This window comes from Gorilla gorilla, chromosome 20 (assembly GCF_029281585.2).
Source record: "Gorilla gorilla gorilla isolate KB3781 chromosome 20, NHGRI_mGorGor1-v2.1_pri, whole genome shotgun sequence".
In the NCBI taxonomy this organism is placed as follows: Eukaryota; Metazoa; Chordata; class Mammalia; order Primates; family Hominidae; genus Gorilla; species Gorilla gorilla.
The window spans coordinates 43,108,471-43,179,020 of record NC_073244.2 but is presented as its reverse complement, the minus strand read 5'-3'; the positions used below and the strand labels follow the sequence as shown (position 1 = coordinate 43,179,020).

Genomic DNA, 70,550 nt, shown 5'->3' with positions numbered 1-70,550 from the left:
GATGTGCAGGTTTGTTACACAGGTAAACATGTGCCATGGTGGTTTGCTGCACAGATCAACCCATCACCTGGGTATTAAGCCCTGCATGAATTAACTATTTAACCTGATGCTTTCCCTCCCCACATCCCACCCCCAACAGGCCCCAGTGTGTGTTGTTCCCCTCCCTGTGTCCATGTGTTCTCATTGTTCAGCTTCTACTTATAAGTAAGAACATGTGGTGTTTGGTTTTCTGTTCCTGCATTAGTTTGCAGTTTGCTGAGGATAATGGCTTTCAGCTCCATCCATGTCCCTGCAAAGACACGATCTCATTCCTTTTTGTGACTGCGTAGTATTCCATGGTGTATATGTACCACATTTTCTTTATTCAGTCTATCATTGATGGGCATTTGGGTTGATTCCATGCATTCGCTATTGTGAATAGTGCTGCAGTGAACATACATGTGCATGTATCTTTATAATAAAATGATTTATATTCCTTTGACCCAGTAATGGGATTGCTGGGTCAAATGGCATTTCTGGTTCTAGGTCTTTGAGGAATCACCACACTGTCTTTCACAATGGTTGAACTAATTTACATTCCTACAAACAGTGTAAGAGCATTCCTATTTCTCCACAGACTTGCCAGCATCTGTTGTTTCTTGACTTTTTAATAATCACCATTCTTACTGGTGTGAGATGGTATTTCATTGTGGTACAAATTACTAATCTTAACTGTAGAGTAGTTGAATAAGAAAAGAATAATGTAAAAATACATTAAAATGGATGGTTGTATAGGAAATTGATTTAAATGTCTTAAGGAACAAAAAGTAATCATGCTACTTACCAAGCAAGCATTATTTTTGTGCTCAAACCTAACAAACGTCACAAACAAACAAAACCTACAAGTCAACCTCATATGTAAACATATAGGTAAAAGTCATAAAAAATGAACACTAACCTTATATTAAAAATAATAAATCTCGACTAATAAAGCCTTTCTCCTCTATTGTAAGGATGGCACCAAATCAGAAAATATATAATCAAAAATTTATTACATCAGTAGGTACCTGGGAGAAATATGTAACCATATGCCAAAAGGACGTTCGATAAAATTCAACGTCAGTCCTGCCAAAAGCTGTGATTAAAATAGGAAGAGAAGGATAATGCATTGCATACTGTTTCTCAATCAAGGACATTGCCTCTCAGGAGGCAGTACCTGGAAACGTTTTTTATTGTCATGACTTGGAGGTGGTGCTACTGGTATGTAGTAGGTAGAGGTTAAGGTTACTCCTAAATATCCTACAGTGTTCAAGAAAGGGCTCTCCCTCCCCCAACAAAGAATTATCCAGCCCTGCATATTGATTGTACTAATGTTGAGCCTTCTTGGTTTATATGATAATCTATCTCAAAACAACAGCCTACAAATACTTAAAAATAAAAAAGTTGTAAGTGAGAACATGTGGTGTTTGATTTTTTGTTCCTGCATTAGTTTGCTGAGGATAATGGCTTCCAGCTTCATGCATGTCCCTGCAAAGGACATGATCTCATTCCTTTTTATGGCTGCATAGTATTCCATGGTGTATAAGTACCACATTTTCTTTATCCAGTCTATCACTGATGGGGAAAGAGAACACAGGGAGGGGAACAACACACACTGGGACCTGTCACAGGAGGGTGGAGCAGGGAGAGCATCAGGAAAAATAGCTAATGCATGCCAGGCTTAATACTTTGATAGGTGCAGCAAACCACCATGGCACACGTTTACCTATGTAACAAACCCGCATGTCCTGCACGTGTACCCCAGAACTTAAAATACAAATAAAACAAAAAGTTGTAGGAATTATTGTTATGGTAACAAAACAAGTCTTAGATAATGATATGATAAAAATGACAGTCAAAATAAAAACAATTGGGGAATAAATATGGAAATGGTCAAGTCAAAATTCTTACTATTTTATGATAACATGAAAAATCTGAAGAACATCATCTGAAATACTCCTATGCCTTATAAAGGAATTCAGTAATATGTCTAATAATAAAACAGATACATGTAAATAAAACATGTCCTACATATTATGCTGGGAATAAAGGTTAGAGATAAAAGATAAGGAAAAATACTCTATTTATACTGAAGGCACAAAATACAAAATACCAAAAAAAAAAAAAAATCCCCAAACTTAAGAAGTGGGCCAGTCATATATGAAGGAAATACATTTTTTGTGAGGTGCATATAAGTAGACTTCAGTGCTACATAAAGAGAAATGCCCCTAAGTTGATTTGTAAGTAATTCTTTTCCAATAATTGAAAAAAAATTTAAAAAATTGTTGAGAGGCAGGATCTTTTTACGTTGCCCGGGCTGGACTTGAACTCCTGAGCTCAAGCAGTCCTCCCTTCTCAGCCTCCTGAGTAGCTAGGACTACAGGCATATGCCACTGAATGTGGCACTTCACTCAACATTTTAAATTGGACTCTGTTGGTGGTTTTGCAAAATAAACCTAAATGTGGAAGAGTGAATAATGTTAATCAATAATTTAACTATCAGATAAAAATTAACTTATAAAGCCACAATCAACAAAAGTGTGGTATTTGCCCCAAAATAATCAGTTAAATCAATGGAAAGAAATGGAGTCAAGATGTAGGCCTAACTGCTTTAAAAATTTATAATATGATTTATGAGTCATATAAAGTCAGAGGGGGCACATTAGAGTACATAGAGGAATAGTTCATAATATTAAAAAGAACAGCCACCAAGAAGATATAATTGTAAATCTTTGTGCCCTTCACAATGTTGCTTTGGAAAATGTAAGCAAAAATTAATAGAAATATAAAGAGAAACTGACAAACCTGCAATCACAGAAGGTTAAATTTCATAGTTTTCTAAGAAATGAATATTTCAAATAGACAAAAATAATGACAGACAATTTAAATGACACAATGAACAACTTTGTATTAACAAGCTTATAGCACACATTCTTTTGACACACACATAAATCACTTACACAAATTGATAATATGTTAGATTACAAAGAAAATCTCAGCAAATTCTAAGAAGTAGGGATATGTAAGTTCCATTCCCTGAACAAATGAGAAAATAACTAAAGGAGAAATTAAATAAATCTCCACTCTCATAAATATAAAAACACTTACAAAAAGTCTTCTGTTAATAAGGAAATAAAAAGTGGAAATTGCAAACTATTTAGAAATAAGCAATAGAGCATTAAATATTAAAACCTCTGAGATGTGGCCAAAGCAGTTATCAGAGGAAAATTTATGGACTTAAATGCATACATCAGAAAATGAGCAAAATTGAAATCAAATGAACCAAGCATAATATTCAGGAGACTACAAAGAACAAAAAAATCAAATCTCCAGAAAGTTGAAGAGAGGAATTAATAAAGATAAAATGACATTAATAAAATAAACAAGAACAACAAAGCTAGTAGAGTTGGTCAATGAAAACTTCTTCAAGTTTAAGGAAAAAAGAGAGCATAAATAAACAGCATGAGAAAGGAGATAAGATGTAATTACAGATAGAGAAGGAATTAAATTTTGTAAGATAGTGTCTTTGTACTAATAACTAAAAAACTAGATGAAATGCGTGATTTTCAAAATTAGCTCAAGAAGTAATAGAAAGTCTAAATATGCTATTTCTATTGAGAAAATTAGAAAGCTAGTTACAAATATACATTTAGGGAAAACATCAAGTCCAGATGGTTTTAATATTTCATTCTATAACACCTTCAAGAAATAGATAATTCTTATGTTATAAATTGGGAAGTTACTCAATTTGTTCTAGAAGCCTTGTATAAATCTGAGATTAAAATCATAACAGAAGTGAAAACATTTTTTTTCCAATTTACTCTTTCATGATAAGCAAACAAACGCCTCCCCAGGCACTCAAAAATTCTTGCACATGAAATATATAAGAAAACTTCCATTATCAAAGTAAAGATTTCTACTAGAAACTTAGCAGTGGTGAAACCATGAGGACTATTTCCATTTCAGTCACCAGCAAGACAAAGTTTCCTATCACTTCTATATTCAATATTGTATTGGAGGTCTTTGCCAACGCTATACAATAAGAAAAAATTAAAAAGGCATGTGAATAATGGAGAAAGAGATTATAGTGTCATTTTGTTTTTTTCAGCCAAGCTCCCTAGGAAGAATAAGATAATCAGTTGAGAAACCATTAAAGCTAATAAGAAAGTATTATAAAATGGCCCAGTACAAAATAAACACATAAAAACTAATAGTTTTTAATACAATAGTATTATCTTATTAGAAAAAGTCATAGATAAAATTACCCAATTCGCAAAATTACCCTATTCACGCATAGCAATGAAAACTATAGAATATCTAGGAAGAAACCTCAGCTTATGAGGAGCATAATAGATACTAATATGTAGAGATATATACCTTAATTTTGGATAAGAGTGCTTAATATTGTAAAGATAGATATTTTCCCCAAACTCATGTAAAAATTCCATGTCCAACAGCATTTACAGGGAACTTGACTAGCTGATTATAGAATTCATATGAAACAGTAAATGCATAAGAAGGACAAAGATAATTTAGAAGAAAAACAAGAGGTGCACCTACCTTACTAAATATCAATATATATATTTTAAAGCTATATTAATTGAAGTAGAATGGTATTGAAGCTAAAAATTTAACTAGAACAACGTAATGAGTCCAGAAACAGATCCCTATAGATATACATAAAATTTTGGGAAAAATCGGCATTCCATATTAGTAAGGGAAAGAATAAATTGTGTGGAAAATTAGATACTATTTGTAAAAACAAAATTATATTTTTAACATTACACTAGTCACCAAAGTAAATTCCAGATGGATTAAAGAGCTAAATGTTATACAAAAATAAAACCTGCAAACTGAGCGAAAGAAAATATAGCATACAAACCACAAAAGAAAATATGATAAGTTTGCCCAAATAAAATTAAAAGCTTCTCTATGACAAAAGATACTATAAACAAGAAAAGACACCATAAACAAAATTAAAAGAACACATGCTGGTGGAAAATATTTACATTTGCAATAGACAAAGGATTAGCATCCAAAATATATGTAAACATTTATAAATCAATAAGAAGAAGATCATTAATTCAAAGGGGAAATAATAAAAATATACAAACAGGCAATGAATAAAAGGGGAACCAAAATGGAAAATAAGCATAAAAAGTTGCTCAACTTCACCAGTAGTGAGGAACATCCCAAATAATGCACAAGGAGGTATCATTTTTCATTCATTATATTGAAAATAAGTTTGATAGTATCAACTGTTGGGATGTTATAAAGAAACAAGTACTATCATATTTTGCTTATGGGGTATAAATTGGTTCAGATAGTTGGGAGGGCAATTTGGCAGTATTTGTTAAATTTAAAAATGCAAGCTGGGTGTGTGGCTCATGCCTGTAATCCCAGCACTTTGGGAGGATTGCTTGAGCTCTGGAGTTGGAGACCAGCCTGGGCAACATAATGAGATCTTGTCTCTACAAAAGATAAAAAAGACAGGCAGGCAAGGTGATGCTTACCTGTAGGCTCAGCTACTTGAGAGACTGAGGTAGGAGAATTGCTTGAGCCCAGAAGATAGAGACTGCAGTGTGCTGTGTCGTGATTGCACCACTGTACTCCAGCCTATCCAGCCTAGGTGACAGAGCCAGACCTTGTCTCAAAAAAAACAAAAACAAAAACAAACAAACAAACAAAAAAATCACATACTACATGACTGAGAAAAAACAGAGAAACAAGAGAAACTTTCACAAAAATGTACAGGGAATCATGCTAGAGATGTTCTTTGCAGCCTTACTGATGGTGAAAGGCTAGAAACAACCTAACTATACTCTAATAGAAGAGTTACATAAACTGTAGTAAATCATAGTGTATAGTAGTTTAAAAAAACTGAAATTGATTTATATGAATTCATATGGAAAGACAACCAAGAGATATTGATATTTGATCAAAAAGGCTATAGCATAATTTGGATAGTATGATATCAAATCCATAGACCCAACTTTATTTTTCTTTATGTATTTATTCATTAATTCAGACATTCATTCATTAGAGACAGGATCTCCTTCTGTTTGCCCAGGCTGGAGTGCAATAGCACAATTGTGGCTCACTGTGACCTCAAACTCCTGGGCTCACACAAGGGGTGGGACACATTCCTCCTGCCTCGGTGTTCCAAAGTGCTGTGATTACAGGTGTGAGCCACTGCACCCAGCCTCAAACTTTCATTTTAAAAGAAAATAGTGCCATGTGTTTTTCACTGAAGTGCATGTAGGTGTATTAGGAGATAGCAGGACATCAGTCAACATTCTGCCGATCCTGAAGCTAGATTCCTGAATTTGAATCCCCATTCTGCCATCTGGGCATCCCTGAGCAGGTTTCTCAGTTCTGTACCCTCTGTGTCTCAGTTTCCTGTTCTGTAAAATGGTAAAATGGAGATAGCTGTTGTGCCTACTTGGTAGGCTGTTGGGAAGATCACACAAGTTGACACATGCCTTAAGGCACGGCCGCACATGTGGTAAGCCCTCCTAAATGCCAGTTATTTTTACTATGAAGAAACCTCTGGATTTCCACACACCAAACTGATTTACAGTTAGTTCTGATAAGAGAATGCAATTAGAAATGGGGTGAGGCTTTTGTCAAGGAGAATTTTTGCATTGTCTGTATAGTTTGACTTTTGCAATAAAGATATAGTCAAATACTTTTTGAGAAGTTAAGTGGAATTTAGTAAAAGTCAGTGGGGAAAGTAGAAATGGTGTTGGGACAACCATCTCATCATTTGGAAAAAAGAACCTTATCATAAAGTTAGATCGTCACAGGTGTAATAAAGATTCAAGTTCGAAAAATGAAACCACAAAAGAGTAGGAATCAGAAAAATGTCGATGCGATAGTGAGATCAGCCTTCGTAACATGACGTCAAAGGCAGAGAACCAAAGGGGAAAAATGGACATAAAAATAGAAATTGTTTTTCAAATGACATCACAAATGAAATTAAAGGGAAACTAAATTGTGAAAATTGTTTAAAATATACACAACAAATGGTTGATGACATTTCTTAATAATAGCTTTTACAGATTAATAAGAAATAAAAACCAATTATCAAACAGAATGAACAGACAATTACTAACATTAGAAATATAGGTGGACGATAAAAACATTCAAAGATGGCTAAACTTCAGTAGTTATCAAAGATAGGCAGATTTGAACAATCCTTACTTTGATTAGCAAAGACAGAAAAATTATTAATCAATGCTAGAGGAAGTTTGAAGAAGATTTTATTCAGTATAAACTGGGATATATTTTGTGAAAGTTTTGCAATAAGTGTTAAATGTTGGCCGGGCACTGTGGTAGCTCACACATGTAATCCCAGCACTTGCAGAGGCCAAGGTGGATGGATCGCTTCAGCCCAGAAGTTTAAGACCAGCTGGGCAACATGTGGAAACCCTCTCTATACAAAAAAATACAAAAATTAGCAGAGTGTGGTGGCGCATGCTATAGTCTCAGCTACTTGGGAGGGTGAGGTGGGAGGATTGCTTGAACTTGGGAGGTTGAGGCTGCAGTCAGCTATGATCACATCACTGCACTCCAACCTGGGTGAGAGAGTGAGATCCTGTCTCAAAAAAAAGTCTTAAAAATGAGTACGTTTTTTGGACCAGCAGTTCAATTTTAAGAAATTACTTAAAGAATCACAGATGTCCACACATATGTATGTATAATGATGTTCACTGTGATTTTATTTAAATTAGAAAAAAATTGGAAATTACTTAAATCTCCATATAATAAATTATTACGGTGCATATAAAGTATGAGATATTATTCAGCCATTAAGAATGATACTTTTGAAGACTATTTACTGGTATGCAAATAGGTTATGAGTGTGTGGGAGAACAAATAGACTACAAAACTCTAATAAATATAGTTTCAAATTAGTAAGGAAAAAGCACAAGAAATCCCTATTTTGTGAATAAAGCTAGCCCCAAGTCTCTTTGTATCTTTCTGTTTTACATCTCTATGTCTAGATATATTTGTAAATAAAACTAGATAAAAATGAACTACTATTGTAAAGCTGATCATTTTTTGGGCTCCGATGACATTTATCATTCTCTCAGTACTTTATTTTATTTAGTTAAATATTACAATGAATATTTAGTGTGTTGTACCACTAAATAAATATTAAATGTTGGTACCTGGCCCACATTTAATACTTATTGCAAAACTTTCACAAACTATATCCCACTTTATACTGAGTAAAATTGTCTTCTTCCTCAAATTTCCTCTAGTATTGATTATATATATAAAATATACATATATAATATATATGTATATATTAGACGGAGTTTCACTCTTGTTGCCCAGACTGGAGTGCAATGGTGTGATCTTGGCTCACTGAAACCTCTGCCTCCCAGGTTCTCGCAATTCTCCTGCCTCGACCTCCCAAGTAGCTGAGATTACAGGCACCCACCACCATGCCCGGCTAATTGTTTTTGCATTTTTAGTACAGACAGGGTTTCCCCATATTGGTCAGGCAGGTCTTGAACTCCTGACCTCAAGTGATCCACCCACCTTGGCCTTCCAAATATTTTTTCTGTCTTTGACAATTAAAGTAAGGATTGTTCAAATCTGCACAATCTGTACAAGAATGAATACATTCTTGTAGATGCTAAAATGCTACAGATACGGCTGAAGTCCCTCAGACCAACCCCATATCCCCTCCCCCATACTCTCTGTAGGAATTCATGTTGTCAGTTTGGTGTGTGTCCTTCTAGAGCTTTTTCTATATATTCGCATCCATGTTTTTCTTCCAGTGGTTTGGCAGTTGAAACATCTTAAAGTTTGTTTGTGCTGGATGCATTGGCTCAAGCCTGTAATCTCAGTGCTTTGGGAGGCTGAGGTGGGAAGACAGCTTGAGGCCAGGAGTTTGAGACTAGCCTGGGCAACATAGTGAGACCTTATCCCTACAGAATATTTCTAAAAATTTAGGTAGGCATGGTGGCTTGCACTTGCAATCCCAGCTACCCAGGAGGCTGAGGCAGGAGGTTGCTTGAGCCCAGGAGTTCGGGGCTGCAGTGTGCTGTAATTGTGCCACTGCACTCCAGCGTGGGTGACACAGCAAGACCCCATCTCAAAAAAATTGTTTGTATTTACTCTGAAAATCTTAATAATATTTTATTTTAATGTCTAAAATTAATTAATATCTTCTCCCTACTATTTACTTCCTACTCCTTCTCAGCCTGTATCCCACACCTCGGGTATCATTATCAATAGAGATTTTATTCCCAGTTTGTTTAACTTTCTTTCAGTCAATTAATGAATTAGACCCAACTATAAATTTTACTGATTTCTTTGTGCACTATGGTTTATTATCTCCTAATACTCTTGAATTATTATTTTAGTTTGTTTTACCCTAAAGCTTGACTGATGTTTTGGCTTGGTACAGAAATGTAAATTTAATATAATTCTATCTCAAAAATGTCATGATATGTTCAAAAAAGTCGGGTGCCAATATGATCCTTGCTCAAAAAAGTCAGGTGACAATATGATCCTTTTTCTTTTGCAGGTAACATTGTTTTTTTCTGGAAGTTTTTAGGGTTCTATCTTTTTCTTGGCACTCTGACTTTTACAGAGGAGGTAACTCTCATTTCAATTTTGTTCTGTCTTTCTGCTTAATATTTACGAATCCTTTCAACCTAAAGGCCTGTTTTCTGTGGTTTTTGAAAATCACACAATCCATCTGTGTTGTTACATGTATCAATAATCAATAATTTTTTTACTGTTAAGTAGAATTCTATTGTATGAATGTATACAGTTAATCTATTCACCAGTTGATAGACATTTGAGTTGTTTCCAGTTTGGTGATTACAAATAATTGCATGTAGATTTTTAAATGTGGACATACATCTTCATTTCTCTTGGGTAAATACCTAGAAGTGGAATTGCTAGGTCAAATGGTAAGAATATGCTTTAACTTTATAATAATGTGTCAAAGTGTTTTCCAAATGGCTGTGCCTTTTAAAAACTTTATTTTGAGATAATCGTAGATTCATGTGCAGTTGTAGGAAACAACAGTGTTCCCATGTGCCCTTTGTATAATAGTAACATCTTGTAAAACTATAGTTTTACATTGTATCATTTTCCCTGGAGTGATTATAAATGGTATTGTGGCCTTAATTTGGATTTCTACATATTGATTGTTTTTGTTCGTTTGCTTTTTTTTTTTTTTTTTGGCAGAGTCTTGCTCTGTCACCCAGGCTGGAGTGCAGTGCAATCTCAGCTCACTGCAACCTCTGCCCCCTGGGTTCAAGCAATTCTCCTGCCCCAGCCTCCTGAGCAGCTGGGATTACAGGCACCCGCCACCACACCCGGCTAATTATTTTGTATTTTGTACAGACGGGATTTCGCCATGTTGGCCAGGCCTGTCTCAAAGTCCTGACCTCAAGAGGCCCGCCTCGGCCTCCCAGAGTGCTGGGATTACAGGTCTGAGCCACCATGCCCGGCCTCATTGTTAATATATAAAAATGCAGTTGATTTTTGTGTTGCTTTTTCATCCTGTGGCCTTGCTAACCTTACTTATTCATTCTAGGAATGTTTTTGTAAGTCCCTTGGTATTTTCTATGTAGATAATTATGTCATTTTCAAGTAGGGATGGTTTTATTTCTTCTTTTCCAATATGTATGTCTTTTATTTCTTCTCATTTACTCATTACAGTGGCTAGAACTGCTGACTGTGCTCAGTAAAGGTGGTACAGGCAACAACCTTGCTTTGATCCTGGCCCTAGAGGGAAAATATTCAGTCTTTTGTCATTAAGTATAATGTTGGCTGTAGTGGTTTTGTAGATGCTCTTTATCAAGTGGATGTAGTTCCCTTCCATTCCTAACTTTCTGAGAATTTTTATCCTGAGTGGGTATTAGGTTTTGTCAAATGCTTTTGAGTTGTCAATTGATATGATCATATGATTAAACTTCTTAGAGTGTTGATATGATGTATTACATTGACTGATTTTTGAATATTGAACCAGCCTTGCATACCTGGGATAAATCCCATTTGGTTATGGCATATAATTATTTTAATAGATTGTCCGATTTGATTTGCTAATATTTTGTTGAGAGTTTTTGCATCTAAGTTCATGACAGCTAATAGTCTGCAATTTTCTTTAAAATTTTTTTGTATGATTTTGATATCAGAGTAATACAGGACTCATAAAATAAGTTGAGAAATGTTCTCTCTTCTTCTGTTTTCTGGAGTAGTTTGTGTAAAATTGGTGTTATTGATGTTAATTTTTAAATGTTTGATAGGATTCTCCAGTAAAGCCATCTGGAGATTTCTGGCTTGAGTCTGTAGTCCCAGCTACTCAGGAGCCACAGCAGGAGGATTGCTTGAGCCCAGGAGTTCAAGTGCAGTGGGGAAACATAGGGAGACCTCGTCTTAAAGCAATTTGTTTGGGGCCAGGCGTGGTGTCTCACCCCTATAATCCCAGCACTCTGGGAGGCCAGGGCAGGAGTATCACTGGAGGTTGGGAGTTTGAGACCAGTCTGGCCAATGTCGTGAAACTGCATCTCTACTAAAAATACAAAAATTAGCGGGGCACGGTGGCAGGCGCTTGTAATTCCAGTTACTCAGAAGGCTGAGGCAGGAGAGTCACTTGAACCCAGGAGGCAGGCGCTACAGTGAGCCAGGATTGTGCCACTGTACTCCAGCCTGGCCAGACAGACTCAGACTCTATCTCAAAAAAAAAAAAAAAAAAAAAAATTGGGCCAGGTGCAGTGGCTCATGCCTGTAATCCCAGCACTTTGGGAGGCCGAGGCAGGCAGATGACAATGTCAGGAGATCAAGACCATCCTGGCTAACACGGGGAAACCCCATCTCTACTAAAAAATACAACAAATTAGCCAGGCGTGGTGGCGGGCGCCTGTAGTCCCAGCTACTCCGGAGGCTGAGGCAGGAGAGTGGTGTGAACCCGGGAGGCGGATCTTGCAGTGAGCCGAGATTGAGCCACTGCAGTCCAGCCTGGGCGACAAGTGAGACTCCCCCTCAAAAAAAAAAAAAAAATTTGATTGGAACATCCTCCAGGATGCAAGACTCTCGGTTCCTTAGAGTTCTACAGGAAGGATGGCAGAGTGCAGTTGCCCAGAGGTGAAGTCCCATCTCTGCCATTTGTTGGCTGTGTGACCGGGCACAAATCATTACTTTCTCTGATCCTGTATTTTACCATCTGTTGCTATTGAGTAATAGTAGTTGACTATTTTCCATTTTTATTTTTTTTATTTTTATTTATTTATTTTTTTTTTGAGACGGAGTCAGGCCCTGTCACCCAGGCTGGAGTGTAGTGGTGCGCTCTTGGCTCACTGCATCTCTGCTTCCTGGGTTCAAGCGATTCTCCTGCCTCAGCCTCCCGAGTAGCTGGGACTACAGGCGCGCACCACCACACCCAGCTAATTTTTGTATTTTTTTTTGTAGAGACAGGGATTCACCATGTTGGCCAGGCTGGTCTCAAAGTCCTGACCTCAGGTGATGCACCCACCTCGGCCTCCCAAAGTGCTGGGATTGCAGGCATGAGCCACTGTGCCCGGCCGAACATTTTTTATTTTTATTTTATTATTATTATTATTATTATTATTATTATTATTATTATTATAAGATGGAACTTTGTTTTTTTGCCCAACCTGAAGTGCAATGGCACGATCTTGGCTCACTGCAACCTTCACCTCCTGGATCAAGCGATTCTCCTGCCTCAGCCTCCCAAGTAGCCGGCATTATAAGCATGCACCACCACGCCCGAGGATATTTTGTATTTTTAGTAGAGATGGGGTTTCTCCATGTTGGTCAGGCTGGTCTGGAACTCCACATCTCCCTTGATCCGCCCACTGCGGCCTCCGACAATGCTGGGATTACAAGTGTGAGCCACCGTGCCCGGCCTTATTTTTATTTTTATTTGTTTTTTGAGACAGAGTCTCACTGTGTTGTCCAGGCGGAAGTGCAGTGGCACGATCTTGGCTCACTGCAATCTCGGCCTCCCGGGTTCAGGCGATTCTCCTGCCTCAGCCTCCCGAGTAGCTGAGATCACAGGCGTGCAGCACCATGCCTGGCTGATTTTGCTATTATCAGTAGAGATGTGATTTCACAGTGTTGGCCAGGCTGCTCTCGAACTCCTGACCTCAAGTCATCCACCCGCCTCAGCCTCCCAAAGTGCTGGGACTACAGGTGTGAGCCATAGTGCCTGACCTGTAGTTGTTGAATATTTATTCTTAATCTACAAGTTGGGTGTGACGCAAGTCCTGTACATGGAGTCCCCCAAACTTCTAGAGCAAGGGCTTCCCCATAATCCTGGCAGGCAGGCCTCCCCTGGGGTTCCACACTTCTGTCCCCACTGAAGTGTTTATCCTCTTCTCTAATCCCAGCCTCCTTTTCCCTGTTTCCATGTGCTCTGAGAGATGCTCCCGCTCCCCCCAGGCTCCCTCTGCATCCCCCTCATTTTCTTCCTCCCCGCTGTGTCAATGGAGTCCTAACCCCCACCCTTGACATTGTCCCCTTTTCCTACTACAAAGTGGGACCTTCTTTTCCGCTGAGTGGTCCTGTCTACGGGTGCCGCTGCCGGGCCCCCTCTGCTCTTCCTGCTGGAGACTGGGGCCTTTAGGGAGTCAGCAGGCTCCCAGGCCAACCTCAGCCAGCGAGGGGTCAGCGATACTTCGCCGGCGAGTCATCAGGGTGAGCTGGCCGTGTGCGATGCAGTCACTGGCTGGGTGACAGACCCCCGGACCGCTGTGGACTTGGTTGTGCTCGAGGTGGAGGTGTTGGGCGAGGTGCCTGCAGCTGGCGGCAGTTCCCTCCGCCAACACTTCTTTGTCACCTGCTTCGAGGCCGATAACTCTGAAGAAGGTGGCCCAGGGGTAGGTGGAGAGGCTGCCGCCGGGGTGTGGACCGGGGGGCACTGGGTGTCTGAGTGCAAGGCCAAGCAGTCCTATGTGCGGGCATTGACCGCTGATGCCCAGGGCCGTGTGGACTGGCGATGGATTCAAACTGGCACTGCCTGTGTCTGCACACTCCTCAGCCGGACTGGCCGGGCCTGAGACTTATACCCAGGAACTGGTCAGGCAGAAAAAGAACAGAGCTGGATGCTGAGAGACGTCAGGGTTGGCCCAGCTGCTCTACGGACGGACCCCAGTTGGGGAACTCATCAAATCATGGCAAAATCACAACTCTCTGAATTTGAGCTCAATCTCTGTAGGATGGGTGCACCAACGTGGGGTTTTGAAGGTTGAATAGGAGCTCTCCCGGGGGAACTTGAGGGTAATCATGATGATGATGATGATAATAATAATAGCCACTATTTACTGAGTGTTTACTCTTTCGTAGCCCTAATACATAACTCCTCGGATCAACTCTCATGGATTTGATCATTGGTGACCTTTGGTGTTAAGTTGCTGACTGCTCTGTCACAGAGGACACCACCTTGCTCATCCTGGGGAGTGGGAGGGCACATTTCACGATGTGCATGGGGGAGGAGAGAAACTGGAACATGCAAGCAGATGGCCAGGGGACCTTGAGGACATGGTCTACGGAAGGCCTTTAAGTATCTGGGAGCTGGGGTTCAAATGAGAAATCTTACTTGGTGAGAGCAGGCAGGGGTTGGCTTCGAATATTCTGTTTTGAGATAAAGAGCTACCGATCACACGGGGAGTATAAGCAAGGTTGAATGAGAAGCGATCAGGATGCTGGAGAGTTCAGCCCTGGGCGGGGAGCTCAAGTCAGGTTTCTAGCCCTCTTCCCTGTGCCAACCTATACCCTACATTGGGAAAGAAACAGACCTTAAAATTGTCCAGCTTGATGGCATCGCGGGAAAGGGACTAAGTCCAGATAATGTCCTCCGAGGCTGCGGCCTCGGGGGCAGGACACACCTCCTGCGGGCCTATTCAATGATCAGTTAAATCACCTGAAGCACACGCATTTCCGGGGAGCGCTCCGGGCATCCTGGCTTGAGGGTAGAGTGGGCGGAGGTCCCTAAGGGAGAGGTGGGGCTCGGGCTGAATCCCTCGTTGGGGGCACCAGGGTCAAGTGGCTAACCTGGCAGCACAGTCACGGGGAGGCCCTCTCTCATTGGGCAGAAACTAAGTCCGAAGCCGCGCCCCTCCTGGGCGAGGAGGTTCCACCTCCTAGGTTCCTGTGATTCTCCTGCCTCAGCCCGAGTAGTGGGACATCCCACTTGCTCCCGCCATTCTGTTTACCACAGGTGACAACCGCCATGGCTGAGAGGCAGGGAGGTCCCCCGAGGACCGAGCGAGGCTCGGTCTCCCAAAAAAAAAAAAAAGATACATTGAAGTAATTTAAAAACACTTAGGAAGATGTCATTTCTTCCTATCAAGGCGTCCTCCCTTTATGGTTTGTTGTTATATAGGGAACGATAAAAAGAAAGTTTTTTTGGAGGAGGTCGGCCTCGAACTCGAGGCTCTCGCACCCTCGCCTCCCTGAGGGCCCGAAGGCCGGCACAATGGGCCAGAGCCACAGTGGCTCCTGGGGTCGGGGGTTGTCCTTTCTTCCCTTTGACCTTACGCAGGGTGAGGGAGCCAATCACAAGAGGCTCACCCCTGACGTCACCCAGTCCCCAGGGCCAGTGAGGGCCCTGTGTTCCCTGGCGCCCCCTGGAGGGAGGAAGGGGAACTGTATCTGAGAGAGAGCAGCCCATTGGGTCCGCTGACTCCGGCCGGGTTCCCGTGCCGCGTCCAACACCCCTCACTCCCTGTCTCACTCCCCCACGGAGACTCAATTTACTTTCCATGTCCACATTCCCAGTGCTTGCGGAAGATATCCCGCTAAGAGAGAGACATGTCAAAGGTAGGGTAGATCCACATTTCCAGGCACCAAAGATGGAGATGTTCCAGGAAAGACTGCAGGGCCCCTGGGCACCTTCCACCTCCTTCCAGGCCATCACTGGCATGAGAAGGGGCAGACCAGTGTGAGCTGTGGAAGGAGGCCTCTTTCTGGAGGAGCGTGACCCCCAGTAAGCTTCAGGTGGGGCAGTTCCTGAGGGTGGGGATCTGAAATGTTGGGGTATCTCAGGTCCTCTGGGCTGTGGGGTGGGCTCTGAAAGGCAGGTGTCGGGGTGGTGGGTCCTGAATAGGAGATGCCGGGAAGGGTCTCTGGGTCTTTGTGGGTGGTGTACCACGCGGGATGGGAAGGCCAGGACTCGGGGCTGCGGTCTCAGACCCGGGTGAAGCAGTGTCCTTGCCCCAGGGGCTGCTGCTGTTGCTGCTGCTGAGCATGGGCGGGACATGGGCATCCAAGGAGCCGCTTCGGCCACGGTGCCGCCCCATCAATTGCCACCCTGGCTGTCGAGAAGGAGGGCTGCCCCGTGTGCATCACCGTCAACACCACCATCTGTGCCGGCTACTGCCCCACCATGGTGAGCTGCCCGGAGCCGGGGCAGGTGCTGCCACCTCAGGGCCAGACCCACAGAGGCAGCCGGGGAGGAAGGGTGGTCTGCCTCTCTGGTCAGGGGCTGCGGAATGGGGTGTGGGAGGGCAGGAACAGAGGGCTTCCTGGACTCCTGAGTCTGAGACCTGTGGGGGCAGCTGGGGAGCTCAGCGGAGGCGCCGGCCCCAGGCACAAGCTCATTCCCCCACTCACACGGCTTCCAGACCCGCGTGCTGCAGGGGGTCCTGCCGCCCCTGCCTCAGGTGGTGTGCAACTACCGCGATGTGCGCTTCGAGTCCATCCGGCTCCCTGGCTGCCCGCGCGGCGTGAACCCCGTGGTCTCCTACGCCGTGGCTCTCAGCTGTCAATGTGCACGCTGCCGCCGCGGCACCACTGACTGCGGGGGTCCCAAGGACCACCCCTTGACCTGCGATGACCCCCGCTTCCAGGCCTCCTCTTCCTCAAAGGCCCCTCCCCCCAGCCTTCCAAGCCCATCCCGACTCCCGGGGCCCTCAGACACCCCGATCCTCCCACAACAAAGGCTTCTCAATCCGCACTCTGGAGGTGTCTTTCTGTGGGCTCAGGGCAACCACACACACACAGGGTGGGTCCAGCTTCCAAACCATTTTCTACAGAGTCACAGTACAGAACTCTGGTAGAAAACAGGGTGGACGGCTGGGCGCGGTGGCTCACGCCTGTAATTGTCGGAGGCTGCGGTGGGTGGATCAGCTGAGGTGAGGGGTTCCAGACCAGCCTGACCAACATGGAGAAACCCCATCTCTACTAAAAATACAAAATATCGTCGGGCGTGGTGGTGCATGCCTATACTCCCAGGTACTTGGGAGGCTTAGGCAGGAGAATCTCTTGATCCTAGGAGGCGGAGGTTGCAGTGAGCAAGATCCCGCCATTGCGCTTCAGCCTGGGCAACAAAAACAAAGCTCCATCTCAAAAAGTAATAATAATAATAATAATAATAATATAAACATTAAAAATGTTCGGCCAGGCGCAGTGGCTCATGCCTGCAATCCCAGCACTTTGGGAGGCCGAGGCGGGTGCATCACCTGAGTTCAGGACTTCGAGACCAGCCTGGCCAACATGGTGAAACCCTGTCTCTACTAAAAAAAAAAAAAAAATTAGCTGGGTGTGGTGGTGCGCGCCTGTAGTCCCAGCTACTCAGGAAGCTGAGGCAGGAGAATCGCTTGAACCCGGGAAGCATAGGTGCAGTGAGCCGAGATCACGCCACTGCACTCCAGCCTGGGTGACAGGGCGAGACTCCGTCTCAAAAAAAAAAAAAAAAAAATAAAATAAAATAAAAATAAAAATAGAAAATAGTCAACTACTATTACTCAATAGCAACAGATGGTAAAATACAGGCTCAGAGAAATTAATGATTTGTGCCTGGTCACACAGCCAACAAATGGCAGAGATGGGACTTCAACTCTGGGCAACTGCACTCTGCCATCCTTCCTGTAGAACTCTGAGGAACTGAGAGTCTTGCATCTTGGAGGATGTTCCAATCAATTTTTTTTTTTTTTTTTTTTTTGAGACGGAGTCTCGCTCTGTTGTTGAGACTGGACTGCAGTGGCGCGATCTCGGCTCACTGCAAGATCCGCCTCCCGGGTTCCTGCCATTCTCCTGCCTCGGCCTCCCAAGTAGCTGGGACTACAGGCGCCCACCAGGACGCCTGGCTAATTTGTTGTATTTTTTAGTAGAGACGGGGTTTCCCCGTGTTAGCCAGGATAGTCTTGATCTCCTGACTTTGTGATCCGCCCGTCTCGGCTTCCCAAAGTGCTGGGATTACAGGCATGAACCACTGCGCCAGGCCCAATTTTGTTTGTTTGTTTTGTTTTGTTTTGTTGTTTTGGGAAAGGGTGGCGTGGAGAAGACTGGGAAACAACCAGTGGTCACCAGAGCTGTAGCACCTCCTTCACCTCTGAGCTCTGGGGCTGGGAACCCCAGGCTTCGGGGACCACTGTGGAGGACGCAGGTGGCCCCCTCTTTCCTGACATCTCAGGAGAGGGAGCGGCAACCGGTTAGGGGAAGAAAAGAACAGGAAGGTTATACAGCCAGGTGGGGAAGGGGCCAACTCCCTGAAAAACCCCTTCCCAGAGTTCTTCTTCAAGCGCAGGGTACCCAAGAGTCAAGGCCCCGCCCCCTTTCCAGTGGCCCCTTTTCTACTTAGGTGACCGCTCCTGGCTGGGATGGGAGGTAGATGGACCGGGGGGTGGGGGTGGGGGGGTGGGGGGGAAGGGAGAGGCAGTGGATGAAGGAGAATGGAAGAGATGACATCCCCCTTGGCCCATTCATCCCATTCAGGTCCCCAAGCCGCGCCCCCCTCCGCCCCACCTGCACTGCCAGTGCCAACGTCAGAGGGAGGAAGAGGGAGCTCGGCTTAGAAGGCTGAGGCCCTGCCACCTGGGCCACACAGATCATGTGGCCTTCCTTCTCCCCACAGAAGGCCAGACCATGGACACCCCCTGAGCTGGAGGTCATCCTCCATCTCCACCCTGTTTTCTTTTTCTTTCTTTTTTTTTTTTTTTTTGCGATGGAGTCTCGCTCTGTCGTGGAGGCTGGAGTGCAGTGGCGCAATCTCTGCTCACTGCAAGCTCCCCCTCCTAGGTTCACTCCATTCTCCTGTCTCAGCCTCCCAAGTAGCTTGGACTACAGGGGCCCGCGACCAAGCCCAGATAAGTTTTTGTATTTTTAGTAGAGACGGGGTTTCACCGTGTTAGCCAGGAAGGTCTCGATCCCCTGACCACATGATCCGCCCGCCTCGGCCTCCCAAAGTGGTGGGATTACAGGAGCGCAGCACCACGCCCAGCTAATTTTGGTATTATCAGTAGAGATGTGATTTCACAGTGTTGGCCAGGCTGCTCTCGAACTCCTGACCTCAAGTCATCCACCCGCCTCAGCCTCCCAAAGTGCTGGGACTACAGGTGTGAGCCATAGTGCCTGACCTGTAGTTGTTGAATATTTATTCTTAATCTACAAGTTGGGTGTGATGCAAGTCCTGTACATGGAGTCCCCCAAACTTCTAGAGCAAGGGCTTCCCCATAATCCTGGCAGGCAGGCCTCCCCTGGGGTTCCAAACTTCTGTCCCCACTGAAGTGTTTATCCTCTTCTCTAATCCCAGCCTCCTTTTCCCTGTTTCCATGTGCTCTGAGAGATGCTCCCGCTCCCCCAGGCTCCCTCTGCATCCCCCTCATTTTCTTCCTCCCCGCTGTGTCAATGGAGTCCTAACCCCCACCCTTGACATTGTCCCCTTTTCCTACTACAAAGTGGGACCTTCTTTTCCCCCGAGTGGTCCTGTCTAGGGGTGCCGCTGCCGGGCCCCCTCTGCTCTTCCTGCTGGAGACTGGGGCCTTTCGGGAGTCAGCAGGCACCCGGGCCAACCGCAGCCAGCGAGGGGTCAGCGATACTTCGCCGGCGAGTCATCAGGGTGAGCTGGCCGTGTGCGATGCAGTCACTGGCTGGGTGACAGACCCCCGGACCGCTGTGGACTTGGTTGTGCTCGAGGTGGAGGTGTTGGGCGAGGTGCCTGCAGCTGGCGGCAGTTCCCTCCGCCAACACTTCTTTGTCACCTGCTTCGAGGCCGATAACTCTGAAGAAGGTGGCCCAGGGGTAGGTGGAGAGGCTGCCGCCGGGGTGTGGACCGGGGGGCACTGGGTGTCTGAGTGCAAGGCCAAGCAGTCCTATGTGCGGGCATTGACCGCTGATGCCCAGGGCCGTGTGGACTGGCGATGGATTCAAACTGGCACTGCCTGTGTCTGCACACTCCTCAGCCGGACTGGCCGGGCCTGAGACTTATACCCAGGAACTGGTCAGGCAGAAAAAGAACAGAGCTGGATGCTGAGAGACGTCAGGGTTGGCCCAGCTGCTCTACGGACGGACCCCAGTTGGGGAACTCATCAAATCATGGCAAAATCACAACTCTCTGAATTTGAGCTCAATCTCTGTAGGATGGGTGCACCAACGTGGGGTTTTGAAGGTTGAATAGGAGCTCTCCCGGGGGAACTTGAGGGTAATCATGATGATGATGATAATAATAATAATAGCCACTATTTACTGAGTGTTTACTCTTTCGTAGCCCTAATACATAACTCCTCGGATCAACTCTCATGGATTTGATCATTGGTGACCTTTGGTGTTAAGTTGCTGACTGCTCTGTCACAGAGGACACCACCTTGCTCATCCTGGGGAGTGGGAGGGCACATTTCACGATGTGCATGGGGGAGGAGAGAAACTGGAACATGCAAGCAGATGGCCAGGGGACCTTGAGGACATGGTCTACGGAAGGCCTTTAAGTATCTGGGAGCTGGGGTTCAAATGAGAAATCTTACTTGGTGAGAGCAGGCAGGGGTTGGCTTCGAATATTCTGTTTTGAGATAAAGAGCTACCGATCACACGGGGAGTATAAGCAAGGTTGAATGAGAAGCGATCAGGATGCTGGAGAGTTCAGCCCTGGGCGGGGAGCTCAAGTCAGGTTTCTAGCCCTCTTCCCTGTGCCAACCTATACCCTACATTGGGAAAGAAACAGACCTTAAAATTGTCCAGCTTGATGGCATCGCGGGAAAGGGACTAAGTCCAGATAATGTCCTCCGAGGCTGCGGCCTCGGGGGCAGGACACACCTCCTGCGGGCCTATTCAATGATCAGTTAAATCACCTGAAGCACACGCATTTCCGGGGAGCGCTCCGGGCATCCTGGCTTGAGGGTAGAGTGGGCGGAGGTCCCTAAGGGAGAGGTGGGGCTCGGGCTGAATCCCTCGTTGGGGGCACCAGGGTCAAGTGGCTAACCTGGCAGCACAGTCACGGGGAGGCCCTCTCTCATTGGGCAGAAACTAAGTCCGAAGCCGCGCCCCTCCTGGGCGAGGAGGTTCCACCTCCTAGGTTCCTGTGATTCTCCTGCCTCAGCCCGAGTAGTGGGACATCCCACTTGCTCCCGCCATTCTGTTTACCACAGGTGACAACCGCCATGGCTGAGAGGCAGGGAGGTCCCCCGAGGACCGAGCGAGGCTCGGTCTCCCAAAAAAAAAAAAAAGATACATTGAAGTAATTTAAAAACACTTAGGAAGATGTCATTTCTTCCTATCAAGGCGTCCTCCCTTTATGGTTTGTTGTTATATAGGGAACGATAAAAAGAAAGTTTTTTTGGAGGAGGTCGGCCTCGAACTCGAGGCTCTACGCACCCTCGCCTCCCTGAGGGCCCGAAGGCCGGCACAATGGGCCAGAGCCACAGTGGCTCCTGGGGTCGGGGGTTGTCCTTTCTTCCCTTTGACCTTACGCAGGGTGAGGGAGCCAATCACAAGAGGCTCACCCCTGACGTCACCCAGTCCCCAGGGCCAGTGAGGGCCCTGTGTTCCCTGGCGCCCCCTGGAGGGAGGAAGGGGAACTGTATCTGAGAGAGAGCAGCCCATTGGGTCCGCTGACTCCGGCCGGGTTCCCGTGCCGCGTCCAACACCCCTCACTCCCTGTCTCACTCCCCCACGGAGACTCAATTTACTTTCCATGTCCACATTCCCAGTGCTTGCGGAAGATATCCCGCTAAGAGAGAGACATGTCAAAGGTAGGGTAGATCCACATTTCCAGGCACCAAAGATGGAGATGTTCCAGGAAAGACTGCAGGGCCCCTGGGCACCTTCCACCTCCTTCCAGGCCATCACTGGCATGAGAAGGGGCAGACCAGTGTGAGCTGTGGAAGGAGGCCTCTTTCTGGAGGAGCGTGACCCCCAGTAAGCTTCAGGTGGGGCAGTTCCTGAGGGTGGGGATCTGAAATGTTGGGGTATCTCAGGTCCTCTGGGCTGTGGGGTGGGCTCTGAAAGGCAGGTGTCGGGGTGGTGGGTCCTGAATAGGAGATGCCGGGAAGGGTCTCTGGGTCTTTGTGGGTGGTGTACCACGCGGGATGGGAAGGCCAGGACTCGGGGCTGCGGTCTCAGACCCGGGTGAAGCAGTGTCCTTGCCCCAGGGGCTGCTGCTGTTGCTGCTGCTGAGCATGGGCGGGACATGGGCATCCAAGGAGCCGCTTCGGCCACGGTGCCGCCCCATCAATTGCCACCCTGGCTGTCGAGAAGGAGGGCTGCCCCGTGTGCATCACCGTCAACACCACCATCTGTGCCGGCTACTGCCCCACCATGGTGAGCTGCCCGGAGCCGGGGCAGGTGCTGCCACCTCAGGGCCAGACCCACAGAGGCAGCCGGGGAGGAAGGGTGGTCTGCCTCTCTGGTCAGGGGCTGCGGAATGGGGTGTGGGAGGGCAGGAACAGAGGGCTTCCTGGACTCCTGAGTCTGAGACCTGTGGGGGCAGCTGGGGAGCTCAGCGGAGGCGCCGGCCCCAGGCACAAGCTCATTCCCCCACTCACACGGCTTCCAGACCCGCGTGCTGCAGGGGGTCCTGCCGCCCCTGCCTCAGGTGGTGTGCAACTACCGCGATGTGCGCTTCGAGTCCATCCGGCTCCCTGGCTGCCCGCGCGGCGTGAACCCCGTGGTCTCCTACGCCGTGGCTCTCAGCTGTCAATGTGCACGCTGCCGCCGCGGCACCACTGACTGCGGGGGTCCCAAGGACCACCCCTTGACCTGCGATGACCCCCGCTTCCAGGCCTCCTCTTCCTCAAAGGCCCCTCCCCCCAGCCTTCCAAGCCCATCCCGACTCCCGGGGCCCTCAGACACCCCGATCCTCCCACAACAAAGGCTTCTCAATCCGCACTCTGGAGGTGTCTTTCTGTGGGCTCAGGGCAACCACACACACACAGGGTGGGTCCAGCTTCCAAACCATTTTCTACAGAGTCACAGTACAGAACTCTGGTAGAAAACAGGGTGGACGGCTGGGCGCGGTGGCTCACGCCTGTAATTGTCGGAGGCTGCGGTGGGTGGATCAGCTGAGGTGAGGGGTTCCAGACCAGCCTGACCAACATGGAGAAACCCCATCTCTACTAAAAATACAAAATATCGTCGGGCGTGGTGGTGCATGCCTATACTCCCAGGTACTTGGGAGGCTTAGGCAGGAGAATCTCTTGATCCTAGGAGGCGGAGGTTGCAGTGAGCAAGATCCCGCCATTGCGCTTCAGCCTGGGCAACAAAAACAAAGCTCCATCTCAAAAAGTAATAATAATAATAATAATAATAATATAAACATTAAAAATGTTCGGCCAGGCGCAGTGGCTCATGCCTGCAATCCCAGCACTTTGGGAGGCCGAGGCGGGTGCATCACCTGAGTTCAGGACTTCGAGACCAGCCTGGCCAACATGGTGAAACCCTGTCTCTACTAAAAAAAAAAAAAAAATTAGCTGGGTGTGGTGGTGCGCGCCTGTAGTCCCAGCTACTCAGGAAGCTGAGGCAGGAGAATCGCTTGAACCCGGGAAGCATAGGTGCAGTGAGCCGAGATCACGCCACTGCACTCCAGCCTGGGTGACAGGGCGAGACTCCGTCTCAAAAAAAAAAAAAAAAAAAAATAAAATAAAATAAAAATAAAAATAGAAAATAGTCAACTACTATTACTCAATAGCAACAGATGGTAAAATACAGGCTCAGAGAAATTAATGATTTGTGCCTGGTCACACAGCCAACAAATGGCAGAGATGGGACTTCAACTCTGGGCAACTGCACTCTGCCATCCTTCCTGTAGAACTCTGAGGAACTGAGAGTCTTGCATCTTGGAGGATGTTCCAATCAATTTTTTTTTTTTTTTTTTTTTTTTTGAGACGGAGCCTCGCTCTGTTGTTGAGACTGGACTGCAGTGGCGCGATCTCGGCTCACTGCAAGATCCGCCTCCCGGGTTCCTGCCATTCTCCTGCCTCGGCCTCCCAAGTAGCTGGGACTACAGGCGCCCACCAGGACGCCTGGCTAATTTGTTGTATTTTTTAGTAGAGACGGGGTTTCCCCGTGTTAGCCAGGATAGTCTTGATCTCCTGACTTTGTGATCCGCCCGTCTCGGCTTCCCAAAGTGCTGGGATTACAGGCATGAACCACTGCGCCAGGCCCAATTTTGTTTGTTTGTTTTGTTTTGTTTTGTTGTTTTGGGAAAGGGTGGCGTGGAGAAGACTGGGAAACAACCAGTGGTCACCAGAGCTGTAGCACCTCCTTCACCTCTGAGCTCTGGGGCTGGGAACCCCAGGCTTCGGGGACCACTGTGGAGGACGCAGGTGGCCCCCTCTTTCCTGACATCTCAGGAGAGGGAGCGGCAACCGGTTAGGGGAAGAAAAGAACAGGAAGGTTATACAGCCAGGTGGGGAAGGGGCCAACTCCCTGAAAAACCCCTTCCCAGAGTTCTTCTTCAAGCGCAGGGTACCCAAGAGTCAAGGCCCCGCCCCCTTTCCAGTGGCCCCTTTTCTACTTAGGTGACCGCTCCTGGCTGGGATGGGAGGTAGATGGACCGGGGGGTGGGGGTGGGGGGGTGGGGGGGAAGGGAGAGGCAGTGGATGAAGGAGAATGGAAGAGATGACATCCCCCTTGGCCCATTCATCCCATTCAGGTCCCCAAGCCGCGCCCCCCTCCGCCCCACCTGCACTGCCAGTGCCAACGTCAGAGGGAGGAAGAGGGAGCTCGGCTTAGAAGGCTGAGGCCCTGCCACCTGGGCCACACAGATCATGTGACCTTCCTTCTCCCCACAGAAGGCCAGACCATGGACACCCCCTGAGCTGGAGGTCATCCTCCATCTCCACCCTGTTTTCTTTTTCTTTCTTTTTTTTTTTTTTTTGCGATGGAGTCTCGCTCTGTCGTGGAGGCTGGAGTGCAGTGGCGCAATCTCTGCTCACTGCAAGCTCCCCCTCCTAGGTTCACTCCATTCTCCTGTCTCAGCCTCCCAAGTAGCTTGGACTACAGGGGCCCGCGACCAAGCCCAGATAAGTTTTTGTATTTTTAGTAGAGACGGGGTTTCACCGTGTTAGCCAGGAAGGTCTCGATCCCCTGACCACATGATCCGCCCGCCTCGGCCTCCCAAAGTGGTGGGATTACAGGAGCGCAGCACCACGCCCAGCTAATTTTGGTATTATCAGTAGAGATGTGATTTCACAGTGTTGGCCAGGCTGCTCTCGAACTCCTGACCTCAAGTCATCCACCCGCCTCAGCCTCCCAAAGTGCTGGGACTACAGGTGTGAGCCATAGTGCCTGACCTGTAGTTGTTGAATATTTATTCTTAATCTACAAGTTGGGTGTGATGCAAGTCCTGTACATGGAGTCCCCCAAACTTCTAGAGCAAGGGCTTCCCCATAATCCTGGCAGGCAGGCCTCCCCTGGGGTTCCAAACTTCTGTCCCCACTGAAGTGTTTATCCTCTTCTCTAATCCCAGCCTCCTTTTCCCTGTTTCCATGTGCTCTGAGAGATGCTCCCGCTCCCCCAGGCTCCCTCTGCATCCCCCTCATTTTCTTCCTCCCCGCTGTGTCAATGGAGTCCTAACCCCCACCCTTGACATTGTCCCCTTTTCCTACTACAAAGTGGGACCTTCTTTTCCCCCGAGTGGTCCTGTCTAGGGGTGCCGCTGCCGGGCCCCCTCTGCTCTTCCTGCTGGAGACTGGGGCCTTTCGGGAGTCAGCAGGCACCCGGGCCAACCGCAGCCAGCGAGGGGTCAGCGATACTTCGCCGGCGAGTCATCAGGGTGAGCTGGCCGTGTGCGATGCAGTCACTGGCTGGGTGACAGACCCCCGGACCGCTGTGGACTTGGTTGTGCTCGAGGTGGAGGTGTTGGGCGAGGTGCCTGCAGCTGGCGGCAGTTCCCTCCGCCAACACTTCTTTGTCACCTGCTTCGAGGCCGATAACTCTGAAGAAGGTGGCCCAGGGGTAGGTGGAGAGGCTGCCGCCGGGGTGTGGACCGGGGGGCACTGGGTGTCTGAGTGCAAGGCCAAGCAGTCCTATGTGCGGGCATTGACCGCTGATGCCCAGGGCCGTGTGGACTGGCGATGGATTCAAACTGGCACTGCCTGCGTCTGCACACTCCTCAGCCGGACTGGCCGGGCCTGAGACTTATACCCAGGAACTGGTCAGGCAGAAAAAGAACAGAGCTGGATGCTGAGAGACGTCAGGGTTGGCCCAGCTGCTCTACGGACGGACCCCAGTTGGGGAACTCATCAAATCATGGCAAAATCACAACTCTCTGAATTTGAGCTCAATCTCTGTAGGATGGGTGCACCAACGTGGGGTTTTGAAGGTTGAATAGGAGCTCTCCCGGGGGAACTTGAGGGTAATCATGATGATGATGATAATAATAATAATAGCCACTATTTACTGAGTGTTTACTCTTTCGTAGCCCTAATACATAACTCCTCGGATCAACTCTCATGGATTTGATCATTGGTGACCTTTGGTGTTAAGTTGCTGACTGCTCTGTCACAGAGGACACCACCTTGCTCATCCTGGGGAGTGGGAGGGCACATTTCACGATGTGCATGGGGGAGGAGAGAAACTGGAACATGCAAGCAGATGGCCAGGGGACCTTGAGGACATGGTCTACGGAAGGCCTTTAAGTATCTGGGAGCTGGGGTTCAAATGAGAAATCTTACTTGGTGAGAGCAGGCAGGGGTTGGCTTCGAATATTCTGTTTTGAGATAAAGAGCTACCGATCACACGGGGAGTATAAGCAAGGTTGAATGAGAAGCGATCAGGATGCTGGAGAGTTCAGCCCTGGGCGGGGAGCTCAAGTCAGGTTTCTAGCCCTCTTCCCTGTGCCAACCTATACCCTACATTGGGAAAGAAACAGACCTTAAAATTGTCCAGCTTGATGGCATCGCGGGAAAGGGACTAAGTCCAGATAATGTCCTCCGAGGCTGCGGCCTCGGGGGCAGGACACACCTCCTGCGGGCCTATTCAATGATCAGTTAAATCACCTGAAGCACACGCATTTCCGGGGAGCGCTCCGGGCATCCTGGCTTGAGGGTAGAGTGGGCGGAGGTCCCTAAGGGAGAGGTGGGGCTCGGGCTGAATCCCTCGTTGGGGGCACCAGGGTCAAGTGGCTAACCTGGCAGCACAGTCACGGGGAGGCCCTCTCTCATTGGGCAGAAACTAAGTCCGAAGCCGCGCCCCTCCTGGGCGAGGAGGTTCCACCTCCTAGGTTCCTGTGATTCTCCTGCCTCAGCCCGAGTAGTGGGACATCCCACTTGCTCCCGCCATTCTGTTTACCACAGGTGACAACCGCCATGGCTGAGAGGCAGGGAGGTCCCCCGAGGACCGAGCGAGGCTCGGTCTCCCAAAAAAAAAAAAAAGATACATTGAAGTAATTTAAAAACACTTAGGAAGATGTCATTTCTTCCTATCAAGGCGTCCTCCCTTTATGGTTTGTTGTTATATAGGGAACGATAAAAAGAAAGTTTTTTTGGAGGAGGTCGGCCTCGAACTCGAGGCTCTCGCACCCTCGCCTCCCTGAGGGCCCGAAGGCCGGCACAATGGGCCAGAGCCACAGTGGCTCCTGGGGTCGGGGGTTGTCCTTTCTTCCCTTTGACCTTACGCAGGGTGAGGGAGCCAATCACAAGAGGCTCACCCCTGACGTCACCCAGTCCCCAGGGCCAGTGAGGGCCCTGTGTTCCCTGGCGCCCCCTGGAGGGAGGAAGGGGAACTGTATCTGAGAGAGAGCAGCCCATTGGGTCCGCTGACTCCGGCCGGGTTCCCGTGCCGCGTCCAACACCCCTCACTCCCTGTCTCACTCCCCCACGGAGACTCAATTTACTTTCCATGTCCACATTCCCAGTGCTTGCGGAAGATATCCCGCTAAGAGAGAGACATGTCAAAGGTAGGGTAGATCCACATTTCCAGGCACCAAAGATGGAGATGTTCCAGGAAAGACTGCAGGGCCCCTGGGCACCTTCCACCTCCTTCCAGGCCATCACTGGCATGAGAAGGGGCAGACCAGTGTGAGCTGTGGAAGGAGGCCTCTTTCTGGAGGAGCGTGACCCCCAGTAAGCTTCAGGTGGGGCAGTTCCTGAGGGTGGGGATCTGAAATGTTGGGGTATCTCAGGTCCTCTGGGCTGTGGGGTGGGCTCTGAAAGGCAGGTGTCGGGGTGGTGGGTCCTGAATAGGAGATGCCGGGAAGGGTCTCTGGGTCTTTGTGGGTGGTGTACCACGCGGGATGGGAAGGCCAGGACTCGGGGCTGCGGTCTCAGACCCGGGTGAAGCAGTGTCCTTGCCCCAGGGGCTGCTGCTGTTGCTGCTGCTGAGCATGGGCGGGACATGGGCATCCAAGGAGCCGCTTCGGCCACGGTGCCGCCCCATCAATTGCCACCCTGGCTGTCGAGAAGGAGGGCTGCCCCGTGTGCATCACCGTCAACACCACCATCTGTGCCGGCTACTGCCCCACCATGGTGAGCTGCCCGGAGCCGGGGCAGGTGCTGCCACCTCAGGGCCAGACCCACAGAGGCAGCCGGGGAGGAAGGGTGGTCTGCCTCTCTGGTCAGGGGCTGCGGAATGGGGTGTGGGAGGGCAGGAACAGAGGGCTTCCTGGACTCCTGAGTCTGAGACCTGTGGGGGCAGCTGGGGAGCTCAGCTGAGGCGCCGGCCCCAGGCACAAGCTCATTCCCCCACTCACACGGCTTCCAGACCCGCGTGCTGCAGGGGGTCCTGCCGCCCCTGCCTCAGGTGGTGTGCAACTACCGCGATGTGCGCTTCGAGTCCATCCGGCTCCCTGGCTGCCCGCGCGGCGTGAACCCCGTGGTCTCCTACGCCGTGGCTCTCAGCTGTCAATGTGCACGCTGCCGCCGCAGCACCACTGACTGCGGGGGTCCCAAGGACCACCCCTTGACCTGCGATGACCCCCGCTTCCAGGCCTCCTCTTCCTCAAAGGCCCCTCCCCCCAGCCTTCCAAGCCCATCCCGACTCCCGGGGCCCTCAGACACCCCGATCCTCCCACAACAAAGGCTTCTCAATCCGCACTCTGGAGGTGTCTTTCTGTGGGCTCAGGGCAACCACACACACACAGGGTGGGTCCAGCTTCCAAACCATTTTCTACAGAGTCACAGTACAGAACTCTGGTAGAAAACAGGGTGGACGGCTGGGCGCGGTGGCTCACGCCTGTAATTGTCGGAGGCTGCGGTGGGTGGATCAGCTGAGGTGAGGGGTTCCAGACCAGCCTGACCAACATGGAGAAACCCCATCTCTACTAAAAATACAAAATATCGTCGGGCGTGGTGGTGCATGCCTATACTCCCAGGTACTTGGGAGGCTTAGGCAGGAGAATCTCTTGATCCTAGGAGGCGGAGGTTGCAGTGAGCAAGATCCCGCCATTGCGCTTCAGCCTGGGCAACAAAAACAAAGCTCCATCTCAAAAAGTAATAATAATAATAATAATAATAATAATAATAATAATAATATAAACATTAAAAATGTTCGGCCAGGCGCAGTGGCTCATGCCTGCAATCCCAGCACTTTGGGAGGCCGAGGCGGGTGCATCACCTGAGTTCAGGACTTCGAGACCAGCCTGGCCAACATGGTGAAACCCTGTCTCTACTAAAAAAAAAAAAAAATTAGCTGGGTGTGGTGGTGCGCGCCTGTAGTCCCAGCTACTCAGGAAGCTGAGGCAGGAGAATCGCTTGAACCCGGGAAGCATAGGTGCAGTGAGCCGAGATCACGCCACTGCACTCCAGCCTGGGTGACAGGGCGAGACTCCGTCTCAAAAAAAAAAAAAAATGAAATAAAATAAAATAAAAATAAAAATAGAAAATAGTCAACTACTATTACTCAATAGCAACAGATGGTAAAATACAGGCTCAGAGAAATTAATGATTTGTGCCTGGTCACACAGCCAACAAATGGCAGAGATGGGACTTCAACTCTGGGCAACTGCACTCTGCCATCCTTCCTGTAGAACTCTGAGGAACTGAGAGTCTTGCATCTTGGAGGATGTTCCAATCAATTTTTTTTTTTTTTTTTTTTTTTGAGACGGAGCCTCGCTCTGTTGTTGAGACTGGACTGCAGTGGCGCGATCTCGGCTCACTGCAAGATCCGCCTCCCGGGTTCCTGCCATTCTCCTGCCTCGGCCTCCCAAGTAGCTGGGACTACAGGCGCCCACCAGGACGCCTGGCTAATTTGTTGTATTTTTTAGTAGAGACGGGGTTTCCCCGTGTTAGCCAGGATAGTCTTGATCTCCTGACTTTGTGATCCGCCCGTCTCGGCTTCCCAAAGTGCTGGGATTACAGGCATGAACCACTGCGCCAGGCCCAATTTTGTTTGTTTGTTTTGTTTTGTTTTGTTGTTTTGGGAAAGGGTGGCGTGGAGAAGACTGGGAAACAACCAGTGGTCACCAGAGCTGTAGCACCTCCTTCACCTCTGAGCTCTGGGGCTGGGAACCCCAGGCTTCGGGGACCACTGTGGAGGACGCAGGTGGCCCCCTCTTTCCTGACATCTCAGGAGAGGGAGCGGCAACCGGTTAGGGGAAGAAAAGAACAGGAAGGTTATACAGCCAGGTGGGGAAGGGGCCAACTCCCTGAAAAACCCCTTCCCAGAGTTCTTCTTCAAGCGCAGGGTACCCAAGAGTCAAGGCCCCGCCCCCTTTCCAGTGGCCCCTTTTCTACTTAGGTGACCGCTCCTGGCTGGGATGGGAGGTAGATGGACCGGGGGGTGGGGGTGGGGGGGTGGGGGGGAAGGGAGAGGCAGTGGATGAAGGAGAATGGAAGAGATGACATCCCCCTTGGCCCATTCATCCCATTCAGGTCCCCAAGCCGCGCCCCCCTCCGCCCCACCTGCACTGCCAGTGCCAACGTCAGAGGGAGGAAGAGGGAGCTCGGCTTAGAAGGCTGAGGCCCTGCCACCTGGGCCACACAGATCATGTGGCCTTCCTTCTCCCCACAGAAGGCCAGACCATGGACACCCCCTGAGCTGGAGGTCATCCTCCATCTCCACCCTGTTTTCTTTTTCTTTCTTTTTTTTTTTTTTTTTGCGATGGAGTCTCGCTCTGTCGTGGAGGCTGGAGTGCAGTGGCGCAATCTCTGCTCACTGCAAGCTCCCCCTCCTAGGTTCACTCCATTCTCCTGTCTCAGCCTCCCAAGTAGCTTGGACTACAGGGGCCCGCGACCAAGCCCAGATAAGTTTTTGTATTTTTAGTAGAGACGGGGTTTCACCGTGTTAGCCAGGAAGGTCTCGATCCCCTGACCACATGATCCGCCCGCCTCGGCCTCCCAAAGTGGTGGGATTACAGGAGCGCAGCACCACGCCCAGCTAATTTTGGTATTATCAGTAGAGATGTGATTTCACAGTGTTGGCCAGGCTGCTCTCGAACTCCTGACCTCAAGTCATCCACCCGCCTCAGCCTCCCAAAGTGCTGGGACTACAGGTGTGAGCCATAGTGCCTGACCTGTAGTTGTTGAATATTTATTCTTAATCTACAAGTTGGGTGTGATGCAAGTCCTGTACATGGAGTCCCCCAAACTTCTAGAGCAAGGGCTTCCCCATAATCCTGGCAGGCAGGCCTCCCCTGGGGTTCCAAACTTCTGTCCCCACTGAAGTGTTTATCCTCTTCTCTAATCCCAGCCTCCTTTTCCCTGTTTCCATGTGCTCTGAGAGATGCTCCCGCTCCCCCAGGCTCCCTCTGCATCCCCCTCATTTTCTTCCTCCCCGCTGTGTCAATGGAGTCCTAACCCCCACCCTTGACATTGTCCCCTTTTCCTACTACAAAGTGGGACCTTCTTTTCCCCCGAGTGGTCCTGTCTAGGGGTGCCGCTGCCGGGCCCCCTCTGCTCTTCCTGCTGGAGACTGGGGCCTTTCGGGAGTCAGCAGGCACCCGGGCCAACCGCAGCCAGCGAGGGGTCAGCGATACTTCGCCGGCGAGTCATCAGGGTGAGCTGGCCGTGTGCGATGCAGTCACTGGCTGGGTGACAGACCCCCGGACCGCTGTGGACTTGGTTGTGCTCGAGGTGGAGGTGTTGGGCGAGGTGCCTGCAGCTGGCGGCAGTTCCCTCCGCCAACACTTCTTTGTCACCTGCTTCGAGGCCGATAACTCTGAAGAAGGTGGCCCAGGGGTAGGTGGAGAGGCTGCCGCCGGGGTGTGGACCGGGGGGCACTGGGTGTCTGAGTGCAAGGCCAAGCAGTCCTATGTGCGGGCATTGACCGCTGATGCCCAGGGCCGTGTGGACTGGCGATGGATTCAAACTGGCACTGCCTGTGTCTGCACACTCCTCAGCCGGACTGGCCGGGCCTGAGACTTATACCCAGGAACTGGTCAGGCAGAAAAAGAACAGAGCTGGATGCTGAGAGACGTCAGGGTTGGCCCAGCTGCTCTACGGACGGACCCCAGTTGGGGAACTCATCAAATCATGGCAAAATCACAACTCTCTGAATTTGAGCTCAATCTCTGTAGGATGGGTGCACCAACGTGGGGTTTTGAAGGTTGAATAGGAGCTCTCCCGGGGGAACTTGAGGGTAATCATGATGATGATGATAATAATAATAATAGCCACTATTTACTGAGTGTTTACTCTTTCGTAGCCCTAATACATAACTCCTCGGATCAACTCTCATGGATTTGATCATTGGTGACCTTTGGTGTTAAGTTGCTGACTGCTCTGTCACAGAGGACACCACCTTGCTCATCCTGGGGAGTGGGAGGGCACATTTCACGATGTGCATGGGGGAGGAGAGAAACTGGAACATGCAAGCAGATGGCCAGGGGACCTTGAGGACATGGTCTACGGAAGGCCTTTAAGTATCTGGGAGCTGGGGTTCAAATGAGAAATCTTACTTGGTGAGAGCAGGCAGGGGTTGGCTTCGAATATTCTGTTTTGAGATAAAGAGCTACCGATCACACGGGGAGTATAAGCAAGGTTGAATGAGAAGCGATCAGGATGCTGGAGAGTTCAGCCCTGGGCGGGGAGCTCAAGTCAGGTTTCTAGCCCTCTTCCCTGTGCCAACCTATACCCTACATTGGGAAAGAAACAGACCTTAAAATTGTCCAGCTTGATGGCATCGCGGGAAAGGGACTAAGTCCAGATAATGTCCTCCGAGGCTGCGGCCTCGGGGGCAGGACACACCTCCTGCGGGCCTATTCAATGATCAGTTAAATCACCTGAAGCACACGCATTTCCGGGGAGCGCTCCGGGCATCCTGGCTTGAGGGTAGAGTGGGCGGAGGTCCCTAAGGGAGAGGTGGGGCTCGGGCTGAATCCCTCGTTGGGGGCACCAGGGTCAAGTGGCTAACCTGGCAGCACAGTCACGGGGAGGCCCTCTCTCATTGGGCAGAAACTAAGTCCGAAGCCGCGCCCCTCCTGGGCGAGGAGGTTCCACCTCCTAGGTTCCTGTGATTCTCCTGCCTCAGCCCGAGTAGTGGGACATCCCACTTGCTCCCGCCATTCTGTTTACCACAGGTGACAACCGCCATGGCTGAGAGGCAGGGAGGTCCCCCGAGGACCGAGCGAGGCTCGGTCTCCCAAAAAAAAAAAAAAGATACATTGAAGTAATTTAAAAACACTTAGGAAGATGTCATTTCTTCCTATCAAGGCGTCCTCCCTTTATGGTTTGTTGTTATATAGGGAACGATAAAAAGAAAGTTTTTTTGGAGGAGGTCGGCCTCGAACTCGAGGCTCTCGCACCCTCGCCTCCCTGAGGGCCCGAAGGCCGGCACAATGGGCCAGAGCCACAGTGGCTCCTGGGGTCGGGGGTTGTCCTTTCTTCCCTTTGACCTTACGCAGGGTGAGGGAGCCAATCACAAGAGGCTCACCCCTGACGTCACCCAGTCCCCAGGGCCAGTGAGGGCCCTGTGTTCCCTGGCGCCCCCTGGAGGGAGGAAGGGGAACTGTATCTGAGAGAGAGCAGCCCATTGGGTCCGCTGACTCCGGCCGGGTTCCCGTGCCGCGTCCAACACCCCTCACTCCCTGTCTCACTCCCCCACGGAGACTCAATTTACTTTCCATGTCCACATTCCCAGTGCTTGCGGAAGATATCCCGCTAAGAGAGAGACATGTCAAAGGTAGGGTAGATCCACATTTCCAGGCACCAAAGATGGAGATGTTCCAGGAAAGACTGCAGGGCCCCTGGGCACCTTCCACCTCCTTCCAGGCCATCACTGGCATGAGAAGGGGCAGACCAGTGTGAGCTGTGGAAGGAGGCCTCTTTCTGGAGGAGCGTGACCCCCAGTAAGCTTCAGGTGGGGCAGTTCCTGAGGGTGGGGATCTGAAATGTTGGGGTATCTCAGGTCCTCTGGGCTGTGGGGTGGGCTCTGAAAGGCAGGTGTCGGGGTGGTGGGTCCTGAATAGGAGATGCCGGGAAGGGTCTCTGGGTCTTTGTGGGTGGTGTACCACGCGGGATGGGAAGGCCAGGACTCGGGGCTGCGGTCTCAGACCCGGGTGAAGCAGTGTCCTTGCCCCAGGGGCTGCTGCTGTTGCTGCTGCTGAGCATGGGCGGGACATGGGCATCCAAGGAGCCGCTTCGGCCACGGTGCCGCCCCATCAATTGCCACCCTGGCTGTCGAGAAGGAGGGCTGCCCCGTGTGCATCACCGTCAACACCACCATCTGTGCCGGCTACTGCCCCACCATGGTGAGCTGCCCGGAGCCGGGGCAGGTGCTGCCACCTCAGGGCCAGACCCACAGAGGCAGCCGGGGAGGAAGGGTGGTCTGCCTCTCTGGTCAGGGGCTGCGGAATGGGGTGTGGGAGGGCAGGAACAGAGGGCTTCCTGGACTCCTGAGTCTGAGACCTGTGGGGGCAGCTGGGGAGCTCAGCTGAGGCGCCGGCCCCAGGCACAAGCTCATTCCCCCACTCACACGGCTTCCAGACCCGCGTGCTGCAGGGGGTCCTGCCGCCCCTGCCTCAGGTGGTGTGCAACTACCGCGATGTGCGCTTCGAGTCCATCCGGCTCCCTGGCTGCCCGCGCGGCGTGAACCCCGTGGTCTCCTACGCCGTGGCTCTCAGCTGTCAATGTGCACGCTGCCGCCGCAGCACCACTGACTGCGGGGGTCCCAAGGACCACCCCTTGACCTGCGATGACCCCCGCTTCCAGGCCTCCTCTTCCTCAAAGGCCCCTCCCCCCAGCCTTCCAAGCCCATCCCGACTCCCGGGGCCCTCAGACACCCCGATCCTCCCACAACAAAGGCTTCTCAATCCGCACTCTGGAGGTGTCTTTCTGTGGGCTCAGGGCAACCACACACACACAGGGTGGGTCCAGCTTCCAAACCATTTTCTACAGAGTCACAGTACAGAACTCTGGTAGAAAACAGGGTGGACGGCTGGGCGCGGTGGCTCACGCCTGTAATTGTCGGAGGCTGCGGTGGGTGGATCAGCTGAGGTGAGGGGTTCCAGACCAGCCTGACCAACATGGAGAAACCCCATCTCTACTAAAAATACAAAATATCGTCGGGCGTGGTGGTGCATGCCTATACTCCCAGGTACTTGGGAGGCTTAGGCAGGAGAATCTCTTGATCCTAGGAGGCGGAGGTTGCAGTGAGCAAGATCCCGCCATTGCGCTTCAGCCTGGGCAACAAAAACAAAGCTCCATCTCAAAAAGTAATAATAATAATAATAATAATAATAATAATATAAACATTAAAAATGTTCGGCCAGGCGCAGTGGCTCATGCCTGCAATCCCAGCACTTTGGGAGGCCGAGGCGGGTGCATCACCTGAGTTCAGGACTTCGAGACCAGCCTGGCCAACATGGTGAAACCCTGTCTCTACTAAAAAAAAAAAAAAATTAGCTGGGTGTGGTGGTGCGCGCCTGTAGTCCCAGCTACTCAGGAAGCTGAGGCAGGAGAATCGCTTGAACCCGGGAAGCATAGGTGCAGTGAGCCGAGATCACGCCACTGCACTCCAGCCTGGGTGACAGGGCGAGACTCCGTCTCAAAAAAAAAAAAAAATGAAATAAAATAAAATAAAAATAAAAATAGAAAATAGTCAACTACTATTACTCAATAGCAACAGATGGTAAAATACAGGCTCAGAGAAATTAATGATTTGTGCCTGGTCACACAGCCAACAAATGGCAGAGATGGGACTTCAACTCTGGGCAACTGCACTCTGCCATCCTTCCTGTAGAACTCTGAGGAACTGAGAGTCTTGCATCTTGGAGGATGTTCCAATCAATTTTTTTTTTTTTTTTTTTTTTTGAGACGGAGCCTCGCTCTGTTGTTGAGACTGGACTGCAGTGGCGCGATCTCGGCTCACTGCAAGATCCGCCTCCCGGGTTCCTGCCATTCTCCTGCCTCGGCCTCCCAAGTAGCTGGGACTACAGGCGCCCACCAGGACGCCTGGCTAATTTGTTGTATTTTTTAGTAGAGACGGGGTTTCCCCGTGTTAGCCAGGATAGTCTTGATCTCCTGACTTTGTGATCCGCCCGTCTCGGCTTCCCAAAGTGCTGGGATTACAGGCATGAACCACTGCGCCAGGCCCAATTTTGTTTGTTTGTTTTGTTTTGTTTTGTTGTTTTGGGAAAGGGTGGCGTGGAGAAGACTGGGAAACAACCAGTGGTCACCAGAGCTGTAGCACCTCCTTCACCTCTGAGCTCTGGGGCTGGGAACCCCAGGCTTCGGGGACCACTGTGGAGGACGCAGGTGGCCCCCTCTTTCCTGACATCTCAGGAGAGGGAGCGGCAACCGGTTAGGGGAAGAAAAGAACAGGAAGGTTATACAGCCAGGTGGGGAAGGGGCCAACTCCCTGAAAAACCCCTTCCCAGAGTTCTTCTTCAAGCGCAGGGTACCCAAGAGTCAAGGCCCCGCCCCCTTTCCAGTGGCCCCTTTTCTACTTAGGTGACCGCTCCTGGCTGGGATGGGAGGTAGATGGACCGGGGGGTGGGGGTGGGGGGGTGGGGGGGAAGGGAGAGGCAGTGGATGAAGGAGAATGGAAGAGATGACATCCCCCTTGGCCCATTCATCCCATTCAGGTCCCCAAGCCGCGCCCCCCTCCGCCCCACCTGCACTGCCAGTGCCAACGTCAGAGGGAGGAAGAGGGAGCTCGGCTTAGAAGGCTGAGGCCCTGCCACCTGGGCCACACAGATCATGTGGCCTTCCTTCTCCCCACAGAAGGCCAGACCATGGACACCCCCTGAGCTGGAGGTCATCCTCCATCTCCACCCTGTTTTCTTTTTCTTTCTTTTTTTTTTTTTTTTTGCGATGGAGTCTCGCTCTGTCGTGGAGGCTGGAGTGCAGTGGCGCAATCTCTGCTCACTGCAAGCTCCCCCTCCTAGGTTCACTCCATTCTCCTGTCTCAGCCTCCCAAGTAGCTTGGACTACAGGGGCCCGCGACCAAGCCCAGATAAGTTTTTGTATTTTTAGTAGAGACGGGGTTTCACCGTGTTAGCCAGGAAGGTCTCGATCCCCTGACCACATGATCCGCCCGCCTCGGCCTCCCAAAGTGGTGGGATTACAGGAGCGCAGCACCACGCCCAGCTAATTTTGGTATTATCAGTAGAGATGTGATTTCACAGTGTTGGCCAGGCTGCTCTCGAACTCCTGACCTCAAGTCATCCACCCGCCTCAGCCTCCCAAAGTGCTGGGACTACAGGTGTGAGCCATAGTGCCTGACCTGTAGTTGTTGAATATTTATTCTTAATCTACAAGTTGGGTGTGATGCAAGTCCTGTACATGGAGTCCCCCAAACTTCTAGAGCAAGGGCTTCCCCATAATCCTGGCAGGCAGGCCTCCCCTGGGGTTCCAAACTTCTGTCCCCACTGAAGTGTTTATCCTCTTCTCTAATCCCAGCCTCCTTTTCCCTGTTTCCATGTGCTCTGAGAGATGCTCCCGCTCCCCCAGGCTCCCTCTGCATCCCCCTCATTTTCTTCCTCCCCGCTGTGTCAATGGAGTCCTAACCCCCACCCTTGACATTGTCCCCTTTTCCTACTACAAAGTGGGACCTTCTTTTCCCCCGAGTGGTCCTGTCTAGGGGTGCCGCTGCCGGGCCCCCTCTGCTCTTCCTGCTGGAGACTGGGGCCTTTCGGGAGTCAGCAGGCACCCGGGCCAACCGCAGCCAGCGAGGGGTCAGCGATACTTCGCCGGCGAGTCATCAGGGTGAGCTGGCCGTGTGCGATGCAGTCACTGGCTGGGTGACAGACCCCCGGACCGCTGTGGACTTGGTTGTGCTCGAGGTGGAGGTGTTGGGCGAGGTGCCTGCAGCTGGCGGCAGTTCCCTCCGCCAACACTTCTTTGTCACCTGCTTCGAGGCCGATAACTCTGAAGAAGGTGGCCCAGGGGTAGGTGGAGAGGCTGCCGCCGGGGTGTGGACCGGGGGGCACTGGGTGTCTGAGTGCAAGGCCAAGCAGTCCTATGTGCGGGCATTGACCGCTGATGCCCAGGGCCGTGTGGACTGGCGATGGATTCAAACTGGCACTGCCTGTGTCTGCACACTCCTCAGCCGGACTGGCCGGGCCTGAGACTTATACCCAGGAACTGGTCAGGCAGAAAAAGAACAGAGCTGGATGCTGAGAGACGTCAGGGTTGGCCCAGCTGCTCTACGGACGGACCCCAGTTGGGGAACTCATCAAATCATGGCAAAATCACAACTCTCTGAATTTGAGCTCAATCTCTGTAGGATGGGTGCACCAACGTGGGGTTTTGAAGGTTGAATAGGAGCTCTCCCGGGGGAACTTGAGGGTAATCATGATGATGATGATAATAATAATAATAGCCACTATTTACTGAGTGTTTACTCTTTCGTAGCCCTAATACATAACTCCTCGGATCAACTCTCATGGATTTGATCATTGGTGACCTTTGGTGTTAAGTTGCTGACTGCTCTGTCACAGAGGACACCACCTTGCTCATCCTGGGGAGTGGGAGGGCACATTTCACGATGTGCATGGGGGAGGAGAGAAACTGGAACATGCAAGCAGATGGCCAGGGGACCTTGAGGACATGGTCTACGGAAGGCCTTTAAGTATCTGGGAGCTGGGGTTCAAATGAGAAATCTTACTTGGTGAGAGCAGGCAGGGGTTGGCTTCGAATATTCTGTTTTGAGATAAAGAGCTACCGATCACACGGGGAGTATAAGCAAGGTTGAATGAGAAGCGATCAGGATGCTGGAGAGTTCAGCCCTGGGCGGGGAGCTCAAGTCAGGTTTCTAGCCCTCTTCCCTGTGCCAACCTATACCCTACATTGGGAAAGAAACAGACCTTAAAATTGTCCAGCTTGATGGCATCGCGGGAAAGGGACTAAGTCCAGATAATGTCCTCCGAGGCTGCGGCCTCGGGGGCAGGACACACCTCCTGCGGGCCTATTCAATGATCAGTTAAATCACCTGAAGCACACGCATTTCCGGGGAGCGCTCCGGGCATCCTGGCTTGAGGGTAGAGTGGGCGGAGGTCCCTAAGGGAGAGGTGGGGCTCGGGCTGAATCCCTCGTTGGGGGCACCAGGGTCAAGTGGCTAACCTGGCAGCACAGTCACGGGGAGGCCCTCTCTCATTGGGCAGAAACTAAGTCCGAAGCCGCGCCCCTCCTGGGCGAGGAGGTTCCACCTCCTAGGTTCCTGTGATTCTCCTGCCTCAGCCCGAGTAGTGGGACATCCCACTTGCTCCCGCCATTCTGTTTACCACAGGTGACAACCGCCATGGCTGAGAGGCAGGGAGGTCCCCCGAGGACCGAGCGAGGCTCGGTCTCCCAAAAAAAAAAAAAAGATACATTGAAGTAATTTAAAAACACTTAGGAAGATGTCATTTCTTCCTATCAAGGCGTCCTCCCTTTATGGTTTGTTGTTATATAGGGAACGATAAAAAGAAAGTTTTTTTGGAGGAGGTCGGCCTCGAACTCGAGGCTCTACGCACCCTCGCCTCCCTGAGGGCCCGAAGGCCGGCACAATGGGCCAGAGCCACAGTGGCTCCTGGGGTCGGGGGTTGTCCTTTCTTCCCTTTGACCTTACGCAGGGTGAGGGAGCCAATCACAAGAGGCTCACCCCTGACGTCACCCAGTCCCCAGGGCCAGTGAGGGCCCTGTGTTCCCTGGCGCCCCCTGGAGGGAGGAAGGGGAACTGTATCTGAGAGAGAGCAGCCCATTGGGTCCGCTGACTCCGGCCGGGTTCCCGTGCCGCGTCCAACACCCCTCACTCCCTGTCTCACTCCCCCACGGAGACTCAATTTACTTTCCATGTCCACATTCCCAGTGCTTGCGGAAGATATCCCGCTAAGAGAGAGACATGTCAAAGGTAGGGTAGATCCACATTTCCAGGCACCAAAGATGGAGATGTTCCAGGAAAGACTGCAGGGCCCCTGGGCACCTTCCACCTCCTTCCAGGCCATCACTGGCATGAGAAGGGGCAGACCAGTGTGAGCTGTGGAAGGAGGCCTCTTTCTGGAGGAGCGTGACCCCCAGTAAGCTTCAGGTGGGGCAGTTCCTGAGGGTGGGGATCTGAAATGTTGGGGTATCTCAGGTCCTCTGGGCTGTGGGGTGGGCTCTGAAAGGCAGGTGTCGGGGTGGTGGGTCCTGAATAGGAGATGCCGGGAAGGGTCTCTGGGTCTTTGTGGGTGGTGTACCACGCGGGATGGGAAGGCCAGGACTCGGGGCTGCGGTCTCAGACCCGGGTGAAGCAGTGTCCTTGCCCCAGGGGCTGCTGCTGTTGCTGCTGCTGAGCATGGGCGGGACATGGGCATCCAAGGAGCCGCTTCGGCCACGGTGCCGCCCCATCAATTGCCACCCTGGCTGTCGAGAAGGAGGGCTGCCCCGTGTGCATCACCGTCAACACCACCATCTGTGCCGGCTACTGCCCCACCATGGTGAGCTGCCCGGAGCCGGGGCAGGTGCTGCCACCTCAGGGCCAGACCCACAGAGGCAGCCGGGGAGGAAGGGTGGTCTGCCTCTCTGGTCAGGGGCTGCGGAATGGGGTGTGGGAGGGCAGGAACAGAGGGCTTCCTGGACTCCTGAGTCTGAGACCTGTGGGGGCAGCTGGGGAGCTCAGCGGAGGCGCCGGCCCCAGGCACAAGCTCATTCCCCCACTCACACGGCTTCCAGACCCGCGTGCTGCAGGGGGTCCTGCCGCCCCTGCCTCAGGTGGTGTGCAACTACCGCGATGTGCGCTTCGAGTCCATCCGGCTCCCTGGCTGCCCGCGCGGCGTGAACCCCGTGGTCTCCTACGCCGTGGCTCTCAGCTGTCAATGTGCACGCTGCCGCCGCGGCACCACTGACTGCGGGGGTCCCAAGGACCACCCCTTGACCTGCGATGACCCCCGCTTCCAGGCCTCCTCTTCCTCAAAGGCCCCTCCCCCCAGCCTTCCAAGCCCATCCCGACTCCCGGGGCCCTCAGACACCCCGATCCTCCCACAACAAAGGCTTCTCAATCCGCACTCTGGAGGTGTCTTTCTGTGGGCTCAGGGCAACCACACACACACAGGGTGGGTCCAGCTTCCAAACCATTTTCTACAGAGTCACAGTACAGAACTCTGGTAGAAAACAGGGTGGACGGCTGGGCGCGGTGGCTCACGCCTGTAATTGTCGGAGGCTGCGGTGGGTGGATCAGCTGAGGTGAGGGGTTCCAGACCAGCCTGACCAACATGGAGAAACCCCATCTCTACTAAAAATACAAAATATCGTCGGGCGTGGTGGTGCATGCCTATACTCCCAGGTACTTGGGAGGCTTAGGCAGGAGAATCTCTTGATCCTAGGAGGCGGAGGTTGCAGTGAGCAAGATCCCGCCATTGCGCTTCAGCCTGGGCAACAAAAACAAAGCTCCATCTCAAAAAGTAATAATAATAATAATAATAATAATAATAATATAAACATTAAAAATGTTCGGCCAGGCGCAGTGGCTCATGCCTGCAATCCCAGCACTTTGGGAGGCCGAGGCGGGTGCATCACCTGAGTTCAGGACTTCGAGACCAGCCTGGCCAACATGGTGAAACCCTGTCTCTACTAAAAAAAAAAAAAAATTAGCTGGGTGTGGTGGTGCGCGCCTGTAGTCCCAGCTACTCAGGAAGCTGAGGCAGGAGAATCGCTTGAACCCGGGAAGCATAGGTGCAGTGAGCCGAGATCACGCCACTGCACTCCAGCCTGGGTGACAGGGCGAGACTCCGTCTCAAAAAAAAAAAAAAATGAAATAAAATAAAATAAAAATAAAAATAGAAAATAGTCAACTACTATTACTCAATAGCAACAGATGGTAAAATACAGGCTCAGAGAAATTAATGATTTGTGCCTGGTCACACAGCCAACAAATGGCAGAGATGGGACTTCAACTCTGGGCAACTGCACTCTGCCATCCTTCCTGTAGAACTCTGAGGAACTGAGAGTCTTGCATCTTGGAGGATGTTCCAATCAATTTTTTTTTTTTTTTTTTTTTTTTGAGACGGAGCCTCGCTCTGTTGTTGAGACTGGACTGCAGTGGCGCGATCTCGGCTCACTGCAAGATCCGCCTCCCGGGTTCCTGCCATTCTCCTGCCTCGGCCTCCCAAGTAGCTGGGACTACAGGCGCCCACCAGGACGCCTGGCTAATTTGTTGTATTTTTTAGTAGAGACGGGGTTTCCCCGTGTTAGCCAGGATAGTCTTGATCTCCTGACTTTGTGATCCGCCCGTCTCGGCTTCCCAAAGTGCTGGGATTACAGGCATGAACCACTGCGCCAGGCCCAATTTTGTTTGTTTGTTTTGTTTTGTTTTGTTGTTTTGGGAAAGGGTGGCGTGGAGAAGACTGGGAAACAACCAGTGGTCACCAGAGCTGTAGCACCTCCTTCACCTCTGAGCTCTGGGGCTGGGAACCCCAGGCTTCGGGGACCACTGTGGAGGACGCAGGTGGCCCCCTCTTTCCTGACATCTCAGGAGAGGGAGCGGCAACCGGTTAGGGGAAGAAAAGAACAGGAAGGTTATACAGCCAGGTGGGGAAGGGGCCAACTCCCTGAAAAACCCCTTCCCAGAGTTCTTCTTCAAGCGCAGGGTACCCAAGAGTCAAGGCCCCGCCCCCTTTCCAGTGGCCCCTTTTCTACTTAGGTGACCGCTCCTGGCTGGGATGGGAGGTAGATGGACCGGGGGGTGGGGGTGGGGGGGTGGGGGGGAAGGGAGAGGCAGTGGATGAAGGAGAATGGAAGAGATGACATCCCCCTTGGCCCATTCATCCCATTCAGGTCCCCAAGCCGCGCCCCCCTCCGCCCCACCTGCACTGCCAGTGCCAACGTCAGAGGGAGGAAGAGGGAGCTCGGCTTAGAAGGCTGAGGCCCTGCCACCTGGGCCACACAGATCATGTGGCCTTCCTTCTCCCCACAGAAGGCCAGACCATGGACACCCCCTGAGCTGGAGGTCATCCTCCATCTCCACCCTGTTTTCTTTTTCTTTCTTTTTTTTTTTTTTTTTGCGATGGAGTCTCGCTCTGTCGTGGAGGCTGGAGTGCAGTGGCGCAATCTCTGCTCACTGCAAGCTCCCCCTCCTAGGTTCACTCCATTCTCCTGTCTCAGCCTCCCAAGTAGCTTGGACTACAGGGGCCCGCGACCAAGCCCAGATAAGTTTTTGTATTTTTAGTAGAGACGGGGTTTCACCGTGTTAGCCAGGAAGGTCTCGATCCCCTGACCACATGATCCGCCCGCCTCGGCCTCCCAAAGTGGTGGGATTACAGGAGCGCAGCACCACGCCCAGCTAATTTTGGTATTATCAGTAGAGATGTGATTTCACAGTGTTGGCCAGGCTGCTCTCGAACTCCTGACCTCAAGTCATCCACCCGCCTCAGCCTCCCAAAGTGCTGGGACTACAGGTGTGAGCCATAGTGCCTGACCTGTAGTTGTTGAATATTTATTCTTAATCTACAAGTTGGGTGTGATGCAAGTCCTGTACATGGAGTCCCCCAAACTTCTAGAGCAAGGGCTTCCCCATAATCCTGGCAGGCAGGCCTCCCCTGGGGTTCCAAACTTCTGTCCCCACTGAAGTGTTTATCCTCTTCTCTAATCCCAGCCTCCTTTTCCCTGTTTCCATGTGCTCTGAGAGATGCTCCCGCTCCCCCAGGCTCCCTCTGCATCCCCCTCATTTTCTTCCTCCCCGCTGTGTCAATGGAGTCCTAACCCCCACCCTTGACATTGTCCCCTTTTCCTACTACAAAGTGGGACCTTCTTTTCCCCCGAGTGGTCCTGTCTAGGGGTGCCGCTGCCGGGCCCCCTCTGCTCTTCCTGCTGGAGACTGGGGCCTTTCGGGAGTCAGCAGGCACCCGGGCCAACCGCAGCCAGCGAGGGGTCAGCGATACTTCGCCGGCGAGTCATCAGGGTGAGCTGGCCGTGTGCGATGCAGTCACTGGCTGGGTGACAGACCCCCGGACCGCTGTGGACTTGGTTGTGCTCGAGGTGGAGGTGTTGGGCGAGGTGCCTGCAGCTGGCGGCAGTTCCCTCCGCCAACACTTCTTTGTCACCTGCTTCGAGGCCGATAACTCTGAAGAAGGTGGCCCAGGGGTAGGTGGAGAGGCTGCCGCCGGGGTGTGGACCGGGGGGCACTGGGTGTCTGAGTGCAAGGCCAAGCAGTCCTATGTGCGGGCATTGACCGCTGATGCCCAGGGCCGTGTGGACTGGCGATGGATTCAAACTGGCACTGCCTGTGTCTGCACACTCCTCAGCCGGACTGGCCGGGCCTGAGACTTATACCCAGGAACTGGTCAGGCAGAAAAAGAACAGAGCTGGATGCTGAGAGACGTCAGGGTTGGCCCAGCTGCTCTACGGACGGACCCCAGTTGGGGAACTCATCAAATCATGGCAAAATCACAACTCTCTGAATTTGAGCTCAATCTCTGTAGGATGGGTGCACCAACGTGGGGTTTTGAAGGTTGAATAGGAGCTCTCCCGGGGGAACTTGAGGGTAATCATGATGATGATGATAATAATAATAATAGCCACTATTTACTGAGTGTTTACTCTTTCGTAGCCCTAATACATAACTCCTCGGATCAACTCTCATGGATTTGATCATTGGTGACCTTTGGTGTTAAGTTGCTGACTGCTCTGTCACAGAGGACACCACCTTGCTCATCCTGGGGAGTGGGAGGGCACATTTCACGATGTGCATGGGGGAGGAGAGAAACTGGAACATGCAAGCAGATGGCCAGGGGACCTTGAGGACATGGTCTACGGAAGGCCTTTAAGTATCTGGGAGCTGGGGTTCAAATGAGAAATCTTACTTGGTGAGAGCAGGCAGGGGTTGGCTTCGAATATTCTGTTTTGAGATAAAGAGCTACCGATCACACGGGGAGTATAAGCAAGGTTGAATGAGAAGCGATCAGGATGCTGGAGAGTTCAGCCCTGGGCGGGGAGCTCAAGTCAGGTTTCTAGCCCTCTTCCCTGTGCCAACCTATACCCTACATTGGGAAAGAAACAGACCTTAAAATTGTCCAGCTTGATGGCATCGCGGGAAAGGGACTAAGTCCAGATAATGTCCTCCGAGGCTGCGGCCTCGGGGGCAGGACACACCTCCTGCGGGCCTATTCAATGATCAGTTAAATCACCTGAAGCACACGCATTTCCGGGGAGCGCTCCGGGCATCCTGGCTTGAGGGTAGAGTGGGCGGAGGTCCCTAAGGGAGAGGTGGGGCTCGGGCTGAATCCCTCGTTGGGGGCACCAGGGTCAAGTGGCTAACCTGGCAGCACAGTCACGGGGAGGCCCTCTCTCATTGGGCAGAAACTAAGTCCGAAGCCGCGCCCCTCCTGGGCGAGGAGGTTCCACCTCCTAGGTTCCTGTGATTCTCCTGCCTCAGCCCGAGTAGTGGGACATCCCACTTGCTCCCGCCATTCTGTTTACCACAGGTGACAACCGCCATGGCTGAGAGGCAGGGAGGTCCCCCGAGGACCGAGCGAGGCTCGGTCTCCCAAAAAAAAAAAAAGATACATTGAAGTAATTTAAAAACACTTAGGAAGATGTCATTTCTTCCTATCAAGGCGTCCTCCCTTTATGGTTTGTTGTTATATAGGGAACGATAAAAAGAAAGTTTTTTTGGAGGAGGTCGGCCTCGAACTCGAGGCTCTCGCACCCTCGCCTCCCTGAGGGCCCGAAGGCCGGCACAATGGGCCAGAGCCACAGTGGCTCCTGGGGTCGGGGGTTGTCCTTTCTTCCCTTTGACCTTACGCAGGGTGAGGGAGCCAATCACAAGAGGCTCACCCCTGACGTCACCCAGTCCCCAGGGCCAGTGAGGGCCCTGTGTTCCCTGGCGCCCCCTGGAGGGAGGAAGGGGAACTGTATCTGAGAGAGAGCAGCCCATTGGGTCCGCTGACTCCGGCCGGGTTCCCGTGCCGCGTCCAACACCCCTCACTCCCTGTCTCACTCCCCCACGGAGACTCAATTTACTTTCCATGTCCACATTCCCAGTGCTTGCGGAAGATATCCCGCTAAGAGAGAGACATGTCAAAGGTAGGGTAGATCCACATTTCCAGGCACCAAAGATGGAGATGTTCCAGGAAAGACTGCAGGGCCCCTGGGCACCTTCCACCTCCTTCCAGGCCATCACTGGCATGAGAAGGGGCAGACCAGTGTGAGCTGTGGAAGGAGGCCTCTTTCTGGAGGAGCGTGACCCCCAGTAAGCTTCAGGTGGGGCAGTTCCTGAGGGTGGGGATCTGAAATGTTGGGGTATCTCAGGTCCTCTGGGCTGTGGGGTGGGCTCTGAAAGGCAGGTGTCGGGGTGGTGGGTCCTGAATAGGAGATGCCGGGAAGGGTCTCTGGGTCTTTGTGGGTGGTGTACCACGCGGGATGGGAAGGCCAGGACTCGGGGCTGCGGTCTCAGACCCGGGTGAAGCAGTGTCCTTGCCCCAGGGGCTGCTGCTGTTGCTGCTGCTGAGCATGGGCGGGACATGGGCATCCAAGGAGCCGCTTCGGCCACGGTGCCGCCCCATCAATTGCCACCCTGGCTGTCGAGAAGGAGGGCTGCCCCGTGTGCATCACCGTCAACACCACCATCTGTGCCGGCTACTGCCCCACCATGGTGAGCTGCCCGGAGCCGGGGCAGGTGCTGCCACCTCAGGGCCAGACCCACAGAGGCAGCCGGGGAGGAAGGGTGGTCTGCCTCTCTGGTCAGGGGCTGCGGAATGGGGTGTGGGAGGGCAGGAACAGAGGGCTTCCTGGACTCCTGAGTCTGAGACCTGTGGGGGCAGCTGGGGAGCTCAGCTGAGGCGCCGGCCCCAGGCACAAGCTCATTCCCCCACTCACACGGCTTCCAGACCCGCGTGCTGCAGGGGGTCCTGCCGCCCCTGCCTCAGGTGGTGTGCAACTACCGCGATGTGCGCTTCGAGTCCATCCGGCTCCCTGGCTGCCCGCGCGGCGTGAACCCCGTGGTCTCCTACGCCGTGGCTCTCAGCTGTCAATGTGCACGCTGCCGCCGCGGCACCACTGACTGCGGGGGTCCCAAGGACCACCCCTTGACCTGCGATGACCCCCGCTTCCAGGCCTCCTCTTCCTCAAAGGCCCCTCCCCCCAGCCTTCCAAGCCCATCCCGACTCCCGGGGCCCTCAGACACCCCGATCCTCCCACAACAAAGGCTTCTCAATCCGCACTCTGGAGGTGTCTTTCTGTGGGCTCAGGGCAACCACACACACACAGGGTGGGTCCAGCTTCCAAACCATTTTCTACAGAGTCACAGTACAGAACTCTGGTAGAAAACAGGGTGGACGGCTGGGCGCGGTGGCTCACGCCTGTAATTGTCGGAGGCTGCGGTGGGTGGATCAGCTGAGGTGAGGGGTTCCAGACCAGCCTGACCAACATGGAGAAACCCCATCTCTACTAAAAATACAAAATATCGTCGGGCGTGGTGGTGCATGCCTATACTCCCAGGTACTTGGGAGGCTTAGGCAGGAGAATCTCTTGATCCTAGGAGGCGGAGGTTGCAGTGAGCAAGATCCCGCCATTGCGCTTCAGCCTGGGCAACAAAAACAAAGCTCCATCTCAAAAAGTAATAATAATAATAATAATAATAATATAAACATTAAAAATGTTCGGCCAGGCGCAGTGGCTCATGCCTGCAATCCCAGCACTTTGGGAGGCCGAGGCGGGTGCATCACCTGAGTTCAGGACTTCGAGACCAGCCTGGCCAACATGGTGAAACCCTGTCTCTACTAAAAAAAAAAAAAAAATTAGCTGGGTGTGGTGGTGCGCGCCTGTAGTCCCAGCTACTCAGGAAGCTGAGGCAGGAGAATCGCTTGAACCCGGGAAGCATAGGTGCAGTGAGCCGAGATCACGCCACTGCACTCCAGCCTGGGTGACAGGGCGAGACTCCGTCTCAAAAAAAAAAAAAAAAAAAAAAAAAATAAAATAAAAATAAAAATAGAAAATAGTCAACTACTATTACTCAATAGCAACAGATGGTAAAATACAGGCTCAGAGAAATTAATGATTTGTGCCTGGTCACACAGCCAACAAATGGCAGAGATGGGACTTCAACTCTGGGCAACTGCACTCTGCCATCCTTCCTGTAGAACTCTGAGGAACTGAGAGTCTTGCATCTTGGAGGATGTTCCAATCAATTTTTTTTTTTTTTTTTTTTTTTGAGACGGAGTCTCGCTCTGTTGTTGAGACTGGACTGCAGTGGCGCGATCTCGGCTCACTGCAAGATCCGCCTCCCGGGTTCCTGCCATTCTCCTGCCTCGGCCTCCCAAGTAGCTGGGACTACAGGCGCCCACCAGGACGCCTGGCTAATTTGTTGTATTTTTTAGTAGAGACGGGGTTTCCCCGTGTTAGCCAGGATAGTCTTGATCTCCTGACTTTGTGATCCGCCCGTCTCGGCTTCCCAAAGTGCTGGGATTACAGGCATGAACCACTGCGCCAGGCCCAATTTTGTTTGTTTGTTTTGTTTTGTTTTGTTGTTTTGGGAAAGGGTGGCGTGGAGAAGACTGGGAAACAACCAGTGGTCACCAGAGCTGTAGCACCTCCTTCACCTCTGAGCTCTGGGGCTGGGAACCCCAGGCTTCGGGGACCACTGTGGAGGACGCAGGTGGCCCCCTCTTTCCTGACATCTCAGGAGAGGGAGCGGCAACCGGTTAGGGGAAGAAAAGAACAGGAAGGTTATACAGCCAGGTGGGGAAGGGGCCAACTCCCTGAAAAACCCCTTCCCAGAGTTCTTCTTCAAGCGCAGGGTACCCAAGAGTCAAGGCCCCGCCCCCTTTCCAGTGGCCCCTTTTCTACTTAGGTGACCGCTCCTGGCTGGGATGGGAGGTAGATGGACCGGGGGGTGGGGGTGGGGGGGTGGGGGGGAAGGGAGAGGCAGTGGATGAAGGAGAATGGAAGAGATGACATCCCCCTTGGCCCATTCATCCCATTCAGGTCCCCAAGCCGCGCCCCCCTCCGCCCCACCTGCACTGCCAGTGCCAACGTCAGAGGGAGGAAGAGGGAGCTCGGCTTAGAAGGCTGAGGCCCTGCCACCTGGGCCACACAGATCATGTGGCCTTCCTTCTCCCCACAGAAGGCCAGACCATGGACACCCCCTGAGCTGGAGGTCATCCTCCATCTCCACCCTGTTTTCTTTTTCTTTCTTTTTTTTTTTTTTTTTGCGATGGAGTCTCGCTCTGTCGTGGAGGCTGGAGTGCAGTGGCGCAATCTCTGCTCACTGCAAGCTCCCCCTCCTAGGTTCACTCCATTCTCCTGTCTCAGCCTCCCAAGTAGCTTGGACTACAGGGGCCCGCGACCAAGCCCAGATAAGTTTTTGTATTTTTAGTAGAGACGGGGTTTCACCGTGTTAGCCAGGAAGGTCTCGATCCCCTGACCACATGATCCGCCCGCCTCGGCCTCCCAAAGTGGTGGGATTACAGGAGCGCAGCACCACGCCCAGCTAATTTTGGTATTATCAGTAGAGATGTGATTTCACAGTGTTGGCCAGGCTGCTCTCGAACTCCTGACCTCAAGTCATCCACCCGCCTCAGCCTCCCAAAGTGCTGGGACTACAGGTGTGAGCCATAGTGCCTGACCTGTAGTTGTTGAATATTTATTCTTAATCTACAAGTTGGGTGTGATGCAAGTCCTGTACATGGAGTCCCCCAAACTTCTAGAGCAAGGGCTTCCCCATAATCCTGGCAGGCAGGCCTCCCCTGGGGTTCCAAACTTCTGTCCCCACTGAAGTGTTTATCCTCTTCTCTAATCCCAGCCTCCTTTTCCCTGTTTCCATGTGCTCTGAGAGATGCTCCCGCTCCCCCAGGCTCCCTCTGCATCCCCCTCATTTTCTTCCTCCCCGCTGTGTCAATGGAGTCCTAACCCCCACCCTTGACATTGTCCCCTTTTCCTACTACAAAGTGGGACCTTCTTTTCCCCCGAGTGGTCCTGTCTAGGGGTGCCGCTGCCGGGCCCCCTCTGCTCTTCCTGCTGGAGACTGGGGCCTTTCGGGAGTCAGCAGGCACCCGGGCCAACCGCAGCCAGCGAGGGGTCAGCGATACTTCGCCGGCGAGTCATCAGGGTGAGCTGGCCGTGTGCGATGCAGTCACTGGCTGGGTGACAGACCCCCGGACCGCTGTGGACTTGGTTGTGCTCGAGGTGGAGGTGTTGGGCGAGGTGCCTGCAGCTGGCGGCAGTTCCCTCCGCCAACACTTCTTTGTCACCTGCTTCGAGGCCGATAACTCTGAAGAAGGTGGCCCAGGGGTAGGTGGAGAGGCTGCCGCCGGGGTGTGGACCGGGGGGCACTGGGTGTCTGAGTGCAAGGCCAAGCAGTCCTATGTGCGGGCATTGACCGCTGATGCCCAGGGCCGTGTGGACTGGCGATGGATTCAAACTGGCACTGCCTGTGTCTGCACACTCCTCAGCCGGACTGGCCGGGCCTGAGACTTATACCCAGGAACTGGTCAGGCAGAAAAAGAACAGAGCTGGATGCTGAGAGACGTCAGGGTTGGCCCAGCTGCTCTACGGACGGACCCCAGTTGGGGAACTCATCAAATCATGGCAAAATCACAACTCTCTGAATTTGAGCTCAATCTCTGTAGGATGGGTGCACCAACGTGGGGTTTTGAAGGTTGAATAGGAGCTCTCCCGGGGGAACTTGAGGGTAATCATGATGATGATGATAATAATAATAATAGCCACTATTTACTGAGTGTTTACTCTTTCGTAGCCCTAATACATAACTCCTCGGATCAACTCTCATGGATTTGATCATTGGTGACCTTTGGTGTTAAGTTGCTGACTGCTCTGTCACAGAGGACACCACCTTGCTCATCCTGGGGAGTGGGAGGGCACATTTCACGATGTGCATGGGGGAGGAGAGAAACTGGAACATGCAAGCAGATGGCCAGGGGACCTTGAGGACATGGTCTACGGAAGGCCTTTAAGTATCTGGGAGCTGGGGTTCAAATGAGAAATCTTACTTGGTGAGAGCAGGCAGGGGTTGGCTTCGAATATTCTGTTTTGAGATAAAGAGCTACCGATCACACGGGGAGTATAAGCAAGGTTGAATGAGAAGCGATCAGGATGCTGGAGAGTTCAGCCCTGGGCGGGGAGCTCAAGTCAGGTTTCTAGCCCTCTTCCCTGTGCCAACCTATACCCTACATTGGGAAAGAAACAGACCTTAAAATTGTCCAGCTTGATGGCATCGCGGGAAAGGGACTAAGTCCAGATAATGTCCTCCGAGGCTGCGGCCTCGGGGGCAGGACACACCTCCTGCGGGCCTATTCAATGATCAGTTAAATCACCTGAAGCACACGCATTTCCGGGGAGCGCTCCGGGCATCCTGGCTTGAGGGTAGAGTGGGCGGAGGTCCCTAAGGGAGAGGTGGGGCTCGGGCTGAATCCCTCGTTGGGGGCACCAGGGTCAAGTGGCTAACCTGGCAGCACAGTCACGGGGAGGCCCTCTCTCATTGGGCAGAAACTAAGTCCGAAGCCGCGCCCCTCCTGGGCGAGGAGGTTCCACCTCCTAGGTTCCTGTGATTCTCCTGCCTCAGCCCGAGTAGTGGGACATCCCACTTGCTCCCGCCATTCTGTTTACCACAGGTGACAACCGCCATGGCTGAGAGGCAGGGAGGTCCCCCGAGGACCGAGCGAGGCTCGGTCTCCCAAAAAAAAAAAAAAGATACATTGAAGTAATTTAAAAACACTTAGGAAGATGTCATTTCTTCCTATCAAGGCGTCCTCCCTTTATGGTTTGTTGTTATATAGGGAACGATAAAAAGAAAGTTTTTTTGGAGGAGGTCGGCCTCGAACTCGAGGCTCTCGCACCCTCGCCTCCCTGAGGGCCCGAAGGCCGGCACAATGGGCCAGAGCCACAGTGGCTCCTGGGGTCGGGGGTTGTCCTTTCTTCCCTTTGACCTTACGCAGGGTGAGGGAGCCAATCACAAGAGGCTCACCCCTGACGTCACCCAGTCCCCAGGGCCAGTGAGGGCCCTGTGTTCCCTGGCGCCCCCTGGAGGGAGGAAGGGGAACTGTATCTGAGAGAGAGCAGCCCATTGGGTCCGCTGACTCCGGCCGGGTTCCCGTGCCGCGTCCAACACCCCTCACTCCCTGTCTCACTCCCCCACGGAGACTCAATTTACTTTCCATGTCCACATTCCCAGTGCTTGCGGAAGATATCCCGCTAAGAGAGAGACATGTCAAAGGTAGGGTAGATCCACATTTCCAGGCACCAAAGATGGAGATGTTCCAGGAAAGACTGCAGGGCCCCTGGGCACCTTCCACCTCCTTCCAGGCCATCACTGGCATGAGAAGGGGCAGACCAGTGTGAGCTGTGGAAGGAGGCCTCTTTCTGGAGGAGCGTGACCCCCAGTAAGCTTCAGGTGGGGCAGTTCCTGAGGGTGGGGATCTGAAATGTTGGGGTATCTCAGGTCCTCTGGGCTGTGGGGTGGGCTCTGAAAGGCAGGTGTCGGGGTGGTGGGTCCTGAATAGGAGATGCCGGGAAGGGTCTCTGGGTCTTTGTGGGTGGTGTACCACGCGGGATGGGAAGGCCAGGACTCGGGGCTGCGGTCTCAGACCCGGGTGAAGCAGTGTCCTTGCCCCAGGGGCTGCTGCTGTTGCTGCTGCTGAGCATGGGCGGGACATGGGCATCCAAGGAGCCGCTTCGGCCACGGTGCCGCCCCATCAATTGCCACCCTGGCTGTCGAGAAGGAGGGCTGCCCCGTGTGCATCACCGTCAACACCACCATCTGTGCCGGCTACTGCCCCACCATGGTGAGCTGCCCGGAGCCGGGGCAGGTGCTGCCACCTCAGGGCCAGACCCACAGAGGCAGCCGGGGAGGAAGGGTGGTCTGCCTCTCTGGTCAGGGGCTGCGGAATGGGGTGTGGGAGGGCAGGAACAGAGGGCTTCCTGGACTCCTGAGTCTGAGACCTGTGGGGGCAGCTGGGGAGCTCAGCTGAGGCGCCGGCCCCAGGCACAAGCTCATTCCCCCACTCACACGGCTTCCAGACCCGCGTGCTGCAGGGGGTCCTGCCGCCCCTGCCTCAGGTGGTGTGCAACTACCGCGATGTGCGCTTCGAGTCCATCCGGCTCCCTGGCTGCCCGCGCGGCGTGAACCCCGTGGTCTCCTACGCCGTGGCTCTCAGCTGTCAATGTGCACGCTGCCGCCGCGGCACCACTGACTGCGGGGGTCCCAAGGACCACCCCTTGACCTGCGATGACCCCCGCTTCCAGGCCTCCTCTTCCTCAAAGGCCCCTCCCCCCAGCCTTCCAAGCCCATCCCGACTCCCGGGGCCCTCAGACACCCCGATCCTCCCACAACAAAGGCTTCTCAATCCGCACTCTGGAGGTGTCTTTCTGTGGGCTCAGGGCAACCACACACACACAGGGTGGGTCCAGCTTCCAAACCATTTTCTACAGAGTCACAGTACAGAACTCTGGTAGAAAACAGGGTGGACGGCTGGGCGCGGTGGCTCACGCCTGTAATTGTCGGAGGCTGCGGTGGGTGGATCAGCTGAGGTGAGGGGTTCCAGACCAGCCTGACCAACATGGAGAAACCCCATCTCTACTAAAAATACAAAATATCGTCGGGCGTGGTGGTGCATGCCTATACTCCCAGGTACTTGGGAGGCTTAGGCAGGAGAATCTCTTGATCCTAGGAGGCGGAGGTTGCAGTGAGCAAGATCCCGCCATTGCGCTTCAGCCTGGGCAACAAAAACAAAGCTCCATCTCAAAAAGTAATAATAATAATAATAATAATAATATAAACATTAAAAATGTTCGGCCAGGCGCAGTGGCTCATGCCTGCAATCCCAGCACTTTGGGAGGCCGAGGCGGGTGCATCACCTGAGTTCAGGACTTCGAGACCAGCCTGGCCAACATGGTGAAACCCTGTCTCTACTAAAAAAAAAAAAAAAATTAGCTGGGTGTGGTGGTGCGCGCCTGTAGTCCCAGCTACTCAGGAAGCTGAGGCAGGAGAATCGCTTGAACCCGGGAAGCATAGGTGCAGTGAGCCGAGATCACGCCACTGCACTCCAGCCTGGGTGACAGGGCGAGACTCCGTCTCAAAAAAAAAAAAAAAAAAAAAAAAAAATAAAATAAAAATAAAAATAGAAAATAGTCAACTACTATTACTCAATAGCAACAGATGGTAAAATACAGGCTCAGAGAAATTAATGATTTGTGCCTGGTCACACAGCCAACAAATGGCAGAGATGGGACTTCAACTCTGGGCAACTGCACTCTGCCATCCTTCCTGTAGAACTCTGAGGAACTGAGAGTCTTGCATCTTGGAGGATGTTCCAATCAATTTTTTTTTTTTTTTTTTTTTTTGAGACGGAGTCTCGCTCTGTTGTTGAGACTGGACTGCAGTGGCGCGATCTCGGCTCACTGCAAGATCCGCCTCCCGGGTTCCTGCCATTCTCCTGCCTCGGCCTCCCAAGTAGCTGGGACTACAGGCGCCCACCAGGACGCCTGGCTAATTTGTTGTATTTTTTAGTAGAGACGGGGTTTCCCCGTGTTAGCCAGGATAGTCTTGATCTCCTGACTTTGTGATCCGCCCGTCTCGGCTTCCCAAAGTGCTGGGATTACAGGCATGAACCACTGCGCCAGGCCCAATTTTGTTTGTTTGTTTTGTTTTGTTTTGTTGTTTTGGGAAAGGGTGGCGTGGAGAAGACTGGGAAACAACCAGTGGTCACCAGAGCTGTAGCACCTCCTTCACCTCTGAGCTCTGGGGCTGGGAACCCCAGGCTTCGGGGACCACTGTGGAGGACGCAGGTGGCCCCCTCTTTCCTGACATCTCAGGAGAGGGAGCGGCAACCGGTTAGGGGAAGAAAAGAACAGGAAGGTTATACAGCCAGGTGGGGAAGGGGCCAACTCCCTGAAAAACCCCTTCCCAGAGTTCTTCTTCAAGCGCAGGGTACCCAAGAGTCAAGGCCCCGCCCCCTTTCCAGTGGCCCCTTTTCTACTTAGGTGACCGCTCCTGGCTGGGATGGGAGGTAGATGGACCGGGGGGTGGGGGTGGGGGGGGGGGGGGGGAGGAGGGGAAGGGAGAGGCAGTGGATGAAGGAGAATGGAAGAGATGACATCCCCCTTGGCCCATTCATCCCATTCAGGTCCCCAAGCCGCGCCCCCCTCCGCCCCACCTGCACTGCCAGTGCCAACGTCAGAGGGAGGAAGAGGGAGCTCGGCTTAGAAGGCTGAGGCCCTGCCACCTGGGCCACACAGATCATGTGGCCTTCCTTCTCCCCACAGAAGGCCAGACCATGGACACCCCCTGAGCTGGAGGTCATCCTCCATCTCCACCCTGTTTTCTTTTTCTTTCTTTTTTTTTTTTTTTTTTTGCGATGGAGTCTCGCTCTGTCGTGGAGGCTGGAGTGCAGTGGCGCAATCTCTGCTCACTGCAAGCTCCCCCTCCTAGGTTCACTCCATTCTCCTGTCTCAGCCTCCCAAGTAGCTTGGACTACAGGGGCCCGCGACCAAGCCCAGATAAGTTTTTGTATTTTTAGTAGAGACGGGGTTTCACCGTGTTAGCCAGGAAGGTCTCGATCCCCTGACCACATGATCCGCCCGCCTCGGCCTCCCAAAGTGGTGGGATTACAGGAGCGCAGCACCACGCCCAGCTAATTTTGGTATTATCAGTAGAGATGTGATTTCACAGTGTTGGCCAGGCTGCTCTCGAACTCCTGACCTCAAGTCATCCACCCGCCTCAGCCTCCCAAAGTGCTGGGACTACAGGTGTGAGCCATAGTGCCTGACCTGTAGTTGTTGAATATTTATTCTTAATCTACAAGTTGGGTGTGATGCAAGTCCTGTACATGGAGTCCCCCAAACTTCTAGAGCAAGGGCTTCCCCATAATCCTGGCAGGCAGGCCTCCCCTGGGGTTCCAAACTTCTGTCCCCACTGAAGTGTTTATCCTCTTCTCTAATCCCAGCCTCCTTTTCCCTGTTTCCATGTGCTCTGAGAGATGCTCCCGCTCCCCCAGGCTCCCTCTGCATCCCCCTCATTTTCTTCCTCCCCGCTGTGTCAATGGAGTCCTAACCCCCACCCTTGACATTGTCCCCTTTTCCTACTACAAAGTGGGACCTTCTTTTCCCCCGAGTGGTCCTGTCTAGGGGTGCCGCTGCCGGGCCCCCTCTGCTCTTCCTGCTGGAGACTGGGGCCTTTCGGGAGTCAGCAGGCACCCGGGCCAACCGCAGCCAGCGAGGGGTCAGCGATACTTCGCCGGCGAGTCATCAGGGTGAGCTGGCCGTGTGCGATGCAGTCACTGGCTGGGTGACAGACCCCCGGACCGCTGTGGACTTGGTTGTGCTCGAGGTGGAGGTGTTGGGCGAGGTGCCTGCAGCTGGCGGCAGTTCCCTCCGCCAACACTTCTTTGTCACCTGCTTCGAGGCCGATAACTCTGAAGAAGGTGGCCCAGGGGTAGGTGGAGAGGCTGCCGCCGGGGTGTGGACCGGGGGGCACTGGGTGTCTGAGTGCAAGGCCAAGCAGTCCTATGTGCGGGCATTGACCGCTGATGCCCAGGGCCGTGTGGACTGGCGATGGATTCAAACTGGCACTGCCTGTGTCTGCACACTCCTCAGCCGGACTGGCCGGGCCTGAGACTTATACCCAGGAACTGGTCAGGCAGAAAAAGAACAGAGCTGGATGCTGAGAGACGTCAGGGTTGGCCCAGCTGCTCTACGGACGGACCCCAGTTGGGGAACTCATCAAATCATGGCAAAATCACAACTCTCTGAATTTGAGCTCAATCTCTGTAGGATGGGTGCACCAACGTGGGGTTTTGAAGGTTGAATAGGAGCTCTCCCGGGGGAACTTGAGGGTAATCATGATGATGATGATAATAATAATAATAGCCACTATTTACTGAGTGTTTACTCTTTCGTAGCCCTAATACATAACTCCTCGGATCAACTCTCATGGATTTGATCATTGGTGACCTTTGGTGTTAAGTTGCTGACTGCTCTGTCACAGAGGACACCACCTTGCTCATCCTGGGGAGTGGGAGGGCACATTTCACGATGTGCATGGGGGAGGAGAGAAACTGGAACATGCAAGCAGATGGCCAGGGGACCTTGAGGACATGGTCTACGGAAGGCCTTTAAGTATCTGGGAGCTGGGGTTCAAATGAGAAATCTTACTTGGTGAGAGCAGGCAGGGGTTGGCTTCGAATATTCTGTTTTGAGATAAAGAGCTACCGATCACACGGGGAGTATAAGCAAGGTTGAATGAGAAGCGATCAGGATGCTGGAGAGTTCAGCCCTGGGCGGGGAGCTCAAGTCAGGTTTCTAGCCCTCTTCCCTGTGCCAACCTATACCCTACATTGGGAAAGAAACAGACCTTAAAATTGTCCAGCTTGATGGCATCGCGGGAAAGGGACTAAGTCCAGATAATGTCCTCCGAGGCTGCGGCCTCGGGGGCAGGACACACCTCCTGCGGGCCTATTCAATGATCAGTTAAATCACCTGAAGCACACGCATTTCCGGGGAGCGCTCCGGGCATCCTGGCTTGAGGGTAGAGTGGGCGGAGGTCCCTAAGGGAGAGGTGGGGCTCGGGCTGAATCCCTCGTTGGGGGCACCAGGGTCAAGTGGCTAACCTGGCAGCACAGTCACGGGGAGGCCCTCTCTCATTGGGCAGAAACTAAGTCCGAAGCCGCGCCCCTCCTGGGCGAGGAGGTTCCACCTCCTAGGTTCCTGTGATTCTCCTGCCTCAGCCCGAGTAGTGGGACATCCCACTTGCTCCCGCCATTCTGTTTACCACAGGTGACAACCGCCATGGCTGAGAGGCAGGGAGGTCCCCCGAGGACCGAGCGAGGCTCGGTCTCCCAAAAAAAAAAAAAAGATACATTGAAGTAATTTAAAAACACTTAGGAAGATGTCATTTCTTCCTATCAAGGCGTCCTCCCTTTATGGTTTGTTGTTATATAGGGAACGATAAAAAGAAAGTTTTTTTGGAGGAGGTCGGCCTCGAACTCGAGGCTCTCGCACCCTCGCCTCCCTGAGGGCCCGAAGGCCGGCACAATGGGCCAGAGCCACAGTGGCTCCTGTGGTCGGGGGTTGTCCTTTCTTCCCTTTGACCTTACGCAGGGTGAGGGAGCCAATCACAAGAGGCTCACCCCTGACGTCACCCAGTCCCCAGGGCCAGTGAGGGCCCTGTGTTCCCTGGCGCCCCCTGGAGGGAGGAAGGGGAACTGTATCTGAGAGAGAGCAGCCCATTGGGTCCGCTGACTCCGGCCGGGTTCCCGTGCCGCGTCCAACACCCCTCACTCCCTGTCTCACTCCCCCACGGAGACTCAATTTACTTTCCATGTCCACATTCCCAGTGCTTGCGGAAGATATCCCGCTAAGAGAGAGACATGTCAAAGGTAGGGTAGATCCACATTTCCAGGCACCAAAGATGGAGATGTTCCAGGAAAGACTGCAGGGCCCCTGGGCACCTTCCACCTCCTTCCAGGCCATCACTGGCATGAGAAGGGGCAGACCAGTGTGAGCTGTGGAAGGAGGCCTCTTTCTGGAGGAGCGTGACCCCCAGTAAGCTTCAGGTGGGGCAGTTCCTGAGGGTGGGGATCTGAAATGTTGGGGTATCTCAGGTCCTCTGGGCTGTGGGGTGGGCTCTGAAAGGCAGGTGTCGGGGTGGTGGGTCCTGAATAGGAGATGCCGGGAAGGGTCTCTGGGTCTTTGTGGGTGGTGTACCACGCGGGATGGGAAGGCCAGGACTCGGGGCTGCGGTCTCAGACCCGGGTGAAGCAGTGTCCTTGCCCCAGGGGCTGCTGCTGTTGCTGCTGCTGAGCATGGGCGGGACATGGGCATCCAAGGAGCCGCTTCGGCCACGGTGCCGCCCCATCAATTGCCACCCTGGCTGTCGAGAAGGAGGGCTGCCCCGTGTGCATCACCGTCAACACCACCATCTGTGCCGGCTACTGCCCCACCATGGTGAGCTGCCCGGAGCCGGGGCAGGTGCTGCCACCTCAGGGCCAGACCCACAGAGGCAGCCGGGGAGGAAGGGTGGTCTGCCTCTCTGGTCAGGGGCTGCGGAATGGGGTGTGGGAGGGCAGGAACAGAGGGCTTCCTGGACTCCTGAGTCTGAGACCTGTGGGGGCAGCTGGGGAGCTCAGCTGAGGCGCCGGCCCCAGGCACAAGCTCATTCCCCCACTCACACGGCTTCCAGACCCGCGTGCTGCAGGGGGTCCTGCCGCCCCTGCCTCAGGTGGTGTGCAACTACCGCGATGTGCGCTTCGAGTCCATCCGGCTCCCTGGCTGCCCGCGCGGCGTGAACCCCGTGGTCTCCTACGCCGTGGCTCTCAGCTGTCAATGTGCACGCTGCCGCCGCGGCACCACTGACTGCGGGGGTCCCAAGGACCACCCCTTGACCTGCGATGACCCCCGCTTCCAGGCCTCCTCTTCCTCAAAGGCCCCTCCCCCCAGCCTTCCAAGCCCATCCCGACTCCCGGGGCCCTCAGACACCCCGATCCTCCCACAACAAAGGCTTCTCAATCCGCACTCTGGAGGTGTCTTTCTGTGGGCTCAGGGCAACCACACACACACAGGGTGGGTCCAGCTTCCAAACCATTTTCTACAGAGTCACAGTACAGAACTCTGGTAGAAAACAGGGTGGACGGCTGGGCGCGGTGGCTCACGCCTGTAATTGTCGGAGGCTGCGGTGGGTGGATCAGCTGAGGTGAGGGGTTCCAGACCAGCCTGACCAACATGGAGAAACCCCATCTCTACTAAAAATACAAAATATCGTCGGGCGTGGTGGTGCATGCCTATACTCCCAGGTACTTGGGAGGCTTAGGCAGGAGAATCTCTTGATCCTAGGAGGCGGAGGTTGCAGTGAGCAAGATCCCGCCATTGCGCTTCAGCCTGGGCAACAAAAACAAAGCTCCATCTCAAAAAGTAATAATAATAATAATAATAATAATATAAACATTAAAAATGTTCGGCCAGGCGCAGTGGCTCATGCCTGCAATCCCAGCACTTTGGGAGGCCGAGGCGGGTGCATCACCTGAGTTCAGGACTTCGAGACCAGCCTGGCCAACATGGTGAAACCCTGTCTCTACTAAAAAAAAAAAAAAAATTAGCTGGGTGTGGTGGTGCGCGCCTGTAGTCCCAGCTACTCAGGAAGCTGAGGCAGGAGAATCGCTTGAACCCGGGAAGCATAGGTGCAGTGAGCCGAGATCACGCCACTGCACTCCAGCCTGGGTGACAGGGCGAGACTCCGTCTCAAAAAAAAAAAAAAAATGAAATAAAATAAAATAAAAATAAAAATAGAAAATAGTCAACTACTATTACTCAATAGCAACAGATGGTAAAATACAGGCTCAGAGAAATTAATGATTTGTGCCTGGTCACACAGCCAACAAATGGCAGAGATGGGACTTCAACTCTGGGCAACTGCACTCTGCCATCCTTCCTGTAGAACTCTGAGGAACTGAGAGTCTTGCATCTTGGAGGATGTTCCAATCAATTTTTTTTTTTTTTTTTTTTTTTTTTTGAGACGGAGTCTCGCTCTGTTGTTGAGACTGGACTGCAGTGGCGCGATCTCGGCTCACTGCAAGATCCGCCTCCCGGGTTCCTGCCATTCTCCTGCCTCGGCCTCCCAAGTAGCTGGGACTACAGGCGCCCACCAGGACGCCTGGCTAATTTGTTGTATTTTTTAGTAGAGACGGGGTTTCCCCGTGTTAGCCAGGATAGTCTTGATCTCCTGACTTTGTGATCCGCCCGTCTCGGCTTCCCAAAGTGCTGGGATTACAGGCATGAACCACTGCGCCAGGCCCAATTTTGTTTGTTTGTTTTGTTTTGTTTCGTTGTTTTGGGAAAGGGTGGCGTGGAGAAGACTGGGAAACAACCAGTGGTCACCAGAGCTGTAGCACCTCCTTCACCTCTGAGCTCTGGGGCTGGGAACCCCAGGCTTCGGGGACCACTGTGGAGGACGCAGGTGGCCCCCTCTTTCCTGACATCTCAGGAGAGGGAGCGGCAACCGGTTAGGGGAAGAAAAGAACAGGAAGGTTATACAGCCAGGTGGGGAAGGGGCCAACTCCCTGAAAAACCCCTTCCCAGAGTTCTTCTTCAAGCGCAGGGTACCCAAGAGTCAAGGCCCCGCCCCCTTTCCAGTGGCCCCTTTTCTACTTAGGTGACCGCTCCTGGCTGGGATGGGAGGTAGATGGACCGGGGGGTGGGGGTGGGGGGGGGGGGGGGGGAGGAGGGGAAGGGAGAGGCAGTGGATGAAGGAGAATGGAAGAGATGACATCCCCCTTGGCCCATTCATCCCATTCAGGTCCCCAAGCCGCGCCCCCCTCCGCCCCACCTGCACTGCCAGTGCCAACGTCAGAGGGAGGAAGAGGGAGCTCGGCTTAGAAGGCTGAGGCCCTGCCACCTGGGCCACACAGATCATGTGGCCTTCCTTCTCCCCACAGAAGGCCAGACCATGGACACCCCCTGAGCTGGAGGTCATCCTCCATCTCCACCCTGTTTTCTTTTTCTTTCTTTTTTTTTTTTTTTTTTTTGCGATGGAGTCTCGCTCTGTCGTGGAGGCTGGAGTGCAGTGGCGCAATCTCTGCTCACTGCAAGCTCCCCCTCCTAGGTTCACTCCATTCTCCTGTCTCAGCCTCCCAAGTAGCTTGGACTACAGGGGCCCGCGACCAAGCCCAGATAAGTTTTTGTATTTTTAGTAGAGACGGGGTTTCACCGTGTTAGCCAGGAAGGTCTCGATCCCCTGACCACATGATCCGCCCGCCTCGGCCTCCCAAAGTGGTGGGATTACAGGAGCGCAGCACCACGCCCAGCTAATTTTGGTATTATCAGTAGAGATGTGATTTCACAGTGTTGGCCAGGCTGCTCTCGAACTCCTGACCTCAAGTCATCCACCCGCCTCAGCCTCCCAAAGTGCTGGGACTACAGGTGTGAGCCATAGTGCCTGACCTGTAGTTGTTGAATATTTATTCTTAATCTACAAGTTGGGTGTGATGCAAGTCCTGTACATGGAGTCCCCCAAACTTCTAGAGCAAGGGCTTCCCCATAATCCTGGCAGGCAGGCCTCCCCTGGGGTTCCAAACTTCTGTCCCCACTGAAGTGTTTATCCTCTTCTCTAATCCCAGCCTCCTTTTCCCTGTTTCCATGTGCTCTGAGAGATGCTCCCGCTCCCCCAGGCTCCCTCTGCATCCCCCTCATTTTCTTCCTCCCCGCTGTGTCAATGGAGTCCTAACCCCCACCCTTGACATTGTCCCCTTTTCCTACTACAAAGTGGGACCTTCTTTTCCCCCGAGTGGTCCTGTCTAGGGGTGCCGCTGCCGGGCCCCCTCTGCTCTTCCTGCTGGAGACTGGGGCCTTTCGGGAGTCAGCAGGCACCCGGGCCAACCGCAGCCAGCGAGGGGTCAGCGATACTTCGCCGGCGAGTCATCAGGGTGAGCTGGCCGTGTGCGATGCAGTCACTGGCTGGGTGACAGACCCCCGGACCGCTGTGGACTTGGTTGTGCTCGAGGTGGAGGTGTTGGGCGAGGTGCCTGCAGCTGGCGGCAGTTCCCTCCGCCAACACTTCTTTGTCACCTGCTTCGAGGCCGATAACTCTGAAGAAGGTGGCCCAGGGGTAGGTGGAGAGGCTGCCGCCGGGGTGTGGACCGGGGGGCACTGGGTGTCTGAGTGCAAGGCCAAGCAGTCCTATGTGCGGGCATTGACCGCTGATGCCCAGGGCCGTGTGGACTGGCGATGGATTCAAACTGGCACTGCCTGTGTCTGCACACTCCTCAGCCGGACTGGCCGGGCCTGAGACTTATACCCAGGAACTGGTCAGGCAGAAAAAGAACAGAGCTGGATGCTGAGAGACGTCAGGGTTGGCCCAGCTGCTCTACGGACGGACCCCAGTTGGGGAACTCATCAAATCATGGCAAAATCACAACTCTCTGAATTTGAGCTCAATCTCTGTAGGATGGGTGCACCAACGTGGGGTTTTGAAGGTTGAATAGGAGCTCTCCCGGGGGAACTTGAGGGTAATCATGATGATGATGATAATAATAATAATAGCCACTATTTACTGAGTGTTTACTCTTTCGTAGCCCTAATACATAACTCCTCGGATCAACTCTCATGGATTTGATCATTGGTGACCTTTGGTGTTAAGTTGCTGACTGCTCTGTCACAGAGGACACCACCTTGCTCATCCTGGGGAGTGGGAGGGCACATTTCACGATGTGCATGGGGGAGGAGAGAAACTGGAACATGCAAGCAGATGGCCAGGGGACCTTGAGGACATGGTCTACGGAAGGCCTTTAAGTATCTGGGAGCTGGGGTTCAAATGAGAAATCTTACTTGGTGAGAGCAGGCAGGGGTTGGCTTCGAATATTCTGTTTTGAGATAAAGAGCTACCGATCACACGGGGAGTATAAGCAAGGTTGAATGAGAAGCGATCAGGATGCTGGAGAGTTCAGCCCTGGGCGGGGAGCTCAAGTCAGGTTTCTAGCCCTCTTCCCTGTGCCAACCTATACCCTACATTGGGAAAGAAACAGACCTTAAAATTGTCCAGCTTGATGGCATCGCGGGAAAGGGACTAAGTCCAGATAATGTCCTCCGAGGCTGCGGCCTCGGGGGCAGGACACACCTCCTGCGGGCCTATTCAATGATCAGTTAAATCACCTGAAGCACACGCATTTCCGGGGAGCGCTCCGGGCATCCTGGCTTGAGGGTAGAGTGGGCGGAGGTCCCTAAGGGAGAGGTGGGGCTCGGGCTGAATCCCTCGTTGGGGGCACCAGGGTCAAGTGGCTAACCTGGCAGCACAGTCACGGGGAGGCCCTCTCTCATTGGGCAGAAACTAAGTCCGAAGCCGCGCCCCTCCTGGGCGAGGAGGTTCCACCTCCTAGGTTCCTGTGATTCTCCTGCCTCAGCCCGAGTAGTGGGACATCCCACTTGCTCCCGCCATTCTGTTTACCACAGGTGACAACCGCCATGGCTGAGAGGCAGGGAGGTCCCCCGAGGACCGAGCGAGGCTCGGTCTCCCAAAAAAAAAAAAAAGATACATTGAAGTAATTTAAAAACACTTAGGAAGATGTCATTTCTTCCTATCAAGGCGTCCTCCCTTTATGGTTTGTTGTTATATAGGGAACGATAAAAAGAAAGTTTTTTTGGAGGAGGTCGGCCTCGAACTCGAGGCTCTCGCACCCTCGCCTCCCTGAGGGCCCGAAGGCCGGCACAATGGGCCAGAGCCACAGTGGCTCCTGGGGTCGGGGGTTGTCCTTTCTTCCCTTTGACCTTACGCAGGGTGAGGGAGCCAATCACAAGAGGCTCACCCCTGACGTCACCCAGTCCCCAGGGCCAGTGAGGGCCCTGTGTTCCCTGGCGCCCCCTGGAGGGAGGAAGGGGAACTGTATCTGAGAGAGAGCAGCCCATTGGGTCCGCTGACTCCGGCCGGGTTCCCGTGCCGCGTCCAACACCCCTCACTCCCTGTCTCACTCCCCCACGGAGACTCAATTTACTTTCCATGTCCACATTCCCAGTGCTTGCGGAAGATATCCCGCTAAGAGAGAGACATGTCAAAGGTAGGGTAGATCCACATTTCCAGGCACCAAAGATGGAGATGTTCCAGGAAAGACTGCAGGGCCCCTGGGCACCTTCCACCTCCTTCCAGGCCATCACTGGCATGAGAAGGGGCAGACCAGTGTGAGCTGTGGAAGGAGGCCTCTTTCTGGAGGAGCGTGACCCCCAGTAAGCTTCAGGTGGGGCAGTTCCTGAGGGTGGGGATCTGAAATGTTGGGGTATCTCAGGTCCTCTGGGCTGTGGGGTGGGCTCTGAAAGGCAGGTGTCGGGGTGGTGGGTCCTGAATAGGAGATGCCGGGAAGGGTCTCTGGGTCTTTGTGGGTGGTGTACCACGCGGGATGGGAAGGCCAGGACTCGGGGCTGCGGTCTCAGACCCGGGTGAAGCAGTGTCCTTGCCCCAGGGGCTGCTGCTGTTGCTGCTGCTGAGCATGGGCGGGACATGGGCATCCAAGGAGCCGCTTCGGCCACGGTGCCGCCCCATCAATTGCCACCCTGGCTGTCGAGAAGGAGGGCTGCCCCGTGTGCATCACCGTCAACACCACCATCTGTGCCGGCTACTGCCCCACCATGGTGAGCTGCCCGGAGCCGGGGCAGGTGCTGCCACCTCAGGGCCAGACCCACAGAGGCAGCCGGGGAGGAAGGGTGGTCTGCCTCTCTGGTCAGGGGCTGCGGAATGGGGTGTGGGAGGGCAGGAACAGAGGGCTTCCTGGACTCCTGAGTCTGAGACCTGTGGGGGCAGCTGGGGAGCTCAGCTGAGGCGCCGGCCCCAGGCACAAGCTCATTCCCCCACTCACACGGCTTCCAGACCCGCGTGCTGCAGGGGGTCCTGCCGCCCCTGCCTCAGGTGGTGTGCAACTACCGCGATGTGCGCTTCGAGTCCATCCGGCTCCCTGGCTGCCCGCGCGGCGTGAACCCCGTGGTCTCCTACGCCGTGGCTCTCAGCTGTCAATGTGCACGCTGCCGCCGCGGCACCACTGACTGCGGGGGTCCCAAGGACCACCCCTTGACCTGCGATGACCCCCGCTTCCAGGCCTCCTCTTCCTCAAAGGCCCCTCCCCCCAGCCTTCCAAGCCCATCCCGACTCCCGGGGCCCTCAGACACCCCGATCCTCCCACAACAAAGGCTTCTCAATCCGCACTCTGGAGGTGTCTTTCTGTGGGCTCAGGGCAACCACACACACACAGGGTGGGTCCAGCTTCCAAACCATTTTCTACAGAGTCACAGTACAGAACTCTGGTAGAAAACAGGGTGGACGGCTGGGCGCGGTGGCTCACGCCTGTAATTGTCGGAGGCTGCGGTGGGTGGATCAGCTGAGGTGAGGGGTTCCAGACCAGCCTGACCAACATGGAGAAACCCCATCTCTACTAAAAATACAAAATATCGTCGGGCGTGGTGGTGCATGCCTATACTCCCAGGTACTTGGGAGGCTTAGGCAGGAGAATCTCTTGATCCTAGGAGGCGGAGGTTGCAGTGAGCAAGATCCCGCCATTGCGCTTCAGCCTGGGCAACAAAAACAAAGCTCCATCTCAAAAAGTAATAATAATAATAATAATAATAATATAAACATTAAAAATGTTCGGCCAGGCGCAGTGGCTCATGCCTGCAATCCCAGCACTTTGGGAGGCCGAGGCGGGTGCATCACCTGAGTTCAGGACTTCGAGACCAGCCTGGCCAACATGGTGAAACCCTGTCTCTACTAAAAAAAAAAAAAAAATTAGCTGGGTGTGGTGGTGCGCGCCTGTAGTCCCAGCTACTCAGGAAGCTGAGGCAGGAGAATCGCTTGAACCCGGGAAGCATAGGTGCAGTGAGCCGAGATCACGCCACTGCACTCCAGCCTGGGTGACAGGGCGAGACTCCGTCTCAAAAAAAAAAAAAAAAAAAAAAAAAATAAAATAAAAATAAAAATAGAAAATAGTCAACTACTATTACTCAATAGCAACAGATGGTAAAATACAGGCTCAGAGAAATTAATGATTTGTGCCTGGTCACACAGCCAACAAATGGCAGAGATGGGACTTCAACTCTGGGCAACTGCACTCTGCCATCCTTCCTGTAGAACTCTGAGGAACTGAGAGTCTTGCATCTTGGAGGATGTTCCAATCAATTTTTTTTTTTTTTTTTTTTTTTGAGACGGAGTCTCGCTCTGTTGTTGAGACTGGACTGCAGTGGCGCGATCTCGGCTCACTGCAAGATCCGCCTCCCGGGTTCCTGCCATTCTCCTGCCTCGGCCTCCCAAGTAGCTGGGACTACAGGCGCCCACCAGGACGCCTGGCTAATTTGTTGTATTTTTTAGTAGAGACGGGGTTTCCCCGTGTTAGCCAGGATAGTCTTGATCTCCTGACTTTGTGATCCGCCCGTCTCGGCTTCCCAAAGTGCTGGGATTACAGGCATGAACCACTGCGCCAGGCCCAATTTTGTTTGTTTGTTTTGTTTTGTTTTGTTGTTTTGGGAAAGGGTGGCGTGGAGAAGACTGGGAAACAACCAGTGGTCACCAGAGCTGTAGCACCTCCTTCACCTCTGAGCTCTGGGGCTGGGAACCCCAGGCTTCGGGGACCACTGTGGAGGACGCAGGTGGCCCCCTCTTTCCTGACATCTCAGGAGAGGGAGCGGCAACCGGTTAGGGGAAGAAAAGAACAGGAAGGTTATACAGCCAGGTGGGGAAGGGGCCAACTCCCTGAAAAACCCCTTCCCAGAGTTCTTCTTCAAGCGCAGGGTACCCAAGAGTCAAGGCCCCGCCCCCTTTCCAGTGGCCCCTTTTCTACTTAGGTGACCGCTCCTGGCTGGGATGGGAGGTAGATGGACCGGGGGGTGGGGGTGGGGGGGGGGGGGGGGGGGAGGAGGGGAAGGGAGAGGCAGTGGATGAAGGAGAATGGAAGAGATGACATCCCCCTTGGCCCATTCATCCCATTCAGGTCCCCAAGCCGCGCCCCCCTCCGCCCCACCTGCACTGCCAGTGCCAACGTCAGAGGGAGGAAGAGGGAGCTCGGCTTAGAAGGCTGAGGCCCTGCCACCTGGGCCACACAGATCATGTGGCCTTCCTTCTCCCCACAGAAGGCCAGACCATGGACACCCCCTGAGCTGGAGGTCATCCTCCATCTCCACCCTGTTTTCTTTTTCTTTCTTTTTTTTTTTTTTTTTTTGCGATGGAGTCTCGCTCTGTCGTGGAGGCTGGAGTGCAGTGGCGCAATCTCTGCTCACTGCAAGCTCCCCCTCCTAGGTTCACTCCATTCTCCTGTCTCAGCCTCCCAAGTAGCTTGGACTACAGGGGCCCGCGACCAAGCCCAGATAAGTTTTTGTATTTTTAGTAGAGACGGGGTTTCACCGTGTTAGCCAGGAAGGTCTCGATCCCCTGACCACATGATCCGCCCGCCTCGGCCTCCCAAAGTGGTGGGATTACAGGAGCGCAGCACCACGCCCAGCTAATTTTGGTATTATCAGTAGAGATGTGATTTCACAGTGTTGGCCAGGCTGCTCTCGAACTCCTGACCTCAAGTCATCCACCCGCCTCAGCCTCCCAAAGTGCTGGGACTACAGGTGTGAGCCATAGTGCCTGACCTGTAGTTGTTGAATATTTATTCTTAATCTACAAGTTGGGTGTGATGCAAGTCCTGTACATGGAGTCCCCCAAACTTCTAGAGCAAGGGCTTCCCCATAATCCTGGCAGGCAGGCCTCCCCTGGGGTTCCAAACTTCTGTCCCCACTGAAGTGTTTATCCTCTTCTCTAATCCCAGCCTCCTTTTCCCTGTTTCCATGTGCTCTGAGAGATGCTCCCGCTCCCCCAGGCTCCCTCTGCATCCCCCTCATTTTCTTCCTCCCCGCTGTGTCAATGGAGTCCTAACCCCCACCCTTGACATTGTCCCCTTTTCCTACTACAAAGTGGGACCTTCTTTTCCCCCGAGTGGTCCTGTCTAGGGGTGCCGCTGCCGGGCCCCCTCTGCTCTTCCTGCTGGAGACTGGGGCCTTTCGGGAGTCAGCAGGCACCCGGGCCAACCGCAGCCAGCGAGGGGTCAGCGATACTTCGCCGGCGAGTCATCAGGGTGAGCTGGCCGTGTGCGATGCAGTCACTGGCTGGGTGACAGACCCCCGGACCGCTGTGGACTTGGTTGTGCTCGAGGTGGAGGTGTTGGGCGAGGTGCCTGCAGCTGGCGGCAGTTCCCTCCGCCAACACTTCTTTGTCACCTGCTTCGAGGCCGATAACTCTGAAGAAGGTGGCCCAGGGGTAGGTGGAGAGGCTGCCGCCGGGGTGTGGACCGGGGGGCACTGGGTGTCTGAGTGCAAGGCCAAGCAGTCCTATGTGCGGGCATTGACCGCTGATGCCCAGGGCCGTGTGGACTGGCGATGGATTCAAACTGGCACTGCCTGTGTCTGCACACTCCTCAGCCGGACTGGCCGGGCCTGAGACTTATACCCAGGAACTGGTCAGGCAGAAAAAGAACAGAGCTGGATGCTGAGAGACGTCAGGGTTGGCCCAGCTGCTCTACGGACGGACCCCAGTTGGGGAACTCATCAAATCATGGCAAAATCACAACTCTCTGAATTTGAGCTCAATCTCTGTAGGATGGGTGCACCAACGTGGGGTTTTGAAGGTTGAATAGGAGCTCTCCCGGGGGAACTTGAGGGTAATCATGATGATGATGATAATAATAATAATAGCCACTATTTACTGAGTGTTTACTCTTTCGTAGCCCTAATACATAACTCCTCGGATCAACTCTCATGGATTTGATCATTGGTGACCTTTGGTGTTAAGTTGCTGACTGCTCTGTCACAGAGGACACCACCTTGCTCATCCTGGGGAGTGGGAGGGCACATTTCACGATGTGCATGGGGGAGGAGAGAAACTGGAACATGCAAGCAGATGGCCAGGGGACCTTGAGGACATGGTCTACGGAAGGCCTTTAAGTATCTGGGAGCTGGGGTTCAAATGAGAAATCTTACTTGGTGAGAGCAGGCAGGGGTTGGCTTCGAATATTCTGTTTTGAGATAAAGAGCTACCGATCACACGGGGAGTATAAGCAAGGTTGAATGAGAAGCGATCAGGATGCTGGAGAGTTCAGCCCTGGGCGGGGAGCTCAAGTCAGGTTTCTAGCCCTCTTCCCTGTGCCAACCTATACCCTACATTGGGAAAGAAACAGACCTTAAAATTGTCCAGCTTGATGGCATCGCGGGAAAGGGACTAAGTCCAGATAATGTCCTCCGAGGCTGCGGCCTCGGGGGCAGGACACACCTCCTGCGGGCCTATTCAATGATCAGTTAAATCACCTGAAGCACACGCATTTCCGGGGAGCGCTCCGGGCATCCTGGCTTGAGGGTAGAGTGGGCGGAGGTCCCTAAGGGAGAGGTGGGGCTCGGGCTGAATCCCTCGTTGGGGGCACCAGGGTCAAGTGGCTAACCTGGCAGCACAGTCACGGGGAGGCCCTCTCTCATTGGGCAGAAACTAAGTCCGAAGCCGCGCCCCTCCTGGGCGAGGAGGTTCCACCTCCTAGGTTCCTGTGATTCTCCTGCCTCAGC

The 70,550-nt window shown here is 52.8% G+C and overlaps 7 pseudogenes; all 7 read left to right on the top strand.

Annotated features, from left to right (window-relative positions):
* Positions 1–31,811: 31,811 nt before the first annotated feature.
* LOC134757739 (neurotrophin-4-like) lies at positions 31,812–32,773 on the top strand (annotated as a pseudogene).
* A 4,303-nt stretch (positions 32,774–37,076) lies between these two features.
* On the top strand, positions 37,077–38,922 carry LOC134757671 (neurotrophin-4-like; annotated as a pseudogene).
* Positions 38,923–43,227: 4,305 nt separating this feature from the next.
* LOC134757670 (neurotrophin-4-like) lies at positions 43,228–45,073 on the top strand (annotated as a pseudogene).
* Positions 45,074–50,351: 5,278 nt separating this feature from the next.
* On the top strand, positions 50,352–51,217 carry LOC134757738 (neurotrophin-4-like; annotated as a pseudogene).
* Positions 51,218–56,508: 5,291 nt separating this feature from the next.
* Positions 56,509–57,374, top strand: LOC134757737 (neurotrophin-4-like; annotated as a pseudogene).
* Positions 57,375–62,670: 5,296 nt separating this feature from the next.
* LOC134757736 (neurotrophin-4-like) lies at positions 62,671–63,536 on the top strand (annotated as a pseudogene).
* Positions 63,537–68,829: 5,293 nt separating this feature from the next.
* Positions 68,830–69,695, top strand: LOC134757735 (neurotrophin-4-like; annotated as a pseudogene).
* Positions 69,696–70,550: the final 855 nt, after the last annotated feature.